The following is a 67,115-nucleotide window of genomic DNA, read 5'->3' on the forward strand; positions in this document are numbered from 1 at the left end:
CCATCACTTCAGGTGAAGTAGTGCTGGAGGATTGGCAAGTGGTACCCATTGTTTTCAATAGGAAACCTCGCATTACACGCCATGCAATGTGTTTTCCAGACCCATTAATAACAATGGGAGAGGCGGTCTGAGCAAATGCGCAAAGATAGTACTTGGCTCGGAAAAAGATCGCTCATGTATTCTTTTGAATGAGGTTCATAGTCGTGCAAACTTTCTGTGTCTCGCAAAGCACAAATCTCGGCGCGATTTTCTCAGGCTTGTGAAAGTGGCCTAAATCTGGCCTAATAACGCACCTAAGGGTGGTTTCACACGGGCAAGAAAATTGTGTGATGCAAGAGGGAGTAAAACTCAGATTAATGAAACCAATGCTTTACACCGTTTTCCTTCCAATCTGCGATGTTTTCTCTGATGCTATGTTTCGAGAACAGAAAAACACAGCATGCTCTATCTTTCTGCGATGTGCGATTTTATTTTATTTTTCATCCCTTATATTTCTCTACGGAGCCTCCTTTTTATTACATCATAATGCACAAACGTGCGTTGCGATGCGATTGCAATATTAGAAAGTCCTATTGACTTTCCACAGAAAATCGTGCTATTCTATCACAGCGGCAGCAATGGGATGCAAGATTATTCTAAAAAAAAGCATCGCTGACGCTCAAAAACCGCGGGTACAAAGAGCGATTTTGTCGCGATTTTCTTGCGGCAGAATCACGATCGCCTGTGTGGAACAAGCATAAAGATGCAGCTTAATCTGCTGCTGTGTATTTCTGCTCCGTTGTCCATGATGCATACATGTGGATTTTTGTGCTGAATGTTTTGCGTCTTTAGGTGTGTCTTGCAGAAATATTCCGCTCGTGTGAGAGGTCCCTTACATCACACCAGACTTAATCCTTTGTGTTTATACAGTTGACAGCAGAACAAAAGCCAATATATGAACCATCAGAAACAATTAGTACTAATGAATACAATTTGCTGTAACCCTGGAATCAGACCATAACAGCTCTTGACAGTTCTAATGAGCTGAAGAAAGTGGGTCAACATTTGCGCAGCTGTCAAGCACAGGACATGCAAATATTGTTTAGCTTGACTGTTAAAGATGTGTTTACTGTTTGATCATACAAGTTGGTAATAAAACGTTTTAGCCTGGGTTCACACGGGGCGGATTCCCGTCAAAAATCTTGCGGTTTGGCCGCAGCAAAAACCGGGAGATTTCCAGCAGGAGAACCACCGCGGCTTTTTGAAGCGGCCCGGCCGCTCGCTCTTGCGCTGCAGCCGGCGCTCCCATAGAGGAGAGCGCGGCCGCAGCGGAATGAAAAAAAGAATGGACACGCTGCATATTCTGAGACCGCGCCTGTGGCCGCCGCACCCGGGGTTCCAGCCGGACTTACTGCAGCGGATTGGCCGCCCCGTGTGGACGAGATTTCTGAGAAATCTTGTCCACATGGCTGGCTAATCCCGAGATTAGCGGCCGCGGGCGGATTTGCCACGGCTAAATTCCGTGCGGAATTTCCGCGGCAAATCCGCCCTGTGTGAACCCAGCCTTACTGTAGTTTCCTGCAAAAATCTCAACTATATTCACAAATAAGGGCAAAATGGCTCCTGGTTACCCAATAGCTAAAAGCTCAAATTGCTACTTCTTGCTCATTCATTCATTCATTCATTCAATGTTAAAAATAGAGGAGGAAAAGCCAATTTACTATGCGTTGGATAACTTGTATTACATGCTTGTCATGGTTTGATTTGGCTGGTAGTCTGGACTTTCCATCTGTCAATCTCTTTTATCTGTTTGGTCTTAGTCCAGCTAGCCAATCACCATTCTATCTGAGTAACAGTTGTTCTTGACGATGAAGAAGAGAAGTGTTACAGTATGACAGACACAATGAGGAATTCATATGCTGTCACTGCAGTGGGTCCTTGCAGGGGCGTAAGTGTAGGGAGTGCAGAGGGTGCTATTGTTGTTATTGCATGTATTTATTGCTGAGCTCCATCGGCTCTTCCATCAGTATGCCTATTAGTTTTTCCATCTAAGTCTGAGTTTGGTCTTGTTTGAAACCCTCTATTTGTACTACCTGTCTGAATGGATGTCAGATTCTAGGTTCTTGTTCTGTTTGTACTACCTTTCCATTGGTGGGGTGATGCCGAGCTATGGGTCTTCTCCTGTCTTTGGTCTTTAGTCTGTATTGTTCTTGTACGTCTGCGTCTTGAGGTCTCCCCTTGTGTACTTTGTACTGTTTATATTTACCATCTTGGGAAAGTGCAGGTCACTAGGTTCGTGATTTGGGGCCATCATTGTCAGGATGATCACCCTGCTTTAAGAAAGGGACCACCAAGTCTCAGTTCAGTTAGACATAGAACTCTCTGTTTTGTGTCTGTTTGGTTTGTCTTTGTCTTGTTTGGTCCATTCACAGAAAAGCACCCTAAAAACTAATTTTAATCTGAGAATAGATACTCCTGATAGGTTTTCTCACAATTGGAGGATCTCTAAGAAGCTATCTTATATGTAGGATCCTTCAGCTATTACTAGGTGCCTAAAAAGAGGTCCCTTGGAGAAACTTGAGATAACCATCAGCACCATACACTTTTATACAATTAATCTTTGTGTCTGTTTGTCTATATCTGTTTTTATTAGTCTACGGCCCAATGATTTTAGTATTTCAATAATAAAGAATTCGTTTTTAGGGTGTTTTTCGTTGAATGGGCTTTAATAATTTAGGTTCCCTCTGCCTCTGTGATTTTTGTCTTGTTTGGTGACTTCGTGCTGGCATTGTGGTTTTACCATGCACAGACATGACCATGCTCAAGCACAGCTCGTGGATATTATCAATCTAGTAATAATTATAGCACCAATGTTTCTGGTGGTGCAATGCGCCACAAAGCTGTGCTGCATGGTACATCCATTATGATCCCCACACACACAGCTCTACTACATCCATTCTGACCCCACACATGACACACACAGCTGTGCTAAATGGTACATCCATTATGTTCCCCACATAGCACACACACAGCTCTACTACATCCATTCTGACCCCATACATGACACACACAGCTCTACTACATCCATCCTGACCCTACGCATCACACACACAGCTGTGCTAAATGGTACATACATTATGTTCCACACACACCACACACCGCTCTACTACATCCATTCTGACCCCACACGACACACACAGTTCTTCTTAATCCATCCTGACCCCATATATCACATACAGCTCTACTACATCCATCTTCACATCACACACACAGCACATGAAACAGACAGCTCTGCTACATCCTGATTCACACACACAGAGCTCTGCTACATGGTACATCCATCATAATCCCCACACATCACACACACAGCTCTGCTACATCCATCCTGAAACCAGACATGCAGCACATGACACACTCAGCTCTGCTATATTCTGATTCTCACACACTCACAGCAGTGATGTCACCGGATCTTCGTAATTGGCGGTAGGTCAGTGTCTTCTGTCAGCACTGCTGAGTTGTGTCTGAGGTAATAACGGCTTAGTTGTATTCTCATTTTTGCCCTCTCCTTTTCAAGAGCCCTAACTTTGTTGTTCTTCTTTCTTTCAGGCTTTGTGTTTTATATATGTTGTAGGACCTTCGATGATGTCAACAGGGTGAGGAGCATGAGAAGCACTCACATACTAACTGACAAGTGGTCCGTTAGTTGTTTGATAGTCCATTTATCTTTTGTCTGTGATAGGGTCAACATTGGTTCCCTGCCTTACCCCACTCTAACATATTTGTCTACAAGGATCTTCATCTAAAGGCCTTATTTTTTACATATATAGCTAAATGAACAACTTTGATTATACTGTCCCACATAAATGTGCATGTATATCTATAGGTGGAAAAAATGGTTGGGCATAAAATTATTGTACAAACGCTCACAGGTGGTCTGAGGTAAAACCAACAAAAGTTGCTGACTCTATCGTATATTCTGAGATTGCGAACGTACTCGGTAAGGCCGATTTCGCAATCGAGCACTGCGATTTTCGAGTACTCGGGTGAAAAGATTCGGGGGGCGCCATGGGTGAGCGGGGGGTTGCAGAGGGGAGTGGGGGGGAGAGAGAGAGAGCTCCCCCCCTGTTCCGCGCTGCTACCCCCCGCTCCACCACGCCCCGCCCCCCGGCGACCCCCGAATCTTTTCACCCGAGTAGTGAAGTATTCGAAAATCGCGGTGCTCGATTGCGAAATCGGCCTTACCGAGTACGTTCGCTTATCTCTAGTAGTCATTCATAGATCGCCATTTGATTTTTTTGCATGCATGATCCAAATGACAGACGACTTGTTGTTCAGATCGTGCAGGCATTTACACTAAACGATCAGATTCCCGCATTCCAGCAAAAATCTACACAATTATCGTTCAGTGTAAAAGGGTGCCTACTAGAGATGAGCGAACGTACTTGTCTGAGCTTGATTCTCGTTCGAGTATTAGCGTGTTTGAGATACTCGTTACTGGAGGCGAGCACCACGCGATGTTCGAGTTACTTTCACTTTCATCTCTGAGACGTTAGCGCGCTTTTCTAGCCAATAGAAAGACAGGGAAGGCATTACAACTTCCCCCTGCGACGTTCAAGCCCTATACCACCCCCCTGCAGTGAGTGGCTGGCGAGATCAGGTGTCACCCGAGTATATAAATCGGCCCCTCCCGCGGCTCGCCACAGATGCATTCTGACATAGCTCAGGGAAAGTGCTGCTGATGCTAGAGCTGCTATAGGGAGAGTGTTAGGAGTGATTTTAGGCTTCAAGAACCCCAACGGTCCTTCTTAGGGCCACATCTGACCGTGTGCAGTACTGTTGAGGCTGCTTTTTGCAGTGTTGCACTTTTTTTTTTTTTTTTGTATATCGGCCGTGCAGAGCATTGCGTCCTCAGTCTGCAGTAATTTTACATAGTATAGGGCCAGTAGTGCTGAGGCAGGGACAGTGAAAAACGTGAAAGACATATACTGTCTATATAGGCAGTGGGCTTTTCCAATAAAATTTGGGACAAAAAAATATATTTGGGCTGCCTGTGACCGTCCTGACTGTACTGCGTCCCTGCTGGGGGTAGTAGTCCTAATTAATACGCAGTCAGCTAAGTGTTACAGCGGGCTTGCGCAAAATTCTTTCCTGGCTCTGCTGTGCGTTCCGTAAGCGAAGTCAGCCTCCAACCACAGGCCAATAAGCGGCACATTTAATTACAGCATTCTGTTTCTGCACTACTGGTAATACACCATGCTGAGGGGTAGGGTTAGGCCTAGAGGACGTGGACGCGGGCGAGGACGCGGAGGCCCAAGTCAGGGTGTGGGCACAGGCCAAGCTCCTGATCCAGGTGTATCGCAGCCGACTGCTGCGGGATTAGGAGAAAGGCACGTTTCTGGCATCCCCACATTCATCTCACAATTAATGGGTCCACGCGGTAGACCTTTATTAGAAAATGAGCAGCGTTAGCAGGTCCTGTCGTGGATGGCAGAAAGTGCATCTAGCAATCTATCAACCACCCAGAGTTCTGCGCCGTCCACTGCTGCAACTCTGAATCCTCTGGCTGCTGCTCCTCCTTCCTCCCAGCCTCCTCACTCCATTACAATGACACATTCTGAGGAGCAGGCAGACTCCCAGGAACTGTTCTCGGGCCCCTGCCCAGAATGGGCAGCAATGGTTCCTCTCCCACCGGAGGAGTTTGTCGTGACCGATGCCCAACCTTTGGAAAGTTCCCGGGGTCCGGGGGATGAGGCTGGGGACTTCCGGCAACTGTCTCAAGAGCTTTCAGTGGGTGAGGAGGACGATGACAATGAGACACAGTTGTCTATCACTCAGGTATAAAACAAATAGTAAATTGTCCCACCTTGCTTCATGTGCTGCAGCTCTGTTCCTGTCGGCAGGTATACTCACACGCCTTCACATTGCCATCCGGCTGCTTTGGCTTTAGTTAAACACATAAATTCCATATACAGGAGTCCGGCTTTTGTGAGATAATTCCTGCTTTTATTCAAATAGACTTGTGCTCATAACAGACAGAGTACGCGTTTCGGTTCACATAGAACCTTGCTCACCTCTCAGGTGAGGTGAGCAAGGTTCTATGTGAACCGAAACGCGTACTCTGTCTGTTATGAGCACAAGTCTATTTGAATAAAAGCAGGAATTATCTCAAAAAAACCGGACTCCTGTATATGGAATTTATGTGTATCACTCAGGTAGTAGTAATTGGAGTAAGTCCGAGGGAGGAGCGCACAGAGGATTCGGAGGAAGAGCAGCAGGACGATGAGGTGACTGACCCCACCTGGTTTGCTAAGCCTACTGAGGACAGGTCTTCAGAGGGGGAGGCAAGTGCAGCAGCAGGGCAGGTTGGAAGAGCCAGTGCAGTGGCCAGGGGTAGAGGCAGGACGAGACTAAATAATCCACCAACTGCTTCCCAAAGCGCCCCCTCGCGCCATACCACCCTGCAGAGGCTGAGGTGCTCAAAGGTCTGGCAGTTTTTCACTGAGAGTGCAGACGACCGACGAACAGTGGTGTGCAACCTTTGTCGCACCAAGATCAGCCCGGGAGCCTCCACCACAAGCCTCACCACCACCAGCATGCGCAGACATATGATGGCCAAGCACCCCACAAGGTGGGACGAAGGCCGTTCACCGCCTCCGGTTTGCACCACTGCCTCTCCCCCTGTGCCCCAACCTGCCACTGAGATCCAACCCCCCTCTCAAGACACAGGCACTACCGTCTCCTGGCCTGCACCCATACCCTCACCTCCGCTGTCCTCGGCCCCATCCACCAATGTCTCTCAGCGCACCGTCCAGCCGTCACTAGCGCAAGTGTTGGAGCGCAAGCGCAAGTACGCCGCCACGCACCCACACGCTCAAGCGTTAAACGTGCACATAGCCAAATTGATCAGCCTGGAGATGCTGCCGTATAGGCTTGTGGAAACGGAGGCTTTCAAAAGCATGATGGCGGCGGCGGCCCCGCGCTACTCGGTTCCCAGTCGCCACTACTTTTCCCGATGTGCCGTCCCAGCCCTGCACGACCACGTCTCCTGCAACATTGTACGCGCCCTCACCAACGCGGTTACTGCCAAGGTCCACTTAACAACGGAGACGTGGACAAGCACAGGCGGGCAGGGCCACTATATCTCCCTGATGGCACATTGGGTGAATTTAGTGGAGGCTGGGACAGAGTCAGAGCCTGGGACTGCTCACGTCCTACCCACCCCCAGAATTGCGGGCCCCAGCTCGGTGGTTGTATCTGCGGCGGTGTATGCTTCCTCCACTAAACCACCCTCCTCCTCCTCCTACGCAACCTCTGTCTCGCAATCAAGATGTGTCAGCAGCAGCACGTCACCAGCAGTCGGTGTCGCGCGGCGTGGCAGCACAGCGGTGGGCAAGCGTCAGCAGGCCGTGCTGAAACTACTCAGCTTAGGAGAGAAGAGGCACACGGCCCATGAACTGCTGCAGGGTCTGACAGAGCAGACCGACCGCTGGCTTGCGCCGCTGAGCCTCCAACCGGGCATGGTCGTGTGTGACAACAGCCGTAACCTGGTGGCGGCTCTGCAGCTCAGCAGCCTCACGCACGTGCCATGCCTGGCCCACGTCTTTAATTTGGTGGTTCAGCGCTTTCTGAAAAGCTGCCAATGCTTGTCAGACCTGCTCGGAAAGGTGCGCTGGCTCTGCGCACATTTCCGCAAGTCCCACACGGACGCTGCCACCCTGCGCACCCTGCAACATCGGTTTAATCTGCCAGTGCACCGACTGATGTGCGACGTGCCCACACGGTGGAACTCTACGCTCCACATGTTGGCCAGGCTCTATGAGCAGCGTAGAGCTATAGTGGAATACCAACTTCAACATGGGCGGCGCAGTGGGAGTTAGCCTCCTCAATTCTTTACAGAAAAGTAGGCCTGGTTGGCAGACATCTGCCAGGTCTTTGGAAACTTTGAGGAGTCTACCCAGATGGTGAGCGGCGATGCTGCAATCATTAGCGTCACCATTCCTCTGCTATGCCTCTTGAGAAGTTCCCTGCAAAGCATAAAGGCAGACGCTTTGCGCTCGGAAACGGAGGCGGGGGAAGACAGTATGTCGCTGGATAGTCAGAGCACCCTCCTGTCTATATCTCAGCGCGTTGAGGAGGAGGTGGAGGAGCATGAGGAGGAGGGGGAAGAGACAGCTTGGCCCACTGCTGAGGGTACCCATGCTGCTTGCCTGTCATCCTTTCAGCGTGTATGGCCTAAGGAGGAGGAGGAGGATCCTGAAAGTGATCTTCCTAGTGAGGACAGCCATGTGTTGCGTACAGGTACCCTGGCACACATGGCTGACTTCATGTTAGAATGCCTTTCTTGTGACCCTCACGTTACATGCATTCTGGCCACTACGGATTACTGGGTGTACACACTGCTCGACCCACGGTATAAGGAGAACCTTTCCACTCTCATACCCGAAGAGGAAAGGGGTTCGAGAGTGATGCTATACCACAGGACCCTGGCGGACAAACTGATGGTAAAATTCCCATCCGACAGCGCTAGTGGCAGAAGGCGCAGTTCCAAGGGCCAGGTAGCAGGGGAGCCGCGGAGATCAGGCAGCATGTACAGCGCAGGCAGGGGAACACTCTCCAAGGCCTTTGCCAGCTTTATGGCTCCCCAGCAAGACTGTGTCACTGCTCCCCCGTCAAGGCTGAGTCAGCGGGAGCACTGTAAAAGGATGGTGAGTGAGTACGTAGCCGAATGCACGACCGTCCTCCGTGACGCCTCTGCCCCCTACAACTACTGGGTATCGAAGCTGGACACGTGGCCTGAACTCGCGCTGTATGCCCTGGAGGTGCTTGCTTGTCCTGCGGCTAGCGTCTTGTCAGAGAGGGTATTTAGTGCGGCTGGGGGAATCATCACGGATAAGCGTATCCGCCTGTCAACCGACAGTGCCGACAGGCTTACACTCATAAAGATGAACAAAGCCTGGATTTCCCCAGACTTTTCTTCTCCACCAGCGGACAGCAGCGATACCTAAACAATACGTAGGCTGCACCCGCGGATGGAAGCATCGTTCTCTATCACCATCAAAAACGGGGACCTTTTAGCTTCATCAACCTGTGTATTATATTCATCCTCCTCCTCCTGAAACCTCACGTAATCACGCCGAACGGGCAATTTTTCTTAGGCCCACAAGGCTCAGTCATATAATTTTTGTAAACAATTTTTATACGTTTCAATGCTCATTAAAGCGTTGAAATTTGCACCTGAACCAATTTTTATTTTAACTGGGCTGCCTCCAGGCCTAGTTACAAATTAAGCCACATTAACCAAAGCGATTAATGGGTTTCACCTGCCCTCTTGGTTGGGCATGGGCAATTTTTCTGAGGTACATTAGTACTGTTGGTACACCAATTTTTTGGGGCCCTCGCCTACAGTGTAATCCAATTAATTTTTTGCCCACCTGCATTAAAGCTGACGTTACATCAGCTGTGCTGGGCACTGCAATGGGATATATTTATGTACCGCGGGTGGGTTCCAGGGAGCCACCCATGCTGTGGGTCCACAGGGAGTTGTAACTGCATGTGTCTACTTCTAAAGAACCCCAGTCTGACTGGGGCATGCAGTGTGGGCCGAAGCCCACCTGCATTTAACATGACATTACCTCAGCTGTGATGGGCAATGCAATGGGATATATTTATGTACCGCCGGTGGCTTCCTGGCACCCACCCATGCTGTCGGTGCACATGGAGTTGTAACTGCATGTGTCCACTTCTAAAGAACCCCAGTCTGACTGGGGCATGCAGTGTGGGCCGAAGCCCACCTGCATTTAACATGACATTACCTCAGCTGTGATGGGCAATGCAATGGGATATATTTATGTACCGCCGGTGGGTTCCAGGGAGCCACCCATGCTGTGGGTGCACACGGAATTCCCATTGCGGAGTTGTACCTGCCTGTGACTATTTATAAAAAACCGCGGTCTGACTGGGGCATGCAGACACCTTGACAGAATGAATAGTGTGTGGCACATAGGTTCCCCATTGGTATGCCCACGTGTGCAGCTCCAGATGGAGGTGGCACAGGATTGGATTTCTCATTGCTTCTGTACAGCATTGTGGACGATCGCCTCGCCCCTTTTAAAGAGGGTCGCTGCCTGGCCCTGCCAACCCTCTGCAGTGTGTGCCTGCGGTTCCTCCTCATGGCAGACGCACTTATAAATAGACATGAGGGTGGTGTGGCATGAGGGCAGCTGAAGGCTGCGCAGGGACAATTTGGTGTGCTCTGTGGACACTGGGTCGTGCAGGGGGGGGGGGGGTTGGGCAGCATGTTACCCAAGAGAAGTGGCAGCGAAGTGTCATGCAGGCAGTGATTGTGCTTTGTTGGAGGTAGTGTGGTGCTTAGCTAAGGTATGCATTGCTAATGAGGGCTTTTCAGAAGTAAAAATTGTTGGGAGGGGGGGGCACTCTTGCCGCTATTGTGGCTTAATAGTGGGACCTGGGAACTTGAGATGCAGCCCAACATGTAGCCCCTCGCCTGCCCTATCCGTTTCTGTGTCGTTCCCATCACTTTCTTGAATTGTCCAGATTTTCACAAATGGAAACCTTAGCGAGCATCGGCGATATACAAAAATGCTCGAGTCGCCCATTGACTTCAATAGGGTTCGTTACTCGAAACGAATCATCGAGCATCGCAAAAATTTCGTCCCGAGTAACGAGCACCCGAGCATTTTGGTGCTCGCTCATCTCTAGTGCTTACTCTGCAGAAAAAGGTAAAATGTAGAAACAGTTCTAGAAGCGATTGCTCGGTTTTACTCTTAACACATTAGCCTTCTAAATTTTTTTTGTAAATAATAGAAATAGGTAGAAAATGGGTTAGGCCTCATGCAGACAGCCGAGTCAGATCCTGCTGCAAGAATCCTCGCAGCGGGATGCGACCCGTGCCCCGGCATTCACCTTATACTCACCCATCCGGCGTCTTCTCTCTCTGCACTACGATTTGCCGGCTGGTGCACAGCCGCATATACGCAGTGCAGAGTCGGCGCGTCACCTGTGACGTTTCTGTGCAGTTTGCACAGAAATAGGATATGCCGCGATTTGTTTACTGTACAAGTTTTCACGCAGTCAAATCGCGGGTGTCTGCATAGGATTGCATTATCTAATGCAATCCTATGGCTGCGTGCACGGGCAGAAATTCTGTGGGAAATCCCGCTGCGGAATTTCCGCCGGTGTGCATTTACCTTTATGTTGGGTAAAGATGTTTTCACGTGTTCGCGTGCAACAGTCATGAACTGTGCTGCAAGGGACTTTCCTTGCATTTGATGTTTAACTTTATATAAATCTGGTTCAGCAAGATTTTATTGTATGTAGTTAAAGGCACAGACATCATTTCCTGGATTCCTGGATCAAACAGTATTCAAGTTGTGTGCATTTAAAAAGTTAAAAAGGAAGTATTGAAGTACTGTGACATGAAACAAGTTCATCAAAGTCAATGTTATAAAACAGTATAGGCTCTAACTGGTTAGGGGGCAACAAGGCAAGGTTTTCTGTCAGGCAGTTCAATTAAAGGAGGTGTTATGTGTATAGATAGCTAGATAGATATCCAGCTATGAGCCTGCTCTGTATATATATACATATACACAGGGTAGCCCCAAAAACACAGTAAACACACAGTTCAGTAGTAGTTATCCATGTCCTTTTTTAAAATCTGAATTGAAATCTGGCAGCAATATGTAGTGTTATCTTATTTCTAAAGATGTCATTAGTCACACGATTGCTAAAGCCAACATGTAGTCATCAGAAGAGTCAAATAAAATGACAGGGGCACGCTTCACAATCCTTGTGGACACTGTAACCAATTCTGTTTATGCAGTAGTTCGCCAAAATCAGAAGTGTCGGGATGTTAATGGTGACCACTTTGAGCACCTAATGTGATGGCAGATGTCAAACATGACTTACAGCTATCCTTTATATATAAATCTAGTAATAAAACTTTCATGCAGATATTTCATGTTGAAGTGTGTATATATTTTTTGAGTCGTCCATTATATTTTACTAATCAATATAGTGCATATGTATTTCACAGCAGTGTACACAGATTGTCGTCAATTACATTGAGCCCTGTCCTTATGTGGTTTCACAATCTAAAGCCCCATTTAGACACAACGATTATCGCTCAAAATTTGCTCAAAAGCCATCTTTTGAGCGATAATCGTTGCATGTAAATGTGTCCATCTTTCACTTTTCCGCTGAACGATGAATTTCAGTTCTGCATAAAAACCATCATTTGGCAGAGCAGCTGATAAGACGGACTGCATGCTGTGTTCTGCCTGGGGAGAAGAAGAAGAACCAGGCAGCATTCACTAAAAATCCTCTTCTTTATTAGAATCAGTACATCATGAGGAAGCAAGCAGCCACGTATCGACCCTGTGCTTGGGTCTTTATCAAGCTAATGCTCCAATATATCTAGCCCATAATAAATAGTATCCGCCTACCAATCACCAAACACATAGCAAATGACAGGACATGTAACACCTGTGTGCTCACACACTTACCCGCCCAGTCCACTAATCAGTGTCCGGGATAGCATGGCAGCATCAGGGATAATAACCAGCATCAATAGACACTGGGGAGCGCTGATTACATTGTTTCAGCTGTAATCAGCATGGCAGATCAAAGGGAATGTATTCAACGAATAGCGAGTGGTCTGTTCCCTGAATACAGCTCCTGGCAGCTCACACGCTACTAATTGGTACTAATAGGCATTAGTACCAATTAGTAGTTGATTCTAAATGATTGCTCAAAAGCCATCTTTTGAGCGATAATCTTTGTGGTGTAAATGCACCTTTACTTCAGCAATTACTATATTTTTGGAGTGTGTGAGGAAACCCACACAAACACACTCCATGTAGTTATTGCCTTTGGTCAGGTGTAAACCCTGGACCCCAGTACTGCAACAGTGTTAAAGGGGTTTTCCAGTGAAATACTATTGATGGCCTATCATCAGGATAGATTATCAATAATTGATCAGCTGGGGTCTGTCGCTCGGGAACCCCAACCGATCAGCTGTGTGGGAACATACCGCAATAACACAATGTCAGTACCGCAATGTCAGTACCGCAATAACACAAAGGTCAGAGCAGAAGCCTCCACGCCAACCTCTGTGTATAGTGGCCAGTGCTTGTTACTGCAGGCACAGTTCCCACTGAAATCAATGGGAGCTGTGTCTGCAGTTACAAGAGCCAGCCACTGCATGGGAGGTCGGCGTGGAGGCTTCCGCTCAAATCCCTGTGTATTTGGAGCGGAAGTCTCCGTGTCAACCTCTCGTGTAGTGGCCAGCGCTTGTAACTGCAGGCACAGCTCCCATTGATTTCAATGAGAGTCGTGCCTGCAGTTACAAGCACCGGCCACTACAAGGAGGTCGGCACAGAGGCCTCCACTGTAATCTCTGTTGTGGTGCTAACAGCATGCGCCCTCTTAGCTGATCGGTCGGGGTTAAAGGCTGTTTCACTTAAAGGGAACCTGTCCCCGGGTCCATGCCCTCATGTATGTTTTATTCTGAAACACTACAGCATTTCAGAGTAAATGCACTTTAAAGTTTGACTCAGAACAGATGTCCAAATCACAGCTCTCCAGCCACTCTCTGCCCACATCATGCAGAATGACAGCTCTCTTCCCTTTTATGTATAGGGAGAGACCTATCAGTCAGCATGCTGCATGTGGGGAGAGGGCGGAGGGCCCACGTCTGGGGGATCAAAGCTGTGTTCCGAGTTAAACTTCAAAGTGTGTTTATTCTGAAACGTTAGAGCATTTCAGAATAACACATACACAGGGCAATGGGCATACCCGTCCTGGGTTCATGTTTCCCGTAGTTCGGGTACCATGAATCTGGTCTCTATCTGTAAATTGATATATAATCAGAACCCCTTGGCTGAAGACTGGGGATCTTAGGATTGGGGATAACATACTGATCGGTGAGGAATTAACGGTTGGGACCTCCACTATTTGAGGAGAATGGTCATCTGGAGTGTCCATTCATTTTAATAGGACTACCAGACATAGCTAAGTTCAAGCGCTAGGGGATAGGGAATATTCATTACAATGTAACATCTAGCTACTGAGGGCAACATGCACCAAGACCAGTGTGAGTGAATGTAACCAATCAATGCATTAAAAATACAACACTTTCATTGTGAATGTTCAATGCTATGAAATAAAAATATGGAAAGAAGTAAACCGTTGATAGAGAGAAACTTTGCAATGATGATGTCTGATTTGTAGTGCAATGAATAACTTGCCAAACCTTGGAATATTTTATGACTCCTACCGCTGTGTGTTTATCAGAAAGGTTTTACAACCACCAAGATACTGCACAATTCATTACACATCAACTATACTGGAGAAAGTCAACAGGAATCGTCACTTCTGGACAGTATTCTGTCACTAGAGCCCTGCCAATAGCCACACTGTCAGCATTAAAGGTTTATGACCGAAACATGAACATTGGAAATTCCAGTTTTAGTCATTTTCTAATTCCCCGAGCTTGGTGTAGCTTAGGAAATCATGTACTATACTGTAAGCCTGTACCACCCATCTTTTCTAGAAACAGCTCATGCCCACAGCTGTATTATTGTTCTGTTTTGCAAAAAGGTACATGAGTTCCCTGTTCTGCCTTCTGATTTCATACAACAGTTTCCAAAGGTTTATTTGGTTGGATTCCATAAAAATCCATCAGATTCTGTACATACAGAGGTGTTCTCCCTTAGACTGCGTGTCCATGGGCGAAGCGATATCCCGCGACAGATCTCCGCCATTCAGGAACAGGTGGGAGCTGACAGCTCTCCGCGCTGAGCCTATCGGCTCACCACAATTTAGATCTCATGCGCAACGCCATGGAAAGCTTCAGACAGCGTGATTCGCCAGCGATTTATTGCCCGTGGACAAGAGCCTTTAGAAGTATCGCTAGCCATCAGAGTCTATCTGGCAGCAAATGAAAGGTTGTACAGAGCTGTAATACTGCCATGTATGGGAACCTTTAGAAAGTCAGATATATGAGTTACCTTAGTTAGGCTGGAATCACTCTTGCAGATTTCGATTCAGTTTTTTGAGCCAAAGCCAAAAGTAGATCCAGTAGCAAATATTTCCCATTCAGTCCACTCCCGGCTTTGACTCAAAAACTGCATCATTACTGCCTCAAAACAGCATGTGTGAAAGGCTTTCCTTTGGAAGAATCCAAGTTTTTGTTTATTACAAAAATACGTGGCACAGGTGAAATAATCTCTTTAGAAATGCGGGCATTTCCATTGTCAATGTTCCATGAACGCATGATAGATAACAAATGTGGAAAAGGTCCAAGTCAAATAATGATATGTAAAACATTTCGTTCTTCTGAGAGTCTAATTAATACAGCAGGAAAATACAGAACATTTACTGTATTCAGGTGAGAATTTTCTTTTCCTGATAGCAAATACTTCTTCCTCATACACAAGCATGGGTGTCAATATCTAATTCGCAGAATGAAATTATTTTTTAGAGTCCTAGCAGCTTGTTCTTCCTTAAATCAAAGCTATGATCAGCATCAGAGTCTCAGGTACTCTTGTCACCATGCTTTACTGCTTGGTCAGACTGGCTGCTGTGCACTAGCCTTAGGATGGATTCAGACGACCGTATATCGGCTTGGTTTTCACGCGGAGCCGATATACGGTGTCCTCATCTGCAGAGGGGGAGGATGGAAGAGCCAGGAACAGGAACTGAGCTCCCGTCCCCTCTCTGCCTCCTCTCCACCCCCTCTCCGCCCCTCTGCACTATTTGCAATGAAAGGGGTTAGGACGGGGGTGGGGCCAAGTCGTGAGAATTAGCCCTGCCCCGTCCCACCTCTCCTCATTGCAAATAGTGCAGAGGGGTGGAGAGGAGGCGGGAGCTCAGAGCACTGTTCCTGGCTCTTCCAGCCTCCCCCCTGCAGAGAGAGACAACGTATATCGGCTGGGCGTGAAAACCAAGCCTATATATGTTCTTCTGAATCCAGCCTTAGGATGAAGTATATGAAGTGGAATTATTGTATCACCCACAAAGAATTATTAGAAACCATAAGGAAGTAAGGGTTCGTTTACTCCAAACGATTTATTGTTTGAACGAGTGAACAATGTCAGAGTTAGCTCATTTGCTCGGGCAGCCTGTTTATACAGGCAGATACATAGTTGGCTCGTTCAAACAAGAAATTGTTCAGTTATTCACATTTACTGTGTAAGTGAATGAAAACAACTGAATGATCGGTATTTAAACTGAATGATTAGTGAATGAGCCAACGATGATTTTTATGCCTGCAAAAAATGAAAGATGAACGAAGAGTGAACAATTTATCGTTGATTGTTCGATTGCTGGCTGCATTTACATTGAACGATTATTGTTCATTTTTGCTCATTTGAATGATTTTTTGAACGATTACAATCATTCTGTGTAAAAGGGCCTTAAGCGATAATTAAGAACATTATCATGTAAATACTACATATGCAATGAAGCCACTGAAGATGCCCACCAGAGAACTGATGTTTGTCCACTAGGAGATAAGAGTTGGCTAACTGGATGACATGGAGGTGGACTTAAAGGAGTTTTTTGATTAAAAAGATAAATTCTATACTCACCTATTTCTTCCCCATCAGTCTTCTTACCACATCATCTCCTCACTGAGCTTCTGCAGTGCCCCGGGTCACCTCACCACATGCTGGCTGGCTTGTTATGAAGCTGGTATTCTTTCCATTCCTTCCAGCTGGCTCAGTGAAGGTCAGGTCCCTGTGCTGTAGCGTTCATTGGCTATGAAGGAATTCTGATCTATTTGAAAGAGAGCTCGCATGAGCAGTCTCTGAAGTAGATCAGCACTCCTCCTGCTGGCCTGTGAGGTGTGACGTAACGGACATTGGCTGGCAAGAAGAAGACTACTGGCAATGTACTTAACCTCAGAGGAAGGAGAGGAATCAGCCAGCTGGTGGTGAGGTGACCCCTCCCCCCGGATTGCAGGAGACAGGAGAAGATAGGTGAAGTGAAGATCTGGTAAGTAGACTGACGGGGGAGGAATAGGTAAGTATAGAATTTTATTTTTAATAACCGAACCCCTTTAGTGCCCTTTTACATGGACAAGCTGTGGGGCAAATGATGCCTGACACTCGTCCCCGTGTATACTCGCTCCCGTGCTGTTACACAGGAATGAGTATCGCTGGCTCGCTCACAGCATGGCCAGCAGGGAGGCGGGGCGGCTGGAGGAGAGTTCTCTCCCTGCTCATCCCTCTCCAGTACTGAATGGGAGCTTGAACAACCAGAATGATCATGCCGTGTAAAAGGGCCTTTACTAAATAACTAGGGAGTGTTCATTCATTTATCAGCTAATTGTTGGTCTTTGTAAACAACCTGATTGTCAAGCAAACAAGCAGTCAGAGAAATGTTGCGGTCCAATAACAATAGTCTGCAAAAAAAAGTGTTATAACTTTTAAAAATATGATGATTATGCGATAAAAATTTACAGGCATAAAGTAAGAACCCCCTTGATATTACGTTCAAATTTGTATCAAAATATATTAAGAGGAAAGCCCACAGACAATATATTTCTGTCTTCAATGGAAAACACAATTTTCAGTATTTTTTATTTTGCTGAAAATGTTATTTCTCAAAATCTGTGAGTGTTGGAGAAATTTGGAGCCTAGATTTGTTTTCAGCACCCCGAAATGAATAAGGAAATAGCATTTTTGTTGATGGAAGAATTTTGATGCAGACAAGTGTAATCAGCCGGTGGAAATGGATCTTTACTGTTCTTACATGCCCTGTGGATGTTTACGCAGTGTGTTCAATAAAGTACATGAACGGTACAAGTGCTTGTGTGCTATTAGTTTCGTTAATTTTAGACTAACTTGACTTTCATTACTTTTCATTAAGTCTAAATCTCCACTTGTCTCATGTCATCTCACACCTCATTAGTCAGTTGAACAAGCTGATGATTCACTACATAGTGTCAAGAATGGTTTGTCAGTATTTTGTAATCCAGTAAGAATTATGACCACAATCTGGATTCGTCCATTTCTCTTGCAAACTCTTCTTGGAAACCTTTCTTTATACTGAATTTACATTTCATGTTTTTGCGTATCGTAGTATTTGACGCTAAGTACTAATTTGCATGAAGTCCTTTTGCATTGGCATGTGCAAGCACTCCAGAGAAGGAATTTAAACAGTTTTTAAGTGTGCCTACTTGAATGTTGTAAGTGTTGAGAGGTAAAACAGCCAAATCTTAGCTAAACGTAGGTGCAGAGCACTGCTCAGCACCTTCCACTGAGGATAGAACTCCCTGCCAGAGTGAAGAAGGAAGCTGACCTCTGCTCTGAGGACATAATAATGACTGCATGTGTTATAAGAGCCAGAATTTAATTGGTTGATATGGGCAATTCTTTTCCTTTGCGCCAGTCCTAACTTTTTGAAGGTAAGAAAGTGAATTGTGCGCTTTATTTATGCTAGTGTATTAAAAACACCCTCATGACTGCCTGCCCTCCCTTTCTGCCAAATTCTTCAAACAACCTCTTTTCTTCCAGCAGCTCCCTCAACACCTCTAGGAATCAGCTGAGTAGAAAAGCTGTTTGTGCATTTCTGTCACATAACTCCTGGTAGCATTACATGGCATCCATCAATAGGCAATATATAACTGAGACTAGCAGATCTAGCTAATAGCAGGTGGCCTTCTACATGGTGTGGCAAGCTGGGGTTTACTTGCCTGCGAATTGCTGACCTCTCAAACTGGACATGGGCACCAACCATGTAGAAATACTCCATGAGACTGTGATTTGTTATAAATCTGGTGCCTGCCAGCATTTATTCCACAGCACAGCAGTATCACCGTTCATATACAGCCTAAAATGTCCAGGATTCGAAACCCACTGGGTCCCCATCACTAACCCCCACCCTGGGCGTCTACCTGGCATCCTCCTCTGTCAGACGAGGTGACAGGTCCCAAACTGGTCCGCACCAAACTTCAGGCTCCCAGTCCTGATGGCTGCTCCTACAGCCTCTCTCTTCCCTCTCCAAAGAGCTATCACTTTCTCTCTGAGTGTGGCAGGAACTGACTCTTTTACATTGCTCCTGCCACATCCAAGTGTTATCTCTGGCTTCTGCAGCTAGAATGCCCCACTAAACCCTCTGCAGGCCACTCTGAGCACTGCACTCCTACAATGGAAACATGGTTATAGAGAGAAGGGGATAATAGTGTTGGAAAAAGTAGAGATTTTTCCCTGGAAAACCCATTTACGTTTAATGGCTGTGGAGTTGTCTCTAACTACCAGGCCTGCTACTACTCTCCCTTAACATGTGCACACATGTTGACTTTTACTAAGGCTGATTTTAACTTACAACGCAATACCCTTCTTTGGTCTTGATTTGTTTGCTCTGGTAAACAATCTTGCTCTTTCTGTTTCTAGCCTCCACGCTGCTCCCCTGCAAAGCTTAACATAGTGACATCACTTGGAGGCGGAGCCTTGCACAATTACATCACTGGCTCAAGGGGAGCAAAGCTCCACTCTCCCCTCTAACACAATGCTCTCTACTTTATATATGGGAGTTTATATAGAGGGTTAGGGTCTGTATAAAGGGGATCAGGTTTCTAGTTTATATTTTTATTTAGGGGATCTGGGGTGTGCTCTGCATTTGTTTTGGGAGTCTGAAGTGTAGTGTGAGAAAATATTATTTTACTGAAAGAGTAGTAGATGCTTGGAACAAATATCCAGCAGACGTGGCAGGGAAATCAGCAGCAAGTGATTGTAAGGATGCCTGGCATAACCTATATCCATCCTAAGAGAAAGATAAGGAAATACTATAAGAGCAGACTAGATTCACCAGGTGGTCTTTTTCTGCCGTCAATCAACTACGTTTCTATATTTGTTTAGGGGTCTAGTGTGTTGTCTGTATTCATTTTGGGATACACTGAAGGGGGTCAAATATCACAATTTGTGATAAAAATTCTATAGGGGTGAACATGTCCTATATAACTGGGCAGGGCGCAAGGAAAAGAATTCGCTCGGCATGTGTAGTGCTTTGTTTTTCCCATTTTGGAAACTTCTTGATGTCCCTTCTCAATAGCTGCCAAGTAAGATTAATAGATGACATGTATTGCAAAGTTCATTGTACAATAAAAAGCTTTATTCATAAAAAACTGGAAAAACCCAGGCACTGTACATGGTGCACTCTGTATTGATGGTTACACACTGCCAAAAGTCATAGTACAGAAACTCATTTTGTGTAAGACCCCTCAAGCAGCAACTTAATTTGGCATTGATTTCACAAGTGTACGGAAGATGTCTGGGGGGTTGTTGGAACTTGCCGTCTGGATAGCCACTCACAGCTCCGTGGTATTTGTAAGTGCACAATCTCAGGTGCGAATGGACCCCTCCGCCACATCCCATAAATGCTTAAATGAGCTCATGTTGTGCAAGCATGCAGGCCACACGATTTGTAGGAACTCTCCACAATACTCCTTGAACCAGTTTTGGACAACTTAGAATTGATGGCACAGTGGATTATCTTACTGGAATATCCCATCATAAGGGGGTGCATGAACTCCATGGGGCTGCTAATGATCACCAACCAGTGAAATGTAGCAGGCATCAGTCAATGATGTGTTTAGATGGACCAGTGGACCCAACCCATGCCAGGAGAACACATCCTTCACCAGTGTGAAACCACCACCGGCCTGCACAGTGCCTTGTTGACAACTGAAATCCATGGCTTCATGGGGTCTGTGCCATCCATAAACTCTATCAACAGCCCCAAACAATTGGTAACGTGACTCATTGGACCATGCCACATGTTGCTAGTCCTCTAAGGTCCAGCTAGCAATCTCAGGAGCCCCGGTGAAGTACTGTGTTGTGGTGTTAACAGAGGCACTCTGGTGGGTCTTCTGCTCCTATATCTCATGGAAGCTAAAGAGGAAGCTACCTGACTGGGGATATGTGTGTGGGGCCTCCTGCATTGAATATGAATGTGATTTCTACCTGAGTCACTTATTTGTTTGCACAGACAATTCTAGCCACATGCTGCCAATCATGATCATTAAAGGGGTTGTCCCGCGCCGAAACGGGTTTTTTTTTTTTTTCAACTCCCCCCCCCCCCCCCCGTTTGGCGCGAGACAACCCCGATGCAGGGGTTAAAAAAGAACACCGGACAGCGCTTACCTTAATCCCCGCGCTCCGGTGACTTCTTACTTACCCGGTGAAGATGGCCGCCGGGATCTTCTACCTCCGTGGACCGCAGCTCTTCTGTGCGGTCCATTGCCGATTCCAGCCTCCTGATTGGCTGGAATCGGCACGTGACGGGGCGGAGCTACACGGAGCTACACCGAGCCCCATTGAGAAGAGCAGAAGACCCGGACTGCGCAAGCACGTCTAATTTGGCCATTAGACGGCGAAAATTAGACGGCAACCATGGAGACGAGGACGCCAGCAACGGAACAGGTAAGTGAATAACTTTTGATAACTTCTGTATGGCTCATAATTAATGCACAATGTACATTACAAAGTGCATTAATATGGCCATACAGAAGTGTATAGACCCACTTGCTGCCGCGGGACAACCCCTTTAAGCCCCTGTGGGTGACCACTGTGCTGTCCACTGTGGGTGGTCATGCCTTCTATGATGTTTTACTGGAACACACGTCACTGTGGATCGAGAAATGTTTGGAACTTCTTTGGAAGAGAAATGTCCCATTCATCTGGCTCCCACTGTTATGTTTCGTTCGAACTCCGATAATTCACATTGCCTAGTCATGAGAACGCTGACCAGTGTTCAACTTCACTGACAAGATAACATCTCACAACCTTTACACTTCATGACTAGAGATGAGCGAGCATACTCAATAAGGCAAACTACTCGATCGAGTAGTGCCTTATTCGAGTACCTGCCCGCTCGTCTCTGATTCAGCTGCCGGCGCGGGCGACAGGTGAGTTGCGGCAGTGAGCAGGGGGGAACCAGGGGGGAGAGATCTCCCCTCCGTTCCTCCCAGCTCTCCCCCGCCGCTCCCCGCCCCCTGCCGGCACTCGAATCTTTAGAGACGAGCGGGCAGGTACTCGAATAAGGCACTACTCGATCGAGTAGTTTGCCTTATTGAGTATGCTCGCTCATCTCTATTCATGACCAATTTACATACTGCTGCCCCGTGACGTTTGGCATATTTGGTTCATTCATCGCATCACTGAAGTTCCATATACTATATAATGCAGGATCATAAAATTGCACCATGTCTTATTTTTGGACAATTCCAATGAGAATTGTGCATTAATTTCTGTGTGGGTAAAAATAACAAAACGCATCCCACTTGCATGTAAATGTGATGTTTATGTAAATGATATATTTATTTACTTTTAGGGTCACTTTATAACGCAAGAATGGTGTGCTAGCCTGTAAGCCAGAGTATTAGTGGCGGTTAACAAGTACTAACAAGAGTATTTAACATAACAGGATCACTTTAAGAAGCGTTACGCCCAATGTCCATGGGAATCCGCAAATCAAGCCGTCCGTAGGGATCAATGTAAAGCATGCGGATGTGATTCCCCCCCCCCCCCAGTGTGTGGATCGCACGCACGGGAGAAAATTGCAGCTTGCTCCATTTTTTGCAGATTCCTGCACGGACGGCTGTCACTGTGGACGTGCCGCAGATCTGCGGGAAAGCAGGAGATTTTTGAAAAAAATAAATGCACTGCACACGCGTGTCGGCCGGCGCCTGGACGTATCCTCCGTTCAGAAGTAAGAATATCCGACCGCGACGGAGGAGACCCTCGGCGGATCAGGACAGGTAGGTAAATGTCTTTTTCTGTCCCTGTCTCCGGGCATGGATGGATTCTGCTGCGGATCCAGCAGATAGAATCCATGCGTGCCAAAGGACATCGGGCCCTAGGGCTCCTTCACACGGGGGTATTTGAACGCACAATATGCAGAGAATAGAACCTGTTGATTTATTGGGTTTGTGCACATTTCCGTATTTTCTGTGCGCATTTTGGTCACGCAAACAAACAAAACTGCAACATGCACTACTTTTCTGTGTATTTGCGCACCAATGGTCTCCATAGAAGTCAATGAGGGTGCACAAATGTGCGTGCAATAAGAGATGCATAAGATACGGTATCACTGCTATGAAAAACTGACACAATTGGAACCAATTAGGGCACCTGCGCACGAGCGGAAATTCCGCGGCTGGATTTCCGCTGCTGGAAGCCTGCATAGGATTGTGTTAACAAACAAACCGCGGCATGGCGAGCCCCGCACAGAAACGTCACTCACCCGCCGCCGGCTCCGGTCTGCGCATGCGCCGGCTGCCTGGCAAGCCTGCACATCAAACAGCCAGAGCCGCGGGCGAGTACGCGCCGCTCTCTGCAGGCGCTGGGCTCGGGTCCTGCGGCGAGAATGCTCACTGCCGGATCCGACCCGCCCGTCTGCAGGTGGCCTTAGTCTTTTCAAGCAATGCTTCGTTTGCTGCGTGCAAATTAACACGCGCTGCAGGTGGAAAAAGTTCAGTAAAACACACCGATGCTTGTGCAAAAAAGTATCGCTCCTTCCTCAGAAATGCAGTGCTGAGGCAAACGTACGTCTGCTGGTCAAGAGAGCCCTTAGTGTACAGGCTATGTGTAAGAACAGCTGACTAGTCCGGGGATGGGGGGCATGTAGTGACCAGAGAGATCCGGACTCATTTTAGGGGGCCGAATTCCCGGCTGAGTCACCCCAGCAGTCCGGCCCCGCCCACAACAGTCCGGCTCCGCCCACAGCAGTTCGGCTCCGCCCACAGCAGTTCTAGGCAGCGGCCGCCGCTCAGCCCCGCACTCGCCGTGTGCCGCTGTACAGGATGGGCTGAGCGCCTCTGCTCCCCGCACTACCTATCCGCAGTGACACCCGGAGCGACCGGTGGACGTTCTCCATGTGGACGGAGGTGGACATTCGTCGTCTGTTGCGCAATACTACCGATGCCAAGGAGCTCCCCGAGGTAAGCGCTGCGGAGAGATGCCGTATCCATCGCCGTATCACGTGTGTCGTATGCTTCATTCCGTCCACGGGAGTTTTTTGCCTCTGCGTGCTTCATTTGTAACTTTTGTCAGAAAGTCTCACTTCTCAGGATTCCAATATGGAGCGTGCTAATAATAATCACGGAACCAAGAAGAATGTGATCTACAGATGGGATCCCTACTGTACACCCCCGTGATGCCCTACTGTATGCCTACTGTACACCCCCGTGATGCCCTACTGTATGCCTACTGTACACCCCCCTGATGCCCTACTGTATGCCTACTGTGCACCCCTGTGATGCCCTACTGTACACTCAGCGATCAGGCTGGGAAATCCTCTGTCTGGAAGCTGCAGGATATTCTTGTGCAGCATTGTGAGCGGCTTTTACTGTAAAGATGCAAAATATGATGAATTATTGGATTGTGGATTCGATTTTTAATGATCTTTGCAGAATTATATTTTCCGTCTCTGGCTGCTTTTCCTTGTACTCCCTGCAGCTGAGCACATTGGGCTACAATTACATGGGCAATATTCCCACGTGTTTTGTGCGTTCGGAGCTGCACTTGAGTGTGAATAGAACCTGTTATTTTCGATGGGTAACCTTACAAGTGATTTTTCGCTTGCAATAGTGCAAGATAGAAAAATCGCAGCATGTCTTTTTTTTGTGTGACAATTTCACTGAGAATTGTGCATTAATTTCTGTGGGGGTAAAAATACGCGCATCCCGCTTGCATGTAACTATCCATGTTTATGGAAGTGTGATGCTTTTTCTTCTATTGTAACCAATTATTTATTTTTCTACATATGTGAAGAACGCAGGTACGTCTGATGCATATTGCGCGTTTTCTGCACATGTTGTAAATTACAGCTAGCTGAGTGTAATATTGGTCCAATTTTCTCGGACAGATTTCGCACTCGCCGTTGTTCTGTCCGGTGTAGATGCGACTGCTGGTTCGGCTGAGACTAAAAGTGACCTTTTCATCAGTTCCATCGTGATCACTTAACAAGTCGGAAAACTGATGCAAAATGTCAGTTCTATCCGTCACAGAGAGAAAACGTGCGCTGGGAAGAACCACTTCAGAAAGCCGTAATACAGACGCGATCCGCATCTTGGTCATCGTAAGATCCCATGGTGCTCGCTGCCCGGAGCAGGAGGGCTGGGTATAATCAGGAGAACACAGACACAAACCTGCAGCTGCATTACAGCTGGCGGAGAGCAGCCTTGCTTGGAAAACAATTAAATATCAAAACCAGTAACTTAGTAACAAGTAATTGTTGTAAAGAAATGCTGCCGTCATAATCCAAAATGTATTGTGCACGTAAAGGAAAAGAATGGTCAGCTGATCAGTAGGGACCCGTTCATGGCCAAAACTGGCCGCTACAAGGGCCCTTACACCAAATTATTACTGTTCAAGAAAATTATTAGATTGTGTGAATCTGAACAATAATAATTGTTCAGTGTAAACGCGGCCAACGGTTGAACAACTGATAATTTGTTCGCTTATTGCTCATTTTATGCAGACATATAAATTCTTGTTCGCTCCTCGTCTGTGCTGCGTGTAAAAGGACCCTTAGGCTGCCCTCACACGGGCGTATTTTTCATCAGTATTTTGTGAGCCAAAACCAGGTCCAAGATATGAAACAAATGCAAATCTCTCCATTCTGCTTTCTCTTGGGGCGCCTTCACACTTGTGAGGAAAAAAGAACACGTTTTTTTGAGTGAAGCAAAAGTGATTGAAAACGCAGAATTATGAAACCAATGATTTTCAGTGTTGTCATTCCCATCTGTGATGTTTTCACTCATGCAATGTGGAGTGGGAAAAAAATCGCAACATGTGCCATCTGTCTAAGTTTTGGGTTTCTTTTTTTTTTTTTCTGATCTCCCATGTTTCTCTATGGAATCTTCTTTTTATCGCAACACACAAAATTGCCATGTTTGTGTTTTCAACACTGGAAACTTTTATTGACTTTTGGTAATTTTTCTTTATCGTGCCAGCAGCGATGTGATGCGAGAGTATTCTCAGGAAAAAGCATAGCTGATGCTCAAAAATCGCAGGAACAAAGACGCAATTTTGCCACAATTTTCTCGTGGCGCAATCGCCAGTGTGAAGCCGCTCTTAGGATGGATGGTTAAGTAGATCAGTCTTTCAGTGGAAGTAAATCGATGGATTCAGATTACTTTTGCCTAGTGAGTATGGGATGGGGACCTATAGATGGATATTGGATGGCTAGATAGATACATAGATCATTATATATGTATTATAACTCTTTGACAAGCGGAATCTTATTTTAAGCCATTAATAAGCTCTTATTCACGTTTCTTAACAAAAGGGCTTTAAAAGCCTATTGCATGGGCAAATGATGGCACAGAAAAGTATCAGGGCCCATTAAAAGTCATGTGAAACTTTGTATAGAGATGTAGATGGGGAGATAGAATATATTCTAAAGATATATGGTTGCCATCAGTCTTCTGCATGCTGTGGATGGAATGTATAATACCTCATATACTTCTTACACTGCTGTCACACCTGTGTTACAGCTCAGGTCAGTGGCACGCCTGGAAATTTTCCGGGACGAGCTCCACTGCCGATAGTGATATAGCCTGGAAGATTTCTGGACTATGTTTCACTATGGGAGCTGCAGAGCACAATGCCATAAGCTGTGGCAGTGTGCTCTGCCTGCACAGACCCACACAGAACAGTGCAGGACTTTGAAAAACAGAAGCAGGAAGATATTGCCGATTTGCCCACAATCTCCCGCTTCTAAATTCAAAGTCCTGCTTTGTTTACAGGTTGCCGTAGAGACCATCAGCTTGTCAGAAGCAAGCCGATGGTCTCTGTGGCAGGGAGAGCTGGTGCTTGGCTGTCAGAGGACAGCCAGGCACCAGCTCTTACCGCAGAGATGAGAGAAAACCTCCAATCTCTGCTGTTAACCCTTTAAATGCTGCGGACTACGCGATTGCAGCATGTATATGTGATCAGGGGGTCCTGATGGGACTGTGGAAGTCCACTAAAGGGACAAAAATTTAAAAAAAAGTTTAAAAAAAATAAAACCCTTGTCTCCCTTTTACTTTGTAAAAAATTAAAAATACAATCACACATGTGGTATCCCTGCATTGTAATGACCCAGAGATGGAAGTTAGTACATTTAACCTCTTTCTTTTTTCCTTATTTCTTTTTTTTCCTCTCCCCATTTAAAAAATCCTAACTCCTTTATCCATCTACGTCGCTGTATGAGGGCTTGTTTTTTGTGGGACAAGTTGTACTTTTCAGTGGTGCTATTTAAAGTACCATATAATGTACTGAAAAACTTTTACAAAATTCTAAGTGGAGTAAAATGAAAAACGACATTCTGCCATCTTTCAGTGTGTCTTGTTTCTACAGCGCACAAACTGCAACAAAAATGACATGACTTTATTTTATGGGTGAGTACGATTACTACGATACCAAACTTGCTAGTTTTTTTTAAAATTATTTATTTATTTTTTTGCTGTAGTACTTCTCCGACGGCAGAAAAAATGTTCTGCTCGTGGAATGTGGTAACACAAAAAAGTATTTTCATGAAGTGTTTTTATTTTTAAAAAAAGTGTTTACATTGTGCAAAAGTAATAAAACCTAAAACCATTATAAATTTAGTATTGTCATAATAATGACCCATAGAACAAAATTAACATGATATTGTCCTGCGCAGCACACCTGCTTTTATTTGTTTTTATTTCCTGCACTGTTTCTTCGCACTGGTGTGTATACTCACAGCATATACGCAATGAGATTGTGTATGGAGGGTTTTGATAACGCGCTGTTAGAGAACAATGGGGTCTCTTGCGCTCAATACATGCTGCATTCTTTTTTTGAGCTTGTGTATTACTCAATTACTACACTCAAATGGGAGCTGAACTGCAAATACAGTGTAGGAGTGCAGTTCACAGAATGGCCTACAGAGTGTGGTACACAGGCATTCAGGCTACAGAAACAAGAGGTAACACCTGGGGGGATGGCAGGAAGCAACATAAGTGCCAGTTTCTGCCACACTGAGATGGAAGTTGGCTGAGAGCTAGAGTGAAAGGCGGTGCGAAGACGTCTCATCAGGAACTAGGAGCACGGACCAGTCAGGGCCTGTCCCAAATCTGACAGAGGAGGATGCCTCTAGACTCCCCAGGTGATGGGTGGTGACAGAGACCCTGTAGCCTGTGAAATAAGTATTGTATGCTGTACAAGTGTAAGGGTGACTACCCACTAGAGTTTGCGAATTTGCTGCTTTTTTTTTTTCCAAGTGTCTAGTGGGCTTTCTAATGTTAAAAGCGCATCGTGGCAAATTCGCAATTTACCGTGAAGTCGCGATTTTGCGCGATGTTAACATTAACCATTCCCATAGACCCCTGGAGAAAAAAAAATGCTGGGAATTTTGCAGTGAAAGAACTGTGATGGGTAGTCACCCTTACTGTGAGATAGAATAAATGCTGGTGGAAGCCAGAAGTTAAAGAAATTCACAACTCTGGAGCCTTTATGGTCGTAGTGTCCATTCCTGCTGAAAGGGAAAGCTGTTGATCCGATAGGTAAAGGTCCATTTACACAGGATGAATGTCGGGCAAACAATGCAGACACTCGTCCCTGTGTTTCCTTGCTCACGGAGCGGTCAGCAGGGGGGCGGGGCAGTGCAGGAGATTTCTCTCCTCTCGCTCCCCCGCCCCTTTCCACTGAGATAAAACAGCGACTGTTCACTACTGAACGGCCACTGTTTAAACTGAGCGATGAGCTCAAAGCAGGGAGCCCGGTCCCTGCTTTGTTTCATAGTGGGGTTACGTATGAAATTACCACCCACATACAATGTAAGAATATTAGGGCTCATACTGCGTCCTATGCCAAGAAGTAGAGCATGCTGCGATCTAGTTGTCGTGCGTATCTACATGCAGTGTTTACATGCTAATGTATCAATGAAAGTGCGTTGACTCCATTCACCACGTATCAGTTAGCCGCGCATTGCACACGTAGTTCGTGGTGAAGGAACCGCCCCCAGACATGAGCTCTGAGAGGTACATACAGATGAAGTAATGTGATCATCCCAATATATAGCAGCTCTTCAGATTGTACTGATCTACAACATGCACTCGGCATCCAACAAGGGTGTTGACAAAGGAATTTTTTCCATATATTTGAGTTCTTGGGGGGGGAAAAGCTGTTTGTGAGTCACAGACTAAACCACAATAGTGTGCTCGGCCTGCGCCCAACATGACGGACTCATTATTTTTTCTTTTCTGGGTAGCGTGCGCTGCTTCTGTTAACTTCTTAGTAACTGCATGAGCCTAGGCTCAACGATCCTCAATCTCTAACAAGATTTGACAATTCAGGAGGCCTAGGGGGCATTTACTAAACATGCCAGTTTCTACAAAAAAAGGCTTACATGCCCTTTAATACATTGTGCGTGTTTGTTTGTTTGTTTGTTTGTTTTTTGTTTGGTGTCTTGTGTGTGGTTTTTAGGGCCCCTTTACACAAGCATATGCAGATTTGCATGTACCTCAGGGTTGGGCTTTGGCAAATCAAATGATTTATTTTATTTTTCTCACGCGTTTTTGACATATTTTATTGTACTTCCTCATGCAGGGCACTTCATTAGCACACGGCAAACAAGACGCAGTTCTTGAAATGGCTAATAAGTTCCAGATGTGTTTTTCCAGTGTGATTATGCAGCATATTCCGCAACTCCTTACATACTGCGCACGACTACTATGGGGACCATTGGTGCACAAATGCACAGAGAAGCAGAGCATGCTGCATTTTTTGGGGGAGGGCTTTTTTTCCCCCACGACTGAAATGCGCACGCAAAATATGGAAATGTGAACAAACGTATTGAAATCAAGGCGCTCTTTTCTCTGCAAATTGCATGCACATACACATATGTGAAGGAGCCCCTCGCTCGACAAGGGGTTGTGGTTTATTGATCTCGCCATAAAGGGGTGTGACACTGTACTAAAATTGCAAAAAAAAAAGTTGCAGACTAAGACAGACGCGTCTAAAGACTGCACCAAACAGAGCCACTGTAATGCATTCAGCACATTAGACTGCCTGCTTTATGTTTACACTGCATACGGCCGGGCTCATAGGAGCGTATGATTACCACGGATTATCTGTGCGCTTTACGGTAGTTTGCTGACAAATACGTTGCCTTATGCAGTTCTCCTCACACTTCTGTGTAGGAATTGCGTAATGTGCGCACACAAAAATGAACGCAGCATGATCTTTTTTGCAGGGGGTCCTATTTTGTGGTATTTTGCAGGGGGTCCTATTTTGTGGTATACACTTAACATTTAGATGATTTTTATTTTTTTCTTTTATATATTTTTTTGAATTTTACTATGCTTGACGAATGTACTATTTTATAGTATGTGTTGTAATGGATGTGGTGAAGCCAATTATGTGCAGGTTTTTTGTCCTTTTTATTTTTTCAATATTTAAAGTGATATGTAAGGCCAGTCTCACATAAATGAGCCAGCAGCGGAATCCAGCTCTGACCCCGCGTACCTTTTGCTTTCTGTATTGCGGATGCTTGCCGTCGGTCATGAGCGAACAGATTTTTTTTTTTTTTAGATATTTATTTTTTCTGCGTCATCACTAGGCGATGATGCAGGTATCCGCAATGTCAGTTGTGGATGGGCTGCAGGCCAGATGGCTTTCATTGACTTCAATGGAAGCCTTTATTGTGGATCTCGCAGATGCCGCGATTTCTAAATCCGATTGCAGAAATCGCAATTGCTATTTGCTCATCTAAGTGGAGATGCGAATGTCTTTTTTTTTTTTTTTTAAGTGCGGAACACCCGCGGATTGTCCGCATGGGTGACTATTGCAGATTCCGCAATTGAAATCCGGCCGTCTGAGACGGCCTCATAAGGATAAAATAAAATTTTTCTGTAAAAATGCTTAGATACTGTAGCCAACAGTGACTGTAGAATCTGCAGGGTTAAACGGTGTAGCGGAATGATTAAAATTCCTTTTACTCCTTTTCTGGGGGAAAAAAGACCCCCCCCCCCCCCCCCCCCCATCCCCCAACACACACACACACACACACACACACACACACACACACACACACACACACACACACACACACACGTATGACAGTGAGCGTGTGTGCACATTTGTGTGAAGGTTGATCACATCATGAACAGTCCATATCTCCCTCCCCTGGGACAGGGGGCAGACGGGAGCGTCACAGATCTTTTACGCTGGCTGCTTATCTCTCCTCTCCCTGGAACACTGACTGAGGTGCAGTTGTGAATATTGAAGCAACTGTAGCTCCAGTTCTGTGAGTGCTACCAGCATGCATTTAAAATGACACCAAAATCACTTTGATAGCCGGGATAGAACTGGAGCTACAGCTGTTTAAAATGGAACAAGCGTTGCTCTTCCTCAACTGTAATGTCCTTTTCCTGCACATCATGCAGATGTTGTCCTAATCTGTACGGGGTTAATATTAACTGTAGCAAATACATTCATGCTGAAGAGCAATATGTAACGTTTTTGCCAAGACTGACAAATGGCTTTATGGAAAAACTGATTACAATATTTAATTTTATTAATAAAGCCTAACATGTGAGGTTCTAAGAACAATGGTAGGGCAGTCTTGGAGATGCCTTATCTGAGCCATACACTGCCCATTCCTGCAGCACAGGATATGTCCTGTTTTGTCCCTGAGCCCTGAAGACTAAACAACAACTCATGTACCGTGTTTCCCCGAAAATAAGACAGTGTGTTGTATTTTTTTGTTCAAAAAGGTTTAATTTTTTTTACCTGTCTAGCTTCCTGGACACTACTTAAATTGACTTTTTAAATTAACTGTTAGCAGGGCTTAATTTTGGAGTAGGGCTTATATTTCAAGCATCCTCAAAGCCTGAAAAATCATTTTGCATCCTCAAAAATTCTGGAAAATCATGCTATGTCTTATTTTCAGGGGAATCGGGTAAGCGGCAGTGCTATACCTGTTTTCATAACGCAGTATTCCATGTTGTCCCGGCTATTACTCATAATATTTTTCTTTTCTGCAGGTCTTCAGTCATGTAAAATGGATACAAGTGGTTACTTCTATGCTAAGGTACAGATCATACCAAATGATGAACTAGACATGAACCGCTTACTTGTTGTAGTCGCTGGGTTTTCAGCTCACCTAAAAACTGTGAGCAACTATCGGCCCGTGTAAAAAGGCAGTCGCTCATCTATAAATGATTGCCTGTCTGCTCTGAATGAAGACAGGCGCCTGGAATAATCTCTGGCGCACTACGCCTTTATTCAATGACCAATTACCGTTCCTGTGTGAAAGCACAGGAGCGATAATCACTGAAACAGTCATCCCATGTAAAAGTACCCTAAAGGTCCTGAGAAACTCCCTTTAACTTCCATCTTGTGAACTGTGAAGTATGTTTGAAGACAGACTACAGCGTTACATCTGTTGCATGGTTTAGCTAAGGTCATGGTTTATTGGGGAAGATGGTTTTATTTGGTAATGTGAAATTGCATTCGAATTGAGAGGAAATTCTGCTTCCTAAAGCAAGTAGAATGGACCTTGGTTTAGGCCGGCTGTCCATGGGCGTTGCGAAGTCCCGCGGGAGCTGCCGCCCGGGAGCAGGAGCCGCACACGAATCTCCGCCGGTCCGCCTAATCTAATAGGCTGACTGCGGAGAATCGGAATGATTCTCCGCTCGTGGACATGGGGCCGGCGCTTTCCATAGCAACGCTATGGAAAGCTTCAGCCTGCGTGATTCGCTGGCGAATACACAGTTGTGGACGGGGCCTTATGTATAGCTATCCCCTTTTTTTTTTTTTTTTTTTTTTTTCAGCATTGCAAATGCAAAAAACAGGAAACTGAGACATGGGTTCACAGTTGTATCTTGAAACTGGCAGATCCAAGTCGCAAAACGGAGGAGAGGTTTGGGATAGTTGGCTGCACATGTGTGGAGTGCTCTACATTCTAGTTTATTGGGGGTTAAGAGAACAGTTGCTTGTATAGTTCCCCTCTCATTCCCTGGTTTGATGGACCCTCCTCTCGAAACTGATTGGCCAGTTCGAATGTCCAAATTTGGGAATTAGCTGAAAACTTATAATATTTAGATATCTGTCTGTATCTCTAGAGAAGTTCAAATTGCTTGGGTGATTTATGAATTGCTGCTTTTATTTCCAAGCCCTGCTTCCTCTGATTGCCAGCTTGTGGACCTGTATGTGTGCAGCATACTGACTCTCTCCCTTGTCAGTTTTGTATCTGGTGTACCGGCTCTTCCAGTTATACTCACATTGACATAAGAGAGAATGCAGGTCTCCTCCGAAATATATAACCTGTTGTGTGAGAATATTACTGACCGGCCCATGGACACTAATCATAGATGCTTTCCAATGCATCATAACCTACAACAAGTAGTTACAAAATTGCACTTATTCTTGTAACAGCCTATTTATGTAGATGTTTGCAGATGTCCATAGTGACTTAGGGCCCTTTAATTCAGGATGATTGTCAGGCACTTCAGCGATTTATTGCTCCTGTGCTTTCACATGGGAGCGATGATTGCTCTGTGAATGCAGGTAGAGCTGTCCGGAGGCCGCTTCCATTCAGAGCAAACAGGTAGTCATCCAAACATGAAAACTGCCTGTTTACTCAGTCCGATCATCATTTGATATATATAATTTTTTTTTCTTATGCATACACAAATTGGATAATATTTTGTTTGCTTATCCTTCGTTGTTCAGTCGCTGGCAGCACTTAACGATTTTCGTTCAGGTTCACATTATCCAGTGAGAATCTGAACTATAATTGTTCCATGTAAAAAGTTCTCTTACTTGTATCATCATCATTAAAGCAATTTTAAAAGGACCAAAATCCCAAACTGACACTTCTATATCTCTTCACCGTTGTGAAGGTTTTATTTACAAAAAGTTTTAAAAAAAAAAGCAGACTTTTACAGATGGGTTAAATAAAACCTGCAAGCGTGTTCTTGGCTAAATTTGCCCAGATGCTTTGCTTTAAGCTTTCTGCGATTTGTAACAAATCTTTCTATGTAGTTACAAAATGGTAAGATAAAATGATTGTTCTATCATCCAGAACTTTGATCTGTGTGATGATGTAATTCATATCAATGTAGGTAGCTGAAAATCAAAACCAAACCCCCTGCAGCGCTCCTACCTCTTCTGCATTCCTGCTTCCTAGTTATGACCAGGCTCAGATTCTGCACACTGGAGCTTGCTGGGTGTCTGGCCCATCATGTCAGAAGAATCACATCCTATGTCAGCACTCATATAGATAAATGCCATCAATGCATGTATACTCTATCTAGCTTGACGCTGCATTCTGAGGAGTGTGAAAGCGTTAGCAACACACAGAAATTCGCACAGTATTTGATTACTTGACCGAAGCCGTATTGCTGCATGGGTAACTATAGACTGTCTCAAACCCCAGCCAAAACCATTCTTGTATATATTCTTATGAAGAGAACTGATTGGATAGCTGCAGGCAGAACTAAACGTGTCAATTTGATACATTAAGAGACTTGACAATTGGCATAAAGAAATCGCTGATCACTGCTGTAGCTGATGCAGCGCCGCTTGTGACTTTTCAGCGTTGTTTGGTACTGCAGTCTATTCAAGTGAATGGGGTTGAGCTGAAGCGCCAGACGGCTGACGCATTTAGCACTGCTTAGTGTCGGAGTACAGAAAAACTCCACCTTGGGGTCTGCTTCACACGAGCGTATGCGCAAATGCTCGCCGCAGTGCAATGTATTTGCACTATGAACGAGCTTAGATGAGGTAAATTTGCGCACGTATTGGCGCATAGAATTGTACTTATACACGCAAGGCCACTCTTCATGAACGCGTGACACACCCCTTCTGTGATATAAACAGCGGTCCCCAACTCCAGTCCTCAGGGACCACCAACAGGTCAGGTCTTCAGGATATCCTATAGTAAGAACACCTGTGGCAATATCTGAGGCACCGACCATAATTACATCACCTGTGCAACACTGAGGAAATTCTGAAAACATGACCTGTTGGGGGTCCCTGAGGACTGGAGTTGGGGAACACTGGTTTAAAAGGCTACTTGGCCTAGTGAGGTCCAGATGTGTTCTCTTCCCCGGTTTTTGCACAATGTTTCACGCATCTCTTTACGTATTTGTGCACCTTCCGTAGACTTCAATGGGCTTTAGTGCACAAATGCACACAACAATAGAGCGTGCTGTGCTTTTCTACGCGGGGAAAAAGAGTAATGGGCATGAATGCATTGAAATCAATTCTATCTTCTGTGTATTTCGGGTGCAGATTTCAAACACGCCTGTGTGAAGCCGCCCTGACCAGGGGAATAGTAACACGCAGTTGTTACTTCATATGTTTCCATGAAGGATAATAGAGCAATTGCACAAAGTACGGTTCTATCAAAGATGCTGTAGACTTATTTCATGTGGAATGGAAGGATTAGCAGATGTCGTATGTTTGATCATACTTCTTAAGGGCCCTTTTACATGGGACTACTTGTCAGGCGCAGATGCCCAGCAATGATCAATCGCTCGGTGAATGAAGGCGGAGTGGGCCGGGGATCGTTCCAGCCCACCTGCCTCCATTCACAGTAAGCAGGAAGTTGTTCATGCATGAATGCCTGCTTGTTTACACGGACGATTGTTCCAGATTTTATGCCTACATTAGCTATCCAACAAATAAGTGTTGGCGCATGCATTTTGACTAAATGACGACCATTCAGATTTTCGCTGGATCCCAGGAATCTGAACGATTTATTGGCCCGTGTAAAAGGGCCCTAAGGCACTACAGTTAGGGCAGGCTCACACAAGCATAATTTCATTGTGTATTACATGTCTGTAATACAGGCGGTGAATGGAGTCAATGAAAGTACATTGATCTTCATTGATCCATTCACATTATGTATAATATATATCTTATAATACACACGTAAAGGAACATGCACTATTTTACCATGTATTATGCACGGTAGAGCCCTATTCTCTATGGGTGTGTAATAAATGCTGTACATACGCAATTACATTCCATATCTGCAGCGTTTATAGGAAATGTTGCTAAGTAACAGAAAAGTAAATGAAGCCAAGAAGACCGCGCATGACGGCGTGTGTGAGAGATGCTGTCATGCGTAATGCAGAATTGCGGCACTATGCCGGCTCACAGTGGTAAAACACTGTTATACACATAGTGTTTTACCAAACGTTTGTGTGAGCCTGGCCTTATGTTTACTCTGGTGGTTGAGAGTGCATCCTCTATAGATTGAGTTGTAGCTTATGTGTAGAATCCCTTCACCATGCAGTAACATAACACATGGGCTTATACTGAACTCCCCTTGCTCCTGCTGTGTCCTGCACTGGTGCTCCGTACTCCACAGCACTAGGCAGTGACTAATTACAGTAATGTGTCTGCTGTGTGGATCTTTGCAGGAGTTCTGGAGAAACTTTCCTTTTATCAGTAGTAGCACATGCAGAGAGGACTACTTAAAGTAGTCCTGAATGTTCATGAGCTGCAGGCTAGTTATACCCCTGCCCACCCCCACCCTCTAGCCAATGATTGACTGCTGTCTGCATATCACTGTAAATAGAGAGAGCAGCCAATCATTGGCTAGAGGGCGGGGTGGGTGTGACTAGCCTGCAGCTCATGAATACACAGGACTACTTCTGTGTCTGGATGCTACTAATTAAATGTAAGTTCCTACAAAGCAGACATATCACTGTATTCAATATGACTGTTATCGCCTTGTGGTGCTCTGTGAAGACTGTAGAACAATGGTGACAGTCTCATTAAGGCTGTGTCCTCATGTGAGCATTAAGGTTCTTTTGCAGATTCTGTCATTTTCGATTGGTTACAATAGCACTTTTTCCTTTTGAAATGGCAATCCTTGTGTTCCAAATAGGTGTCCATGATAAGTAAAAGGGATCTGTTAGAAAATGGTTTCCTAGTAAAGACCCATCTAGATAACGATTATCGCTCAAAATTCGCTCAAAAGCCGTCTTTTAAGCGATAATTGTGTAACTGCACTGACATTGTGCAGTTTTTGTTATCCCATCGCTCATCATAGTCTTTCAGCGTGCTGTAAGACGACAATGAGCCTTATCAGGGATTCACAGCAGGATACAGCTGATACTATTGTTTCAGCTGTATCCCGCTCCTTGATGACAGCTGGGTATGAAGAACACAGCGGGTCCAGCTCTGCTCTCCATACCTGACACGGAGCGCTTGGCTGTATAAAACAGAAAACTGTGCAGAAAACAGCTGGATGCAGAAGGCAAGCTGGGACACCGCGCTTGTCTTCTGTATCCTCCGCTCTGAGCGCTCGGCTGTATAACAGCCGGGTGCTCGGAGCGGGAACAGCTCGATGCAGCAGAAAAGCAGGGACACCCCGCTTGTCCTCTGCATCCTCTGCTGGCAGCGCAAGGTGATCGCTCATCTTGAGCTGTAAATGACACAACGATTATCGCTCAAGTCACTTGAGTGACCTCTTTTGAGCGATAATAGTTTCTAAATAGTGTCTAAATGGGCCTTAAACATCTGCATTTTTATTTTTTCTTAGGTTTAGATTTGCATTGTGGTTTATAATTCTAATTGTTGGTGCAAACACAACCTAATTAAAAACGTTGTTCACTTTTGTGTTTTCTCTCTAGTATTGTAGGTTCTGGCTCCATCATTGGATATGCTATATTTCAGAATGTTGTCAAATCACCAGAGGTGAGCTTCTTGCAAATATGAGTGAAATGCGTTTTGCCGTACATTAATCTTAATGTTTCTATCTTAAAATATTTTGCACATCAATAGGACATGCAATAACATTATGAATGGTCGTGGATCAGCCTCCAGGCTGATCTCGAAGACAAAGGGACCAAGGTTTCTTCAGCGCTTTCCCTGCATGCTGGTGCTGCTGTCCATCCGCTTAACAGTGAGCTGCAGCATAGGTCCATTCCAGTGGAGTGCTGGAGTGCAGGGAAAAACTGAAGGAATGGACTCTGCTCTTATTACAGCTATTCACTTGTTTTCTTTAGCTCATATTACTGTTCTGTTCTAAGAATGCAAGGCTGTCTTCAAGGCCATTTTACAGAAGTCTTATGAGAAATGGTTCCAATTGGCCTGAAGGAACTCCTGCCTCTAACTAAGGCCGCCTGCAGACGGGCGGGTCGGATCCGGCTGCGAGGATTCTCACTGTGGGACCCGACCCGAGCGCCTACAGAGAGCGGTGCGTACTCGCCCGCGGCTCCAGCTGTTTGATGTGCCGGCTTGACGGGCATCTGGCGCATGCGCAGACCGGAGCCAGCGGCCGGGGCAGTGACGTTTCTGTGCGGGACTCTGCGAGCCCCGCACAGAAATAGGACATGCTGCGGTTTTTGTGCCGCGTGAGATTTCGCGCGGACAAACCGCAGCCGTCTGCCTAGGATTGCGTTTGCTAACGCAATCCTATGGCGGCTTCTAAGGGCGGAAATTCTGCGGGAAATCCCGCCGCGGAATCTCCGCCTGTCTGCAGGCGGCCTAAGACATCAAAGTTTTTCTTGCGTTTTAAGAACCAATGATATTGAATTGTAGTAAATTATAATTATTACAAGTGAGGCGTGTTGTAGCCTCGTTTCAAATGTTTTTGTATATATACTTCTGCTTTATTAACCGAATAAACAGATGACTGCCAATCGCATTTAATGTGTGATTTGTAGGCTTGCTCGAGCATTAACTATTGATTGAAAACATACCAATTAGCAAAACATTTTGCCAACAAGACATTAAAAAGAATGTTATCCTAAACATTGCGTACGTGTGAAAAATGTTACAAGTGGATGGTGTACCGTGGAGAAACTTCTTCAGCTATTGGTAGAAGAATATCTTAAAAGGGTTTTTTTGAGTAGTTCTTCGTTTAAAGATGGGCTGCCAATGTTAAACAGACCAGTGTATACTTACCTGTCCTGTCTACCACTGAGGTCTGTAATTGGCTGCAGCAGCCTGTAAACACTGACCCCCAGAAGAGTGAACGGGGGTGCCACGCTGGAGCTAGTCATCTACTCGCTTGTCGTAAGCTAGTCATCTACTCGCTTGTCGTAAGCTAGTCATCTACTCGCTTGTCGTAAGCTAGTCATCTACTCGCTTGTCGTAAGCTAGTCATCTACTCGCTTGTCGTAAGCTAGTCATCTACTCGCTTGTCGTAAGCTAGTCATCTACTCGCTTGTCGTAAGCTAGTCATCTACTCGCTTGTCGTAAGCTAGTCATCTACTCGCTTGTCGTAAGCTAGTCATCTACTCGCTTGTCGTAAGCTAGTCATCTACTCGCTTGTCGTAAGCTAGTCATCTACTCGCTTGTCGTAAGCTAGTCATCTACTCGCTTGTCGTAAGCTAGTCATCTACTCGCTTGTCGTAAGCTAGTCATCTACTCGCTTGTCGTAAGCTAGTCATCTACTCGCTTGTCGTAAGCTAGTCATCTACTCGCTTGTCGTAAGCTAGTCATCTACTCGCTTGTCGTAAGCTAGTCATCTACTCGCTTGTCGTAAGCTAGTCATCTACTCGCTTGTCGTAAGCTAGTCATCTACTCGCTTGTCGTAAGCTAGTCATCTACTCGCTTGTCGTAAGCTAGTCATCTACTCGCTTGTCGTAAGCTAGTCATCTACTCGCTTGTCGTAAGCTAGTCATCTACTCGCTTGTCGTAAGCTAGTCATCTACTCGCTTGTCGTAAGCTAGTCATCTACTCGCTTGTCGTAAGCTAGTCATCTACTCGCTTGTCGTAAGCTAGTCATCTACTCGCTTGTCGTAAGCTAGTCATCTACTCGCTTGTCGTAAGCTAGTCATCTACTCGCTTGTCGTAAGCTAGTCATCTACTCGCTTGTCGTAAGCTAGTCATCTACTCGCTTGTCGTAAGCTAGTCATCTACTCGCTTGTCGTAAGCTAGTCATCTACTCGCTTGTCGTAAGCTAGTCATCTACTCGCTTGTCGTAAGCTAGTCATCTACTCGCTTGTCGTAAGCTAGTCATCTACTCGCTTGTCGTAAGCTAGTCATCTACTCGCTTGTCGTAAGCTAGTCATCTACTCGCTTGTCGTAAGCTAGTCATCTACTCGCTTGTCGTAAGCTAGTCATCTACTCGCTTGTCGTAAGCTAGTCATCTACTCGCTTGTCGTAAGCTAGTCATCTACTCGCTTGTCGTAAGCTAGTCATCTACTCGCTTGTCGTAAGCTAGTCATCTACTCGCTTGTCGTAAGCTAGTCATCTACTCGCTTGTCGTAAGCTAGTCATCTACTCGCTTGTCGTAAGCTAGTCATCTACTCGCTTGTCGTAAGCTAGTCATCTACTCGCTTGTCGTAAGCTAGTCATCTACTCGCTTGTCGTAAGCTAGTCATCTACTCGCTTGTCGTAAGCTAGTCATCTACTCGCTTGTCGTAAGCTAGTCATCTACTCGCTTGTCGTAAGCTAGTCATCTACTCGCTTGTCGTAAGCTAGTCATCTACTCGCTTGTCGTAAGCTAGTCATCTACTCGCTTGTCGTAAGCTAGTCATCTACTCGCTTGTCGTAAGCTAGTCATCTACTCGCTTGTCGTAAGCTAGTCATCTACTCGCTTGTCGTAAGCTAGTCATCTACTCGCTTGTCGTAAGCTAGTCATCTACTCGCTTGTCGTAAGCTAGTCATCTACTCGCTTGTCGTAAGCTAGTCATCTACTCGCTTGTCGTAAGCTAGTCATCTACTCGCTTGTCGTAAGCTAGTCATCTACTCGCTTGTCGTAAGCTAGTCATCTACTCGCTTGTCGTAAGCTAGTCATCTACTCGCTTGTCGTAAGCTAGTCATCTACTCGCTTGTCGTAAGCTAGTCATCTACTCGCTTGTCGTAAGCTAGTCATCTACTCGCTTGTCGTAAGCTAGTCATCTACTCGCTTGTCGTAAGCTAGTCATCTACTCGCTTGTCGTAAGCTAGTCATCTACTCGCTTGTCGTAAGCTAGTCATCTACTCGCTTGTCGTAAGCTAGTCATCTACTCGCTTGTCGTAAGCTAGTCATCTACTCGCTTGTCGTAAGCTAGTCATCTACTCGCTTGTCGTAAGCTAGTCATCTACTCGCTTGTCGTAAGCTAGTCATCTACTCGCTTGTCGTAAGCTAGTCATCTACTCGCTTGTCGTAAGCTAGTCATCTACTCGCTTGTCGTAAGCTAGTCATCTACTCGCTTGTCGTAAGCTAGTCATCTACTCGCTTGTCGTAAGCTAGTCATCTACTCGCTTGTCGTAAGCTAGTCATCTACTCGCTTGTCGTAAGCTAGTCATCTACTCGCTTGTCGTAAGCTAGTCATCTACTCGCTTGTCGTAAGCTAGTCATCTACTCGCTTGTCGTAAGCTAGTCATCTACTCGCTTGTCGTAAGCTAGTCATCTACTCGCTTGTCGTAAGCTAGTCATCTACTCGCTTGTCGTAAGCTAGTCATCTACTCGCTTGTCGTAAGCTAGTCATCTACTCGCTTGTCGTAAGCTAGTCATCTACTCGCTTGTCGTAAGCTAGTCATCTACTCGCTTGTCGTAAGCTAGTCATCTACTCGCTTGTCGTAAGCTAGTCATCTACTCGCTTGTCGTAAGCTAGTCATCTACTCGCTTGTCGTAAGCTAGTCATCTACTCGCTTGTCGTAAGCTAGTCATCTACTCGCTTGTCGTAAGCTAGTCATCTACTCGCTTGTCGTAAGCTAGTCATCTACTCGCTTGTCGTAAGCTAGTCATCTACTCGCTTGTCGTAAGCTAGTCATCTACTCGCTTGTCGTAAGCTAGTCATCTACTCGCTTGTCGTAAGCTAGTCATCTACTCGCTTGTCGTAGGCATTGAGTTTGAAGGTCATTGGAGCCCAGCGTGCAGCATTAGCAGGCAAACTGATGCAGTTGTGCTGTAATATTTTAATGAAAATTCATGTTTCGGAACATTTATTTAATCTGTAAAGTTGTGGGGAGATGGAGGAACGTTTGATTGCTGCAGGAGTCTCTGCACCTTATTGCAACTATCTCCATGCTTTGGTGAGAATAAATTGGCCACCACTGGGTATGAGGAATATCTAACTCTCTTAATATGATTACTTGGGGAGCAGAGTCCGTACAGTAGCAAAAGGTATTTAGCCATGTTTAACGTGGCAGCTAGTGACTTGCGGGTGCACGTTCTTGGCACCAGTGGCGATTAGTGCAGCAATTTTACTCATCCTCTCTGATACAGTGGATCTCAGCAAAGTCTCCGTAGGATTTGCAGCGTGGTATTGTGTTGGTCCCCGCATGGTTCATGTAGCCGGCTCAAGGTTGACTCAGCCTTCCATCCTTCTGAGGTCGGTAAATTGAGAACCCAGCTTGCTGAGGGGTAAAGATGACCGGGGAAGGCAATGGCAAACCATCCTGCAGAAACAGTCTGCCAAGAAAATGTAACAATGTGACGTCACCCTAGGAGTCAGTCATGACTCGGTGCTTGCACCAGGGGACTTTACCTTTTACATTGTGTTGGGGGCCTCTTGCTATACCGTTGCAGACACAATCGATTCACCCCTAGGTAGTGCAGAAACAATACCAGTAGCTCTGGTCAAGGCCCCTTCCCAACCCATCTATGGCACAAGTTAACCCTCTTAACTTGCTGCTCTACAACTACTACCTCTTGGAGGGAAGACTACCCCACTAGATAAGTTACATCACAGGACCATGTGAGCATTGTGGCAAATCTACACCCTTGCATTTTCCTGCGGTTTGTAGACGGATCACATATCTATCTGAAGCCTGTAAAGGAAAGAAATCATGTACAGCACATTACAGTAATAACTGTCCCATATCTTCAGGACAGACTCTCCATTCACCATCTTCCTCCACCTCGTGTTCTCCTTTAGGCAGGGTCCATGTGCTGAAGGGCTCTGTAAACTACCTACAGAACTGTCATGGATAGAGAGGTAGTCAAAGGAATAACTTTCTGTAGGGTTACTTTTTGTTTCATAGTAATATACTGTATCCCTCAAACATTTTGTAGATTTGAACCAGTAATGTTATCTTTCATTCTCAGGTTCGGCCGCTCTTTTATCTGAGTGTCTCTGACTTGCTTCTGGCATTTTGCTGGCTCCTTGGGGCTGTCCTCTACAAGCCTTTTACCCCCGATTTGCAATGTTTCAACTTGCAGGCATTGGGCCAGGTAAGCACACCTTATATTTAGAGATGTCTGTAAGGCATTGTTCACGGAGTGTCTGAACAGGCATTCATTTTAATTTGTTGCATACATTTTTGCAAATTCTGTTTTTAATGTAAGTATTTTCATAAACCTGCAATATTTCATCTACAACATAAAAAATAAATTCTGTATAAAACGTTACATAAGGAAGGATACATGTGAAGCTCATTCATCTTAATAACCTAGCCATAAGCAATCCTTCACACATGCGCTATGGATTCCATCTTTCTGCTCCATTGTGGGACCTGGAAAACAGAACTCCCAGGCCAAAGGGACCCATCTTATAACAAATGGCGCTACATTGGCTATAATGGGGTTTTTTTGGTTTCTATGCTGCTGTTGGGCATTTTTCTGGACAAAATAGGATTGCATGCTGCATGATTTAATTCAGGATTCTTGTGCAGTGGAACCTCGGATGCTGATGTGAACACAGCCTTAGTTTACACTAACCCAATAGTACTAGTTCAATGTTGTAGGTAATATAATTGACCGCTAACCTTATTGCTGGTTTCCTATGGGTTCATTTACACAGGCTGGTATTCTGGAAGTGAATTGTTTTATTACTCTCGTTCACAATCCTTGCCCAGTAATCCAATAAAAAACCTGTAATCCGTTGCATCTTTCGTGCAGGTCCTTTGTCTGTGCCGCCTCCCCTCATGTAGTGGAGGAATATCACACAGAATTTTAAGTAAAGTGCTCTAGAATTGTCCCACAAAAAAAGGGCATTTGCTGACCATGAGCCCCAGGGAATAGATGCATCTTGTTCATTAGCCCAGCCTCTTAGACATACAATAAGATGGGGTAAATGAAAAAGTTGCAAGAACCAGTTACACAGTATGTGCCAACACACAGTGCATGTTGCAAACAGGACAGTTTATGGAAAGCAGAGATGGATGAAAGGGTAATCTGTCTGCATTTGTATGTGTGGGCAGTGGTAATCCTAACAAAATCACAGAAGTGAATTTACAGGTATTCCAGTTTAACAAACTTTAGGCATTTACAAAAAAAACAGCTCTTCGCTAGTAGGCTTCACATTGGTCGAGAAAATGAATTCTCTGAAGTTCGTTTTCTCTAGCTTTTAGTCTAGTTACATATTCAATAAATGTATAATCTAATGTCTGTAGATATTTTCATAACTTATTTTTGCTGATTACAGTAGTTTTTCTGCGTGTCTAACATTTCTTGCGCTCTGCAGATGTTCTATCTTACCACATATTTGTACACCATCAATTACATGTGGCAGACCTGCAGTAACTTCAGGAGGAGGATCGTCCATGACACAAATCAGGTCAGTCAGCACACTTATGAAATCTGTACATTTCTTCAAGTTTTCATTCATCCTCTATCGTTCTACTAGAAAGTCTGACGCTAGAAAGACAAAAGAAAATCTGCTTACCTTCAGACCCTCCTCTCCTGCATAAAACTGTTCAGACGAAGAGTTACCCCAAGATCAATTACCTTAGGGCAGAAAAGGAATGGGACATAATGTAAACTTTGCCCTATTTTCTTTCTGCCACATTAACCATATTTAGAATTTATACAGTTACATAAAGAAGCCCATCTTGCTAAATTATATACCATTATGTCCTAATTGCCGTCTCTGATGGGGCACAATAACATGATCCCAGACAATGAACAGCAGTAAAAGAAAGAAAAAAAGTAATATGCAGCCAACACTAAACTACAACAACCTAAATCGGAGATCATTGCAATGTTTGCTGTTTAATCGTTATTGCCGTGTGATAGGTTGCCATGACAGTCGGGCACCTAAGAAAAGGCCATAGGTGATGAGGTCTGGCCTAATGGTGTCCCTGTCAATGTAATGCTGACAAGCAATAATGTTTTGAAATGCTGGATATAAGTGATCAAGTATCCCCCTAGCTGCACACAAAAAAATCTGCAGCTAATTTCACCCTTTCAATGGAATGGGTGAAGTCTGCCGTGAACCCGCACTAAATCAATGCCAAAATCCTCACCAATGGTGCGGAGATTATGTGGATTTACTGCTGCAGAAAATCTGCGATATTTACGCCAATTATGAACATACCTTTAGAGGTTGTTAACACGACAATTTGGTGATCCGTCGAGTGTATACATTGTAATACAGAAGGCATTACAACATATTGTATGATGTTCCCATAAACCTATAAGCATAGTCCAAAAGTGAATACTTTTATCTACGTTTGACCTCCCTAAGGTTTGTATGTTCGTTCTTTCCGGGATAGAAAAGTGTAGCATACTACGCCTTTGTCCCACAAATAAAGTACGCTCAACATACTCAATAGAAAAAGTATGTAAACATAAATATGTACTCTGCTATACTTCTAACTTGTACAATTTTTGTTCTTGAATGCCTAAAGTGTTCAGTTATGAAGCTCTTTACTAAAAAGTGAAAAATATGTATGTGTGTGTAATCTATATATCTTTTATTATTATTATTTTTTTTTTAAAGCATCCTATGGCTGCCTGTCCATGGGCGATTTTAAATTTTTTTTTCTCTCTCCCCCCTGCGTTTCCCATGGCGATGATCCACGGGAAATGCAGTGAATGTTTTCCATAGACTACTATGGAAAGTGCAGCCCTGTTGTCCATGAGCGGAGAATCCTAGCGATTCTCTGCTCATGGCATTTAAATTGCAGCATGCCGCGATTCTCTGCCAGATAGGCTCAGCGCAGAGAGCTGGCAGCTCTCTACGCTGAGCCTGTGGACAGGAGGCCTAACATGGGAATAAATGGCTATGCATTTAATGTATATACTAGAAAAAGTACATGCATGCTTAATAGAGATGAGCGAACGTACTCGGATAAGCACTACTCGTCCGAGTAATGTACTTTATCCGAGTACCTCCCCGCTCGTGCTGAAAGATTCGGGACGCGCTGCGGAGCGGGGAGCTGCAGGGGAGAGCGGGGAGGAACGGAGGGGAGATCTTTCTCTCCTTCTCTCCCGCCCGCTCTGCCCCGCTCCCCGCTGCGACTCACCTGTCAGCAGCGGAGCGCCCCGAATCTTTCAGGACGAGCGGCGAGATACTCGGATAAAGCACATTACTCGGACGAGTAGTGCTTATCCGAGTACGTTCGCTCATCTCTAATGCTTAATTATGTTTGTATACCTTTTTTCTTTTTATTTTATTTAGGTTTAATATATATGCTACATGAAAAATGTGATGTGAGCAACCCCTAGACTATTTTATCATTGGCAGTTCAATATTGGAACATCTGAATTGTGTATTTGTGTCCTTTTACATTAGTTACAATAATTGTCTGTTTGATCGGATGCATGCCTTGTAATTGTAGCATTTCCTTGTGGACACACCCTGCTGTGAAACCATTGCTTAAGGTCACTTTGTTTTAAGATTAGTTCTAGCTTGTTTGATCATAAAAAAAATAACCAAGAGACTGAAAACAAACAGAAGTAGATTTGTCACGATTTCTGTATTTATATAGGTAAAGGTCAGGATTGTGTTGTGTCCTGTAGATCCAATGCCTGAGTGTTAGACTATAACTTCTCCTTTCAGATTACAGAGACAGAATGTTGCATTGGAAGAATAGCCACAGTTCTATGCAGGTGGGAAATCTATTCTAGGTTTCAAATGTATTTATTGAATTTCGGATGAAAAATGACAGCAAACCGCCTTAAAGACGCCACAGGGGGTAGAGCTAATTTATTCTACTACTATTGATGATTAGGACTATCCTTCTAATCTTACTATCTGTGCTGAATTCTACCTTGTTGTTTTATTGCAAATGTGTTATTCCAAGAGATATTTTAGAACCACCCAGGTAATAACTATCTTATCTAAGGCCAGTTTTAAATGTCCGAGCGCGATAGCTGGCCGTGAAACTCAGCCCAATATTGCGCACATGCAATATCCCTGCGGATGTGAGGCGTTTTTGTGTCAAACTGCCTCCCATCACTTCAGTACAGTTGCGATCCTTTAATGCTTTAAGCCGTGCCGGCGGATTGGCTAGTGCTTCCCATTGTTTTCAATGGCAAACCTTACATCTTATGCCGTGCTATATGGTTTCCTGCCCCATTGAAAACAATGGGTGGTGCGTTCCGAGGTACGTCCAAAGATGGGACATGCCGATGTGATGTGGGAAAAAAATCGCTTATGTATATGATCTAATTCAAAAAGATGGGGTTCATATTTGTGTGACTCGCGGTACACAAATCTCACTCGATTTGCTCGGCTATGTAAAAACGGCCTAACTCTTGGATGGATATAGCATCCCCAGAGTAACCCCAATATGCTAAGTTGATCAATGACACATATTTTCAATTGTTAAAGTTGGCATAATATAAAATCTCAAAGAAAAAAAACAAACTTTTCAAAGTAATAGAACCCCAGATAATATGGGAGTTAAGGAGATGGGGTGAGTTTGTATATATTTTTTCCCTTATGTACACTCTGGAGGGTAAACTATTATAATTATCGGGGCAACCTCGAATCCCATGCACCTTTTTGAAGCGAACACTACAGATATTAAAAGGGAAACGCTCCCTAGTTTTAGTATGGTTTGGTGTTTATGTACTTATAGCTCCTGGTCTGTGGTTTTTAAATTATCCCACCATGCTGTAATATACCTCTGGTATAAACGGCCAGGATAAGAGTTAACACTCAATCTTGCTTAAATGCCTTGTTAAATAGTGTCTGTAGAAGGAGTAGCATGTAAGCTGCATTAGTTGGGTGGAGGGACATTTTAAGGGGAATCTGAAGAGGCTACTGACAAACTGGCTTCTGTACAATCTGTGATATTTCATCGCACACATGGTGTAGTATACCTTTACTATCAGGTGTGTACAGGAGTTACTCAGTGACCTAATCTACACCCATCTTCTAACATTCTTGTGAAATTTTGGATTGAGCATTTATGGGAAAAAAGTCAAGAAAGCAATTCATTAAATTGTGGGTAATTTCTTTAATTAGATTTGTTGTTTTTATTCTATGTAAAACAATTCCAATTACTTGCTATTTTATGTAAATATGGTTCACAGTTTTTCTAATGGTGTTTTATTTTAGTGTTTTTCCTGTTTTGCTCATTTGCCCTGTATTCTATTATGGGAATACCAAGGAATGCTACGGGAACAGCAGCTACAGGTAATACCACTGTACCCTGCTAAATAACGCTGAAGTATTATAAAATGACAAGTCCTATAATATACGGGTTCCTTATCTGGGCTTTAATACATTTGTAATAGTAAGATGAAGAAAACTGCCTGTAATGTGTAACTTCTGTCTATCTACTGTATCATCTGTTATGAGCACCTACTTAAAGGAGTTGTCTGTCCAATGTTCAGCTGATGACCCATCATCTGGATAGGTCATTAGTAGTTAATGGAAGGCAGACAAACAATAGTAAAATTGAAGAGCAGGCAGAAAATGGTAAAAATAACTAACTAATGGGCCATTTACACGGGACGAGCTATCTGGCAAACTATGCCCGGCGGCTCGTTCCAGTGATAGTGATGCTCGCTCCTGTGCTGTTACACTGGAGTGAGTATTGCTGGCATCGCTCCAAACACTGTCAGCATAGAGGTGAGATGGTCCAGAAAGCGCTCTCTACGACTTGTTTTGGCCAAGCTCCTTTGTGTTTATGCAGTTATGAATCATAGAATGGTAGATATGGAAGGGACCTCCAGGGTCATCGGGTCCAACCCCTCTGTTCAGTGCAGGATTTACTAAATCATCCCAGACAGATTTTTGTCCAGCCTTTGTTTGAACGCTTCCATTGAAGGAACTCCCCACCTCCTGTAGTAACCTGTTCTACTCATTGATCACCCTCACTGTCAGAAAGTGTTTTTTTTTTTTCTTCAAATATCTAATCTGTGTCTCCTCCCTTTAAGTTTCATCCTATTGCTTCTAGTCTTTCCTTGTACAAATGAGAATAGGGCTGATCCCTCTGCACTGTGACAGCCCTTCAGATATTTGTAGACAGCTATTAAGTCTCCTCTCAGCCGCCTTTTTTGCAAGCTAAACATTCCCAGATGCTTTAACCATTCTTCATAGAACATGATTTGTAGACCGCTCACCATCTTGGTAACTCTTCTCTAAACTTGCTCCAGTTTGTCTATTTTTAGTGGGGTGCCCAGAACTGGACACAGTATTCCAAATGAGGTCTGACTAAGGCCAAATGCACACAGGCGGGATTTCCCACAGAATTTCCATCCGTGCACGCTACTATAGGATTGCACTAGATAACGCAATCCTATGCAAACGGCCACGATTTGACCGTGTGAAAACTCGCGCAGTAAACAAATCGCGGCATGTCCTATTTCTGTGCGAGCATCACAGAAATGTCACTGGTGAGCGTCTGGTCACTGCAGGGGCACAGCTCGCATCCCGCTGCGAGAATTCTTGCAGCGGCATCCAACCCCGACGTCTGCTGGAGGCCTAAAGAAGAGTAGGGGGGGATAGTTACCTCGCGTGATCTAGACTCTATGCTTCTTAATACATCCCAGAATTGTTTGATTGCCTTTTTGGCTGCTGCATCACATTGTAGACTCATGTTCAGTCTATGATCTATTAGTATACCCAAGTCTTGCGGTTTTGTTCAATGGTGGCTATAGATCTGTATGAAGGATGCTCCCACCAGTGGTGGATAGAAGCAGCTGAAACGTTATTTGACTTTTATTTTATGGCAGAGAATTTGAAGTTCTGTATAAAAAAGACCCCTGTAAAGATGTACCGTATTCAAAAATGACAATGCAATTTTGTACCTAATTTTGACTAATTACACCGTAGCCCTTTACTGTCATAGACCTCTCCATATCATACTATCAGCACTTAAAGGCACCAAGAATAATAACTCTAACCTAGTCATGAACTCCAGGCACATTCGATATTGACCAACTTAGAGCGGTAGAGATATTTTACCATTAATTCCCCAGCTCGTTATTTAAGGGATTATCCAAAAGTTTTACTACTGATGACCTATCCTCAGGATTGGTCATCCATAGTTGATCAATGAGGCTCTGCCACTCAGGATCCCCACTGATCAGCTGGTCACCATGCCTGCTGTCAATGTGGACAGCACTTTAAACAAATGGGTCTATCAATATTGCAGTGGCACAGTTTAGTACTGCAAGCACAACTATCATTGCATTCAGTGGTAGTTGTGCCTGTAGTACCAAACTGGGTTGTCCACATGAGTGATTCTAACAGTCAGCTAACCAGCCGGAATCCCTAGGGATGGCTCCTGCCTTAGGATGGCTCATGAATTGTAAAAGTCCTGGAGATACTGTTTTAACTTCTAAACAATCATAGACCACTAAGTAGGTATCAGAAATCTCTTGACCACCCTATTTAATAATGAGTGATGTAGTGCATGTAGAAAGTTGGAAAAGTTACTATAATGGATGAACTTGCCTGAATAAATCTGAAGATCCTTGCTATTGAAAACCTCCCATAAAGAAAGTTTGTGGGATTTTGTTGATCTGTTATGCCTTGAACCAAACACTTTGGTACCTGCAAAATGCTTTCATGTTCACCTGCTTTTATACCTCTATGATCGATGTTTTGCTATTGATTAGAATGAGGATGAAACTGTTCTGGATCTTTCCAAAGCGCAAAAAAACTAACTGCGATGTATGTCTTTCACTATCAGGACAGCGTGGTAATAGTCAGTGGCCAAACAATCACCTAAAGGCTTTGTGCAAACCCAGTCATCATGCATTTGTATAGCAATGTGACTGTGCATACACCTAGTGAAGGCAGCGGTTCTACACATGACATGTTACTTACTGACTCTTCATGTCTCTCACAGCTGTCTGGTGCTGAACATTGGATCCCAGATCACAGTAGACCCCGGATCGTATAGTGATGGTGGATGTGCCGCCTTACACACATACAGCACCATCGTCTTCATGGTTACTTTTTGCCTTTCAACTGTAGCCATTTTGGTAAGACCTTAAATATCCTATTTCTCCTCTGCAACCATTTGAAGACTGGTATAGAAGCATTCTTCTCTGACAAGATATATTACAAAGTTTGTTTTAGTCGTCTGTACTGATTTATGCAAAGCTGGTTGGAACCACAGTGACCATTTAAAGTATTTCTTGTTTATTCGCAAGGTGACTAACTTGAACCGTGGCTACACTTTATTACTCTTGCCACAAACTATGTATTTTTTTCTATTTCTAGGTCCTCGTGGGGTACTCCTATCAATTATTCAGAATGATACAAAAAGAATCACGATTGCTACAAGACCATTGGGCTGTCCTGACTGTTACAAGACATGCCTTCCTACTGTTTCCATCTATCTTTCTCTTCTGCTGCTTACCAGGTCAGTCTGACTTGCACACTGTTGCCCTCCTGGGTTTTTCTTTCTACAGACAGAAATAAATCACTCTCATACAGCAATTGACAGCATTTTACTATTTTATTGCTTTTCACAAGAGAAACTAAATTAAAGGGGTTGTCTCACGAAGGCAAGTGGGGTAAGCACTTCTGTATAGCCATATTAATGCACTTTGTAATATACATTGTGCATTAAATATGAGCCATACAGAAGTTATTCACTTACCTGCTCCGTTGCTAGCGTCCCCGTCTCCATGGCTCCGTCTAATTTCGGGGTGGTCTTGCTTTTTTAGACGCGCTTGCGCAGAAGGGTCTTCTCCCTTCTGGACGGTCCGGGCACGAGCGGCGTTCTGGCTCCGCCCCTTCTATGCGTCATCGCGTAGCTCCGCCCCTTCTATGCGTCATCGCGTAGCTCCGCCCCGTCACGTGTGCCCGATTCCAGCCAATCAGGAGGCTGGAATCGGCAATGGAACGCACAGAGCTCATGGTGCACCATGGGAGAAGACCCGCGGTGCACCATGGGAGAAAACCGCAGTGCATCCCTGGGAAAGGACCGGTGGCCATCTTGGGAGAAGAATTTTATAAGTTCATCTTTCATCACATCGGTAAGTAGACGCGGTTTAAAAACCGCTTTAAAATGCTATTTTATGCCAGGGGGGTGACAGGGGGAATGGGCTAATGTAAAATTTTGATGTTTGCCGCGAGACAACCCCTTTAATCTTGTAGATTACTGAACAGCTGCGATTTTTACACAGAACGATGAGCAATCTGCTCATCATCCATCGTTTATGCGGCCTGCCAATGCCCACAGGCGGAATTCTACCGTGGATTTCCGCAGTGGAAAAAAAAATAGTGGCATGTTCTATTTTTTGCAGATTTAGGCCGTGTGAGGTCTCAATATAGCATTAATGGACACTGAGGAAATCCGCGATCACCCGCAGGTACTTGATTGTTTTTAATCGCAGTATAGATAGTCCGCTACTTGCGAATATTCGACTTACGAATTTCGCAAGATACGAACTCTGTCCTGCACAGTATGATGTAATGCTATGGCATTACATCATACTGTGCAGGGATCGTGCCGCCTTCTATCAAGCCTGATAGAAGCCTGTCCGGTCAGATCGCGTTTGCTAGGCAGCCGGGGACCTTCTGAAAGGCCCTAGGGCTGTCTATGCAGAGCGCCTATCAAGCCGTGCGCTTGATGGGCACTCTGCATAGGCAGCCCTGGGGCCTTTCAGGAGGTCCCCGGCTGCCTAGCAACCGCACAGCGTCCCGCGATCTCATCGTGGGACGCTGTACGGGCCCCCTGAACGTCGGGTGCAGGCTGTTTCTTACAGCGGGTCCCCGGTGGCAGCAGTTCCGACGAGCCGTGCCGCTCGTCAGAACTGTTAACACTTTAAATACTGCTGTCAGAGCTAAATTCAAAGTGTTAACAGTTCCAACAAGCAGCGCGGCTCGTCGGAACTGCTGCCGCCGGGTGCCCGCTGTAAGAACAGCCGGCACCCGACGTTGTATGGAGCGGGATCCACCCGCGATCCCCTCCATACAACCATTTGTTCGACTTGCGCACAAACGGACTAGCGAACAGGCTCCTGGAACGGAACCTGTTCGCAAGTAGGGAACTAACTGTACTCCGCAGCGCTTGTGGGCATGAGTGTCTACAGGCACATGTGCTCTCCATTCACCACGTTATGTGACCATGCAACGCGATTATATATATATATATATATATATATATATATATATATAATCTTTTTATATAGCACATACATATTCTGCAGCACTGTGATATTGGGTTATGTCTCCATCTTGCCAAAAGTGTTTTTGGACCACTTTCATCAAATGTGGAGGGGCGTCTTTAGCGGTTTCTGGTACTTATTGCAGCATCTAAACCACCTCTTGAATGAATTTTAGAAAGTCACATGTGGAAAGTCACCGCTGCAGCGAATCCTATTTTTTAACTTTAGAATGAACCTGTAGTAAAAGTATTTTACGGACCATTATGTATTTATAGATCTTCTCTTCAGATTTGGTAATGTATCCATGATGGGAGTTAAGCAGTAATAGTTATGTAATTTTTCTTTTGTGCATTTTATTCTAGTTGTTATACTGACCCTTGTTAGCTCGAAGGGGATAGACGTTGGCTACCAAGTACTGTGTTATATCCAGGTGAGTTAATAAGAAAGACCTTTAACTTAAAGGGGTGTTTTTATGATGGCTTCCATAATGCAAAGAGATTCACATACACCCAGGCCAAATATTAAGTTTATTTAAACTGCTAAAGTAGATATATATACAGGATCTTAAAGATAATCAAAAAATATATTCTCTATATATTGTTTGTAGTAGCAGGACCCCGAGGAACATCATATTATATTTAACATCCTTCAGTTGGCTTGTGGCAAACCTCAATCCAGGGAAGGAGAGGCTGAGAGTAGACTTCACCAACACCATTCCATGGTGAACTCCCACCTCCCTTGGTCTGCAGTGACTTTTAAATTCTATATGAAGCTACATGATACTTCTACTAATTATCCATTTTATAGCTATACTCAATGTTGTGAAGCAAAGTTATGTTTTGTTTTTTTTTGGTTTTTTTTTTTAAAATCCCAGCCTAAAGAGGTAGGGGTGTGTGTATATGATGCAGAGGTCCATTACTTCATGCTGCATTTAAGCAGTTTTCCACATGGCTGAGAAAATCTCGCAAGATTTGTTTGTTGCGAGACGCACATCTCAGACTAATATGACCCCATTCTTCTGGGGTCATACACATGAGCAAAAAAATATTTCTTTTTCATGTCTTTGTGTCCTCCCATTGCATCGCCTATTGTCAATGGAGTCGACGGCAGCATTGCGCTGGGTGCGATGCGAGGTCTCCCCATTGATAACAAGAGAACTGCAGACTAAACTTAAGTGCGGACAAACTGGTGATGATGTCACCTATTTACTCTGCAATGCATAGGGCACACTGGCTGCCATACGCGGTGATAGCCGGCTCACGTAGGACGGTAAATCTCTGTGTGATCAATTTACGCACACAGTGGTTTGAGCCCTTCATGAGCTGGATCTCCTCTTAAGTAACCACCATGTTTACTTTAACTGATTTTAAGAAACCGTAGTGTTTACAGAAGCTGCTGTGCTTCTATCCATGTGGATGTCTGTCCAGATGTTTTCTGATGCCTCTTTCTTTCTGGTTTTCTAAAAACACAGAATATTTATATACAGCTAGCTAAGCAAAATAACGTGTTTGCAGTCGTAGAATGTTCTTTTATGGCATTCGTGACTCTAGCCTCATACTCACAATGAGTGGTATATAGATTTATTTTCAGCCATTGGCTCCTAATCTGAAAAATTTAGGAGACAAATTAAGTTTTTAGTTATCAAGTTTTAAGTACATATATAATTTTATGTTGAAAGGAGAGAATCTCTACAAAACATACCGAATGTGAAGGAACCCATAGAAAGCAAGGGCTTCACATACATGCAATTTGTAGCACTGAAAATTACACGGCTAAGGCTCTGCTGACATTTCCATCTTTCTCCAATTCTGTCAAACTTGTTGGCTAGAACAGCACAGCATGCAGCAGTATTCCTTCCATCAAAATAACTAAACTGTGCTAAAACCTCTATCAGTCCGCGGAGGGTCAGGCACCATTGGTATCCTTTTGTATGATGGGTCCCGCACGCCCTTGTGCCTTCACATCTGTGTCGTGAGATCTGTCCATAACTGAACTGTTCATTTATTTTCAGCTTATTTAACAGTTGGCAACAGTTCATTTAACTAGAATATGGTGTGGGAAATAAGCTGTAACCACTTATGTCTTCCAGTCATTTACTGCAGTTTCTCAAGGATTCCTCAACAGTCTGGCATACGGATGGACACAGCAAATGCTTCATTGTCTGAAACAAAGTAGCTACCGTGATGTAGATACCCAGACCCCTCTTCTACGTTCTCAGAAAAATCTTTATGCCAGTATGCAGACTTCTAACATCCACAGAGGACCACAGACTGTTTCTGCATTTTGATGACCGTCATGCGAAACTATGGGTATTATAGAGCACATTGGAAAGAGTCTGATTAGAACTCGAGCAAGTATGGGCATTGCATTTAAGAAACGCAGATTGGCAACAAATCCAAGGATTACTTTTCTCTGCAAGAAGGTTGAGGATCAGATGTGTTCTTGAACTTTTGCTTAAGATCTGCCCGGAAGTGCTAAAAGTATCCAATAAGGAAGAAGAAGGCTTCTTCCCAACGGTGCCAGTTTGTTCATAAGCAGTTTACAGATGTCTTCACAAAGTTATTCAGCATTGATAGATCAGCTCTATCAAAAAAAAAATGCAGTTAAAATGGCCTATACTTCCACGAAATGTACAGTCTATTCCACAAGGTGTCAGTTTTAGTGACACTCGAGACCTTTATTGATAACACTACCTGCTAATATTGGATGGGTCCAACAAATATCCTTATCTCTTTGATATTGTTCTAGACTGTTTAATGTGTTTCCGTAAAGGTGAAAAAGCTTACAATGAATAATTCCGTTAAAAGGGAAATTGCAGAAACTCCTGCAAGATGCATATAGAGATAATGTACTACCTGGGGTAAAGCTGCTGCACCTCCTGCTGGAGGGGTGTTTTGCTGAGATTGGTTAGGAGTGTTTGACAACCTCTGCCTTTTTTTCACATTCTTGAATGACTCAAGAGAACACAATGTATTTTAGTTACAGAGATGGACAAGTGTCCCAGCCCAACAGCAGCTCTCCTGACCCGAAAGCAGCATAGACCAGTCATTAATGGTCTAAGCTTTGGTCAAGATACCTGAGGCAGTGTTGGGACACATCTGTATTACAGCTGCAGAAATGTACCCTTAAAGGAGCTTTCCTGGGGTAAGTTTGATCTAAAAAACGGTTTCTGCTGCTTTTAATTTTTTTTTTGCTTACCCCTCCTTTTCCCCAGCACTGCAACTCGGTGGTCCTCCTGCCCTTTTATTTAGGAGCGGCTGCCTCCTGCAGCCATTCTGGCATTGCCATGAGACTAGTGGAATGACACCTAATGATGGCTGCAGGCGCTTGCTGTTCCTAAACTAAGAGCAGGAGTACTGTAGGGGGTACCACCGAATTGTCAGGGAAGAGGATGGGTAGACACCACTGCACTTATGTCTTTATCAGATTTGGAACCATTGTTAATCATCTTGCCCCCCCCAGACAACCCCTCTTAATAGGCCAGTTTCACACGAGCATAAAAGTGAGATTGTCAAAAGCACTGGTTTCTTAATGAGCACAAATACATCAAAATACCAGACTTTTTTCCATCAAATTATCTGCCATTTAATTAAAGCTGTCAGACTTATGCTGTTAGGGAGAAATATTTAAAATGATTTTCTTTAAATAAATGTTTTGGACTGCGGTTCTAGGCTTGTAATATGCAGAAAGCAGCATACAGTAGTTGTGAGATATGGGATAGAGACATTACCTGGTTTTCAATGCCATACTGCTAGACTCTTGTGCTTGGGAGGTAACAAGTTTCAGCAGTGGCACTTCAATAAATCAAAGGAATAGGCACAAAGTGAATATATTGTGATATTAGTCTAAGTTACGCCACACCTGGCCCAGGAGAGAGTAGTGCGGTAAGCACTGGGCAGGGGGAAATGGCTTAGCCTTGAATCATAAGTTTTCACCACATACTACAGCGTGACTGCAGTTGCTACATTATTTGGTATTCCACTAAGCAAGCACTTCATCACATCCTCTGTAACTGAATGACTTTTAAATGGGCTGAAGTTGCGTGTCACATACGCCAGCCTGCGTAGTAAGAGAACCAGATTGCTAAATGGTTGGTTGTGTCAGATCCACTCATGAAGCGAATCCACGTCACTTCTCAGAACTCTAACCGCAGCAAGCTCTGTGCAGGCAATGCCAGGAGGTTCTCCAATGCAGTGGAATCGAGGAGAATGTCTTTGTACGTTACAGGGCCGGAGTTGGGATTAGGGCTAACTTGAGCCAATTTAACGGGCCAGCATGGTGTTACCTTGTAGCACTATGGTCTTTGGTTGAATGTTAGACAAAGGAAGTAAAGTTGTGGACTAAAAGTACAACTTTTATAATAAGAGGGTATTGCAATGAGCAATTGCCCAGTTAGAATTCTTTATTTAATAAAGCCTCACGCTCAAGTTCTCCTGTGCTGTTCTTTAGTGCGGCAAGAAACAGTTCTCCCATAAACACTGCATTTTTTTCACAGCCATTTCTCAAGGGACTGCATCCTTGTAATGTTTTAACCCTTTCCAATCCACTGACATCTGAAGACATGATTTAAGGCTGTACAGCTCTGATGTTGAAAGACATCCGTCGGGGTTCTCTTACTGTATATTGCCAGCCTCTCTGCTGTCGGAGCGTATCCAGCATGTCACCTCATGCAGTACTGGCTGTAGCCAGCATATAGTGCCGTTCTACAATGGCAGAAAAAGAGTAAGCCCCATGGGAAAACTAGGATACAAATTGGATTGGAAAGGGTTAATATTGGCTGTTTTTAATCTATATAAAAATTAATGTCTGTTCTTTATGCATTACTACACCATTCATCTAATCGCTATGAAACTTTGGGAAGTTGTTGAGTACACTCCTGCAAAGGTTTCTGGCATAGTACATTTCTCTACATCTCAAGCACGAAAGAAAAAGCATTACGAGCTTCAGAAACAGATGAGCAATGGGATGCGTGTTCACCTACAAAAAGATACATACGCCGAACGTTTCGCAAAACAATTGTTGGATATTGGGAATAGGAAGGTGGCAATTGACAGATCTACACAATGTATCACATTGCCAACAAACTTTGGTAAGATGACATCAACCAAAGACTAATTGATTCAAAAGGTTTTCCCAAATATCACGTGGAATTACAACAATCAGTGGCTCAGCGCACGGGCTATATTAGCAGCTACCAACGATGTCAATGCCATCAATTTCAGCATTCAAAACGGAATACCAGGTGAAGCGACAACGTATAAGCCCATCGATACTGTGATGAATCAAGACGAAGTTGTCAATTACCCAACGGAATTCTTGAATTCACTCAACTTTCCAGATATGCCACCGCACATTTTAACAGTGAAAATTGGCGTGCCTATCATTCTTCTCCGAAACATCCATCCACCATGACTTTGCAACGGTACAAGACTTTGGGTGAAAAAGATGATGAACAATGTCATCGAAGCTACAATTTTGAATGTGAAATAAAGGGGGAAGATGTTCTGTTGCCACATATTCCAATAATCCCAACAGATATGCCATTTGAATTCAAACGTTTAGTTTCCGGTGCGACTCGCTTTTGCAATGACCAACAAAGCACAAGGACAATCGCTGCAAGTGTGTGGGCTAGATTTGGAGAATCCGTGCTTCTCACATGAACGGTATGTGACCAGCTCACGCCTCGGAAAACCTGATTTATTCCTCTATGCCCCAGACAGAAAAACAAAAAATACTGTATCCACAAGCACTCGAATAAATACATAGAATTAAAACGACACTTTGAAATGTTTTCCATATGAAAATAAATAAGTTTCAATAAAAATGACAATGTAAATTCAATGTTCTAAGGAGTTTCCTTTCTTCTGAGATCACAGCAACGGGTAAGCTAGTTATTTAATAAAAGCAGCAGGCAATAAGATCCTCTGATAAGTTGTGGATAAAAGCACACCTCTTAATAGTTCATCAGATTTGAATCCAAGCAAAAGGAGTGAAGTTCAACAATGCAATGGAAGTTGTAGGTTGTCCCTGTGTTTGGATGGGTTTCCTCCCAAAAACTACTCCTAGTTTCCACTCCAATTTCCTTACAAAAACATATTTACCCAGTAAAAAAACCAATGACTACAAATATAAAGGCAAGAGTTGACAAAAGTAGCATACGCTGAAAATTTTTTTTTTTTAAACATGGCTGTAAAAAATATGGCCATGTCACTGGATACATGAATTCACATTACTATCTTACGGTCTGCAAAACATGGACCAAAGCCAGAGTAAAAATACGCTTGTGTGAAAGTAGGCTTACACTGCATTCACCCTGACATGAAAGTTGTGCGAGACTTGTGCGTTGCGAGATGCACAAATATGAACGCCATTCTTTTGTATGGAGGCATACACAGTGATGTTTTCCTGCATGGCACTGCGATGCAGGAAACAAAATGCAGCATATCCTACCTTGCTGCGAGATCTGGCATCACAAGCCACATTGATGTGAGGCAGTTTTTACATGAAAACACTTCGCATCCACCAGACTTTCACATGGTGGGGAGTGCGATATTTACAGCCCCATATCGCAGTCGCCGATGTGAAGGAGCCCGTAAGTAACTAAGTTGCAGACACATTGCAGGAAAATCCATGAGACCAAGTTAAAGGGGTTGTCCCGCGCCGAAACGGGTTTTTAAAAAAAATTCAATAGGCCCCCCGTTCGGCGCGAGACAAACCCGATGCATGTGTTAAAAAAAAAACAACCCGTTTAGTACTTACCCGAATCCCCGTGCTGCAGCGACTTCTTACTTACCTTACTAAGATGGCCGCTGGGATCTTCACCCACGATGCACCGCGGGTCTTCTCCCATGGTGCACCGTGGGCTCTGTGCGGTCCATTGCCGATTCCAGCCTCCTGATTGGCTGGAATCGGTGCACGTGACGGGGCGGAGCTACGAGGACCAGCTCTCCGGCACGAGCGGCCCCATTCACCAGGGAGAAGACCGGACTGCGCAAGCGCGTCTAATCGGGCGATTAGACGCTGAAATTAGACGGCACCATGGAGACGGGAACGCTAGCAACGGAACAGGTAAGTGAATAACTTCTGTATGGCTCATAATTAATGCACGATGTACATTACAAAGTGCATTAATATGGCCATACAGAAGTGTATAACCCCACTTGCTGCCGCGGGACAACCCCTTTAATGCTTTATTTTTTTAAAACTTTTTTTTAAAATAATTGTTGAATGATGGGACGTTTGACTGGTGGCATCTTTCACTGCCAAGAGTGCCATTGTTGGCCAAGGTTAGAGCATGGTATTCGACCACCTCCTGTATTGATTGTCAGTCAACTTTTTTTATTTTTTTATTAATCAAGCCGTGTAGAACTGAACAGGAAGAACAACTGGAATCTAGGATGACCATGTATTTCAGTAGTAAAAGCCAGGAGCCAATGGGAAGTTTCAGTAAAATCATTTTATATACATTAATGCATATTTACATTATAATACTGATCTGAAAAGGACATATCATACAATAAACATTGCAAGATAAAATAAATATGCTTAGTACACGAAAGAAATGAGATTAAGAAGGATGAACCACAGCAACAAATCAGACGAGGATACACCATTCCATAGTTTATCCCCCCAGTTCTTTGCACCCAGAACAATGCTGCTTGAAATGCAACAACACTAGCCCCCCCCCTTTAGGTCTGATGAGAAATAACACGCAGAACATGAATTCATTCTGTGTCATTAAAAAAAAAAAAAAAAAAAAAAGCAATTTGCTGCCCAATTTCATTTTTTTATTTTATTTTACAGGGAATGTGCCACCATTTATAGTGAGACATGCTGGCTTCAGCACTGTATCTTATCTCTGCCTGAGCTGTTGTACTGCTTGTAAAATTTACAGTCTATTAATTGCACTACTAGTTACATTAAGAAAAGGCTGTCAATCAGCAAAGGAAGTTTGGGAGGAGCCTGCAGCTCATGAACACAAGGACTCTTGGCTTACAGCATTATGCGAGTGCTGCAACTAACAAACAATACATTTTGCAAGCAGAACACCACAACGCTAAAATGAGTATGTCTGCCGCTACCTTCAGAGAGGGCAGGATGACGGTGGTGACAGGTTCCCCCTGAATTAGTGCATTTGTACATAGTCATGTCAGAATTCTAGCACCCAAGTTTAAGATGAATATAAGCCTCCTACTGTACAACACACATGGTTTCCAAAGTTATATATACAGATTGCTTTCAAAGTCCAGAAATTAGCCCGTAACATGACACCCCTATGGCCAGGTTAACTAATATAATTTAAATTGTAAGACATCCAGGCATACATTACACCATACATCTGAAGTAGCCCTCCTGGTAAATGTGACCAATAATACAGGAGACCATTATAGTGTTTCCTACAGTTCTGATTGCAGGGACCTAATTAATCAGCCTCTTACCAATGAAGCCACAGTGACAGATACCAACTGTGTTGTGTTTAGAGACCTTAAGGTGCCCCGCACTTGCACCTCCTACAGTAAACCTCCGTAGATACAAGACATCTGACAATGGCACTAGTGGAGAAAGACTACACAAGATTTAGATAGAAGTATTGGTAAACACACATACAAGCAGATCCCTTTAAGAACGATCAATCCCAACTACCTTTGCTTGGTCCTGTTTGATAATTCCAACTGATGTTAATATCCAGCATGCTCCCACCATTGACTCCGACAACACTATATTGCATCTCGTGTGCTTGTATTTCTATGACAGAATTCAGTCAGGATCTGGCGGATCCTTTAACCCTTTCCAAACCAATTTTTGGATTCATTAATTCCTAAGAAGGCTTATCTCTTTTTGCTGTTATACAACAGTGCCATCTGCTGGCTATAGCCAGTGTGTATGCGCCAGAGAGACTGACAGCGGAGTGGCTGGCAATAGCCGGTAAGAATACCTTGTCGGACGTCTTCCTACATTCTGATTAAAGCTGTACAGCTCCAATGTCAGAAGAGGTCAGACAGTGGATTGGAAAGGGTTAAGATAAATATGGAGTAACTGAGGCGGCTTCTTTACTTCTAGGGTGTGATCTGCCTTGTTATATGATGCATACTGTATATAGCAGTTCTACAGCTGGGCAGCACCTTTGCTTTGTATATTGCCTTATATATTCAAATTTCCTACCCTCTGTACCGAGAGTATTCCTTTTAGGTCTACGGACTGCATTTTAGACGATACCGCCATAATGGGACTACATAAACTACAATAAAATAAGCCATAGTTTAGTCAGAGGGAGAAGGATCACGGTGAATTTGATTTTCTCCTGCAGCAAACTCATTAATCTGCAAGTGGTCTTACAGTCACCATGAATGGTTCCATTTAGGCTCAGGCTACACAGTGACTTTGGCCACGACACAATGCATGGCTAAAGATTGCAGCGTGGCTCTGCCGCCTTTGCAAGTATTGCATCACAATGAAAGTGAATGTGGTTGGGGTACCTGTAAGTTGAGATGACCATGACATGAGTTGCAAGAAATTCAATTTCTCGTGTCTGTATTGTGGTGGTAACTTCCAGGTATGACTGTGGTCACATTCACTGCGATCTTGGCTATGCAACATATGTTGTACAATATGTATAGCCCTAGTCTCATACAGTATCAGCAAAGTACTATAGAAGCATTTCAGTGATAATTAAAACAGCAGCCAGAGTTGAGTCACTATTTAATGGGCCCATGTAAAATCTCACGATTCTCGCTTGACTAACGGAACGAGCTGGTGACGTCATCACCAGCTTGTTCTCGCTTGGGCAGCCCGTTTAGACTGCACTTATTATTCAGGGTTTCACATTCCGATGTGGAACTCTGAGTGATCAGTGTTTAAACGGCGTGATAAGTGAACGAGTTGGCGCTAGTTTTTATGCCGGCTGAAACTGAACAACGAGTGAGAACTTCACGGTTCTTGCTTATCGATTAGCTGTTTGCCTGGGTTTAAACTGAATGTTTATCATTCAGTTTCGTTCATTGGAACGGTTATCGCTAAATGGGGCATTAGTTGGAGCGCTATTTTCTAATGCGGTGAATACAATGTGTTGGGGATGAGGACACAAAAGGTTTCCAGACTTGAAGTCTTAAAGGCCAGTCAGGAGCACATATCTACTTCATATCACCACCAGAGCTCTCTGATGGGACAGAGGAATGAGGGAATACATCACTAATAACACGTTACAGCTGACTGGTGCAACTAATTCTTTGGTTGTACTTAAAGTAAAAGATGTAACAATACATCTTATGTTTCTTACATAACAAGAAACTGATATGCTTGATCTTATTGAATGCACAGAAATACAGAACGCCGTGTAACTGAAGGTCAAGTAGATGGGGTCTGCAATAAAAAGTAAATCTAACAAGCGGCCACACACATTACAATATTGTGTTTTAGCTGCTCAGTCCAACAGTTGCCAGACAGATTTCAGAAGGGAAAAAAAAGAGAACCGGGCATGTTGAATTTCTCAAGACAAGAGGCGTCTAGCAAAGGGTCTTTTTACATGTGCTAATATACCTGTTGTAGCGAACACATCGGTCAGTGCTCATTCTTTTTGTGTACAGAGGCCAATTACCTTTAGTAAGGGGGACGAATGATCGTTACTATGATCATTCATCAGCATACAGAAAGTGTTGGTCTGCCTGGTTGCTTATCAGATGATTGTGGACCCTTTTACACAGGCCAATGATCAGGAAAACAAATATTCAAGCAAATGTTTCTACCCGATCATCGAGTACTAAAGAAACAGCCATTGGGACCAGTAAGGGTGATGCCAAAGTCAAACATTTAGCAGTTTGGAGTGCTGATCTATTGTTTGTGGTGAAGCTTCAAATATTGCCAAAGTGTAAACATACAGTTTAAGGGCTTATTCACAGGTCTGTTGGCATTTTTACGTGCGCCCGCCGGCGCCGTAAAAACATGTGAACGGGCACACAGAGCTAATGTTTGTGCGCCCGTTCAGACAGCCCGAGCCCGGCGCATATACAGTGAGCCCACAATGTCGTTGGGTGGGGGGAGCTAGTTTAGCTCTGCTAAACTCTTTACTCCCTTACCTTCCCCTCATTGGCTCTCTGCAAGGGGAGGAGGTTGGAGCTATTGTGCTAAGCTCCCATGCCTTGTTGCAGCCAGCAATGGGAGGGGCAGAGAAGGGGGTGGGAGTTTAGCAGTCACGCTGCTAAACTCCCTCTCACATCCCTTCTCCGGCAGCTGTCATAGGCTCCCATAGGAGTCTATGCAGCAGCTGCCAAAGCGCATGGCCGAAATGCACTATCTTGGCCGGCTGGTCGCTTTTATTATGCGGAAATACGCCCATGTGCACGGATGCATTGTAAACCAATGAGGGGCAGCTAATATCAACCTCGCGTGAAACCCCAGCTGATATACGCCTGTGTGAATCTAGTCTAAGCACCTTCCTCCAGCACCACAAAATAATTAATCCATAGTCACGTAATTAAAAACAAAGTACTGTACAATTCAGTGCTATGAAACCTCTGGCACATCATTGGATGACAAACAATGAGGGTTGATTTAAAAAAATGAGACTGCTTGTATTATTTTCCAGGTGGCGGATCTGGCAACATGGCACAGGTATTTGTGAACATCATGCATTAACATTTGTGAAGCTGCAGTCGGACCGCCAGAGTCTTCAGCATTCTGGCCGAGCGAGCAAAAGCATTTCTTATGTGACATCATGGTGGATGAAGACGACATCTCTGGAAGTACCATTGAATTTTGTATAAAGCTTGGGAAGAGCGGTAACGAAATTCTCAAAATGTTGAGACGCATATGGTGATGAAACCATGTACATCAAGTGAGGCTTCTGTCTTCCTGTAAGAGTTCATTAGTCTTGGCAATGCTGCCATGCATAACTGCTGTGGATGGCCCTGCTGAAGGAACCTCATCATTCACTTGTGCGTCGCCCTCCCGTTAAAGGACTTCCACCAGCAAAATACTGCAGCACAGCTAATCATTTCATCGCCTTAAGCTTGTCAACACATTGAGAGCTTTTAGAGAAGGGTCTACTTCATCCACCATGTAGGATGTGGTTTCGCTGTGACAGAAGAGCATGGCTGTCCAACTGCAGGTTCACACGCGGATGCAGGACATTCACAAACACTTGTAGAGTGTTGTCGGATCTATCGCAAACATACAAGCAGTCTCATTACTTTCAATCAGCCCTCAAATATCTCTCGGCAACCTCAGTTGTTTAGGATGACCCCATAGATGTTCCCGCAGTGCTTTGTAATGTAAGCGCAAGTCCTATGTATAACCAGAGGGAGAAATCTAAGCCAACGGGTCAATGCAACACAGCAGATTTGTACTTATGTCTGAAATTAAAAAGGATTCTACTATATATTGGTCTTCCCATGTATCACAACTGAGGCTTGTACAAACTACTAGAAAATTATACCAAGCATAAAAGGAAAATAGTGCAGAGAACGCATCATAAATGGCTTCCACAAAGGGGTTTCCACATAAGAATGATTGTGCCAAGCTCACTAACATTTCTGCAACTGAGGTCAACAGAGAGAAGACAACACATCTACAACCACCTACATTCCGAAAACAGGAAGGGAACAGCACTCCTCCTAGACATCAGCGAGTTCCGGCAGTCGCACCACAACCAGGGTGCACGATGGCATGGAGTTAAATGGCAAACATTTTAAGCATCACAGAAAGTGAACAAACCACTCTGTTCCTCCTTTAGGTTTGAGATTGTAAAATGCCAAATTCTATGGAATTATAGCCTTCCACTTCCAGGAATACAAGTGGTTACCTTCATCTCAGAGCGCCCAATTTTACTTTGTGAATACTATATGTAGGTCTTACAATGGTGGGGACTTATGAAGTCAAAACTGGAGTACTCAAGTTGCCAATTTTGGTATAAGCCTCGAACAAAAAGTGTGATTTTTTGCAATGCACGCCAGCTTACATTACTTTTTAGGGGAAAAAAAGGGTCATGATTTATTCAGAGGGGCCATGGCCGCCCCAACACGTGTATGTATAATTTACACCAGAAACTAGTATAAATTATACATGCAATTACTCCAGCTGGTGTAGATTACACTGTAGACACATGGATGGCCCAAGATGCAGCCAACGTACAACGCTTCGTGTGCCTCTTCACACATAAGGCACACAGTGTGCCGCTGAGGATTACAGTACTGTGTAAAAGCTTTAGGGGGGTGTGGAAGAAATGCTGCAAATACAGAAATAGTTTTTCAAAAAAAGAAGACGTCTCATTCCAAATTTATTCTGCAGCAGGACAACCACCCCAAACATACAGCTAATGTCATTAAAGGGTTGTACCAGAATTACAAATTATCTTCTATCCACAGGATAGTGGACAACAACTTGCTGATCATGGGGGTCTCACAGCTGAGACTGCCGATCTCAAGAATTAAACTTCTGAATCCTGCTTTACCTGTTAGTCCACCTGCATAGGGCCGGGTCGGATCCGGGATCCGGACCCGTGCCCCTGCAGAGACCTGCGGCTCATCCGCTCCCGGCGTCTTCAGTCTCTGCTATGCACCGGCTGGCGGCACATGCGCAGAGCGGAGCCGGCCAGCCACTACTGACATTTCTGTGCAGGGGGCCTTACTGTGAGGGTTGCTTCTCCCGCCACATTGATGCGATAATGAAAGGAGCGCTGGCCGAGCATGCACAGTCAGTGCTCCATTAGTTTACTTCCTTTAGCCCCTTTGAGATGAGCGGATGCAGCTTGGCTATCTCCAGCAGTCCCATTGAAAGTGAATGGTGCACTAGTGCTCCATTCAGTCTCCTCGTAACCCCACAGTGAGTAAGAAGAGGGATGCTCTTCATAAATTAGCTAGTACTTACCTCCTCATTGTCACGGCCCCAGCACAACAGTTCCGTACTTACTCTTCTGTCTTTGTGTTCGGTGGCTGCACCGATGACCCAATGCAGCCAGCAGAATC

General features: G+C 44.4%; 1 protein-coding gene across 1 annotated transcript; it reads left to right on the forward strand.

The window, feature by feature from the left end:
* Positions 1-23,796: 23,796 nt before the first annotated feature.
* TMEM116 (transmembrane protein 116) lies at positions 23,797-58,998 on the forward strand. Its single transcript, XM_066603236.1, has 11 exons — positions 23,797-23,941; positions 32,000-32,046; positions 37,607-37,670; positions 42,961-43,086; positions 44,318-44,410; positions 46,637-46,686; positions 48,143-48,220; positions 50,886-51,021; positions 51,263-51,404; positions 53,520-53,587; positions 55,247-58,998. Exons 1-11 carry the CDS (start codon positions 23,876-23,878, stop codon positions 55,442-55,444), a joined length of 1,068 nt encoding a protein of 355 aa, XP_066459333.1. The 5' UTR covers positions 23,797-23,875; the 3' UTR covers positions 55,445-58,998.
* The last annotated feature ends 8,117 nt before the right edge of the window (positions 58,999-67,115 follow it).

This window comes from Eleutherodactylus coqui, chromosome 5, assembly GCF_035609145.1.
Source record: "Eleutherodactylus coqui strain aEleCoq1 chromosome 5, aEleCoq1.hap1, whole genome shotgun sequence".
In the NCBI taxonomy this organism is placed as follows: Eukaryota; Metazoa; Chordata; class Amphibia; order Anura; family Eleutherodactylidae; genus Eleutherodactylus; species Eleutherodactylus coqui.

Bases quoted from the DNA above. Each gene is read 5' to 3' on its own strand.
- TMEM116 (XM_066603236.1), top strand. From the start codon at position 23,876: ATGTGGACGGAGGTGGACATTCGTCGTCTGTTGCGCAATACTACCGAT. The intron at 23,942-31,999 runs GTAAGCGCTGCG...TCTTTTCTGCAG, and splicing joins ATGCCAAGGAGCTCCCCGAG to GTCTTCAGTCATGTAAAATG. The intron at 51,405-53,519 runs GTCAGTCTGACT...ATTTTATTCTAG, and splicing joins TCTCTTCTGCTGCTTACCAG to TTGTTATACTGACCCTTGTT.